Genomic DNA, 72,089 nt, shown 5'->3' with positions numbered 1-72,089 from the left:
ATGCTCACTGTGCCCAGGACATCCTCTGACCACCACATCACCCACCCTTCAGTCCTTCCCTGTTTGTAAACAGCAGGTCCTGAGGGGCATCTCCCCTGGGAGGCTCCCTGACCGGCTGTGTCGGGAAGTGTCTTCCGTGCGCTCCAGGAACCTCCTGGGCTGTTCCCTGTCCACTGTGTTGTGTGTCCAGCAAGCATCCATAGGTTGTGGTCCCCCACGAGAACAAGGGCTGGCAATTGTGAGACTTCTCCCAGCTGCCTGTGAAATGTTTCACCTGCCTCCTCATCCTGGCTGGGTGGTCTGTAAGACTCCCAGCAGGATATCTGCCTTGTTGGCCCTCCCCTGGATTTTTAACCATAAACACTCAACTCTAGTGTCATGGTCGTTCAGCTGTAGGCAGTCAAAACACTCCCTGACATACAGAGCTACTTTGTTGCCTCTCCTTCCTTGCCTGTCCCTTCTGAAGAGCTTGTAGCCATTCACTGCAGCACTCCAGTCATGTGAGACATCCCATGTTTCTGTGATGGTGACTCTGTCACAAGTCTTCCGGCTGCATGATGGCTTCTAGCTCCTCCTGTTTGCTGCCCATGCTTTGGGCATTGGCACAGATGCACTTCAGCTGTGCTATCAGTCTCACCTCCAACCCTGGCATGCTGCCCCAGGCTCATCTCTAGTGACCTTGGGTTTATTCCCTTCCCCCTTCAGATCTACTTTAAAGCTCTCTCAATGAGCCCTGCTAAATCCTGGCCTAGGACTCTTTTTTTCCCCCCTTTGAGACAGGTGAACCCCATCTATTGCCAACAGACCTGGTGCTGTGCCAACTGACCCATGATCAAAAAAAATTCAGCCACTGACACAGACCTGGAGCCAGGCACTGATCTGTGTCACCTTCCAATTACATGCCCCATCGTTCCCCGCAACTGGCACTGCAGAAGCAAACACTGCCTGTGCTCCTGATCCCTCAGCCAGTCGCCCCAAGGCCCTGAGGTCTCTCCTGGTCACCCTCAGACTTCTTGTCGTTTGGATGTCAGCACTGGCCGCTTGGGAGAGCAGCAATGGGCAGCAATCACAGGCCGCACCAGACAAGGGATATTTCTAGTAACATCCCAGACCCAGGCCCCAGGGAGGGAGCAGGCTTCCCTGTGGGTTTAAAATGTTCTTCCAGAGTTTGCAACAAATCCTAAATCAGGCAGAAGCAAGTGGAGGTCGTACAGTGGAGAAGAGCAAAGGAAACCCTTTTTTTAAAAATATATCCCCTGTCTAAGAAATACTAAGTGCTACAATCAAGGAGGCAGGAAGCAGTAGCTCATGAAAGGGCTGTAACGTTTTAAACTCCATTATTGATGTAACAAAGCAAGCATACTGATGGTATAGCATAGAGTGTGATCTCCTCCATGAAATTAATGGTCATTCAGCTCAGTACTGTGCAAGGGTTGCTTTTGAAGGGGAAATTCTAATTCTAACTACTCAGCAGTAGTTATTTGTGACCCAGGAATGATCTGGCACAAAGGGCAAGGCGGCCCAACTACAACAAGGGGTTAAACTGGCTGGAAGCAGGAATGCCAGGGATGAAAGAACTCCTTGCAAGGGAGTAAAGTTTCCCTGATGAGATAAGAAACAGCCTCAGCAATGTCTTGTAGCCATCCTGGAATGGGAGCCCCCAGGGGCCACCTTTGGGCAGCAAAGTGGGACTGGAGGATGCACCCATGGCCAGGCTGAGGTGCCCCAAAAAACCACTCCTGGGATTGGTGCTGGTGCCAGTGTAGATAAGGAATTTGCTTGTGATGCATCCTTGCAGACTCCATGTAGAACCACACACTGCAGGAGGATTCTGCCCAATGCACTGTTCACTCGATTTTTCTTTTGTATTTAAACACAAATGTGTGTTTAATTCACTTCAAGGGGTACCATAAAAATTCCTCAACACTTTCTTGCAGATCCCTAGTGTAAAAAACCCCACATATAACAACCTCTGATAGCATGCATGAAATTGGAAATTTGCTTCCAAAACTGCCTTACCAAAGATACCATTAACAGCAAACTCCAGGTTATGCTCCTAACTGTAAGTTACTTATATTTGTGGCCAGCCAGGCTTGAATGCCTTCAATCACCAACCAAGACCCATTCCCAGGACAACCTTTACCTCATCGCTTGAGTTCTCCTTCCCCAAGCCATTTACAGCATTAACTGACCTACTCAGAGAAAACAAGGCGGCGTAGCAGCTGTATTTGCCAGAGGTAGGGGACCACCAACTCAGGCAGCCTGGTATTTATGCAATGACAGATTAAAGAACATTAGGTATAGCCTGCTAAATAAGGTCTTGCCATGAGCAGGTGCAGACACTGTTCATTTCTTGGTTTTTCAGGGTACAGCCCTCCTTTTAACTAGAATGGTATGATAAATTGAAGTATTCAGAAGATTTCAAGGAGGAATAATGTTCACCATGAGCTCGTTTTATTTTCTTCCTCACTCTGAAATCACTTAGACGTGCTGCTGAAAGACGAAAATGGTTTGCATCTTTATGAATAAGCCAAGCAGGAAAAAAAATAGTCAAATGCAAAGCCTCTAACTTAAAATGTTAAACAAAAAAAACCCCACACACACGAAAAAAGTGCTTTTGTTTCATGGTTACAGCTCTCAATTGCATCCTTGCTATCACATTTAGAAGCAACATGGAATACATCTTATATCTCAGTTTCAGTGTGATAAAGCAATCTCAGACAGAGCAAGGATCTCCGGCCAGCTTCAGCAGGTTGCACAGAGCTGGCTTGCTCCTACTGCAAGGGGTTTTGTCAAACACTTGCCACAAAGCAGAAGGATACACATAAGCACAGAACAAGTATGGCAATTTGGGGAAGTAAGCACAAAAGAAGAGCAGACAGGTGGGGGGGGGAAATATTTTTTGGTAAAAGCTATACATAAAATGGAAAGGGTCAAGCACAACTCTTGAGGGGGGGTGGGAGGAATAAGAAAGCACACTGGATCCACTTTTCTTTGACACGTGATTTTTTTTTCTAAGACTCCTATAGAAAAAGCAGCACTGGTGTACAAGGAGTTGATAGCTATTCTGAAACAGAACCAACAAACAAGTAAACTTACTGCAAAATCTAAATCTTGAAACTATTAACTGCTGTGCTGCCCTTTTAAAAGTGGATTTAAAACAGGAAGGAAAGAAAAAACAGAAGAAGATGGGAAAGAAAAAGAAGGGCGGTGTTGGCCTTAGGACTGCAGTACTGATCCATGAGGAACACAAGGAAGAAACATGCCCATATATTCTCACCTCCCCTCATGTGAAATGATTTATGCTGTTGCATCCTCATGTTTCAATGACCTCTTACAATCATATAATAATAGAATTATTTAGGTTGGAAAAGACCTTTAAGATCATAGAGCCCAACTATTAACCTAACACTGCCAAGTCTACCACTAAACCATGTCCCTAAATGCCACATCCACACATTTTTTAAATACTTCCAGGGATGGTACCCAACCAATTCCCTGGGCAGCCTGTTTCAATGCTTCATAATCCTTTCAGTGAAGAATTTTTTTCCTAATATCCAATGTAGACCTCCCCTGGTGCCACTTGAGGCCATTTCCTCTTGTTCTACCACTTGTTACTCAGGAAAAGAGACAGACACCCACCTTGCTACAACCTCCTTTCAGGTAGTTGTAGAGAGTGATATGGACACCCTTCAGCCTCTTCTTCTTCAGGCTAAAAAAATCTGGTTTCCTCAGACACTCCTCATAGCATTTGTTCTCTAGATCCTTCACTAGCTTCACTGATCTTCCTTGTACACAGAATGACCTGAGAAAAAATATCCTTTAGCATCAGTGTATGCAAAAGGCTTTCCTGCAATACCACTTAAAAAAAGGGCGACATTGCTTTAAAATCCACCAAACAACATATTTACTCACACACTGACTACATACGTTGTACTTAGATGTCACAGCAGATTACTTGCTAATTACACTAGGAAAAACCCAAGTAATTACCACAGACTCTTTCCTCTGGTTCAGAAGAGGTCTGAGCCATGCATTTACATGACAAATAATCATGCCTACAACTAGCAGTGGCTGCTTCAAGCAAAAAAGGACTCCTCTTGCCTTTGGACACATGTGATTAAGTAATGCACCAGTTTTTTGGGGTTTTTTTGAAACATGCTAAAAACTAGGAATGCACCAGAAATGCATACACTGAAAAAAACCAAAGTGCTCTTGCCACTGAGGAGTCAGTCCGCTAAAGCCAATGGTGCAAAGATGAAATACTTTCTTAACAGTTTATCTGATCTTTCAGGCTGATAAAAACTTATTTTCTGCTACTGAATGAAAGAAATCATATTACCAAAGCTGATATTCATCAGAAATATTTTGAACTGAATATGTGAACTGCTTTTAACTGAGTTTAAATTGATAACTCCACTACTGTGGTTAGTTTTATTGAATTGTACATTGGAATAATATAATTTCAATTATGTTATGATGACAGCATTACCCTCTGCTATGAGCTGTATTTATTCAGCCGGAATGTGAGATGTACTACTTCTTCATTTGACAAGTCAGACACACCATAGCTTTTAATGCTATTTTATTGAATGATCAGTGAGGGTTTACACCGCTGCGCATGTACCACACTCTTCCCTGGAAAGGTCAAACACCTTGAAAAGGGGTTTGATAGCATTTCTCTTGCCTTCCAGAAATAAAGCACTGGAGGGAAGTTCAAATGCAATCATAAAACCCCACCTGAAATAGCATACATTAAGTTCCTATGATGACTCATGTCTATTTCCACAGATCTGAGAAGGGGGTTGCATGCATGAGAAGGTTGGTTTGAGGGGAGTGGTTATGCATACAAACATTATTTATACATGCAAGATGACAGCTGAATCTTTATCGCTTCTCCCTGGTGGAAATGCAAGATGGGAGCAGCCTGTCATCTGCTACAAGTATTTGAAATTTTTGTTACCTGGAAACATTCAATTTTAAAGAAGGAGAGGGAAAAAAAAAAAAAAAGTAATACGGATTTGAAGCTCAATTCTGTGTTTTCTCCCAAAAGATTTTAATTTTTAAAGCATCATTTCATAGCTTCACATACATAATGCTTGTCTTTTTCTTTGTCCTTTTTATCTACAATAGAGTTTAAAACCACAAAGAAGTGGCAACCAGAAACAACTCATCACCCTAATACAACACTTGTCAGTGATGAATTTCAGAGCCTTAAAGGTGGTCAGAATTATTAACCCCACTTCAATGGCGTTTAGATTCATTTTTCCTCATTTAGATGAGGAAACCAAAACCAGAATGATCCATGCACACAAGTCAGGAAGAGGATCCTGCTCTTCTATCCAGTCCTAGGAACTAATTTTATATTACAACATTATGGGCATTTACCATAGATGTGCTGTACAGAAGGCTCCTTTTTTCCACCAAGCACCAAAACTGCAAACTTGAAACATCCATTCTTGAACTGTCTATAATCAAGTAGCTTTTTTTTTTTTTTCCTTTGGTGTATCAGAAAGCAGAGCCATTGAGTTTTGTCTAATTGTTTGACAAATGGTCACAGAAATCACCATTGTCTTCAATTACCTTGGTAGCATTAAAAAGGACTATTTTTCCTTTACGTGGGTTAAATGCTACTGAATAGATTTCCCCACAATAACCGATAACCAGCTCTTAAGTCCTACATTAGTCAATGATGTTTTCTTTTCACTGAGTTGGGATGACGCTGATTTTTCATCAGCAGGAAAGGGAAAGTCTCCTTCCTTGGAGATACCCAGATTTCATGACTTTCTGTACCTGGGTCCCTCTGTATATCCTGACCCGTGATAACTGCACTGCCTCTTGCTTTGTCCTACATTCACATACAGCCCCATTCACATAAACCCTCACTTCTGCAAATAGGAGCATAAAGTCAATGTGCATTTGTTCTTTAAATTAATCTGAAGTAGGACTCTAGCAGCCCTGAATGTCACCTACTTCAGTTAGGTGTACTCTACTCACAAAACACCATTCCCAGAGACATCCATGTCTCTATGCTGCTATGGTTAGCCAAGAAATCATTATCATTTGCAGCATTCCATTTAAGAGCATCAGTGTGTGTGACAATTAGATAAACTAAATTCTATTAGGCCAACAAAACTTATCATTTAACTAGCAAGAACACATACCAATAATTTATATGTAATTTTTCTATCAGCAATTAATCTGCTAGACTTCATGCCTTGATCATGATACTTGTGGGTTTCACTTAAAAAAAACCAAACAACACATTACAGATATGCAGGAAAGTGCCAAGCTACATCACTACCTATAATTTCATTCTCCTTGCTGCCAAGCTGAGCCCAGGTCTTTTGCTATGCGTACAAATGCTAATTACAGCTCAACACTAATGCTAATCCTGACATCTGCTAATTAAAAGATCACATCTTCTGCAGAGTCAGCAGTGCTATTCAAATGAAAACATTAATCAGTTTAAAATTAAAAAAAAATCAATCAAAAAAAAGCAGGAATTTTAGTCATTGGTTCAATTAATATCAAAGTGCAAACTGGCTGTACTCAAGAGCAAGTGTCAGTACATTCTCCGAGAATATCTGATACTCAGTAAAAAGGGAATCTTTCAGCACTATGTGATTTCTCTGTTCTCAGCAACCGTCCACTTTCTCTCCTATTCCTTCTTTAGTATTTGTTTCTTTATAATCACAGCACCTTTGAAACTCAATACCGGCCCTAACCAACATCTCACAGTATAACCAAGGCAAGCACATTCATCTACACATGTATATTTAAGAAGCAGACATGTCCCACAACCTTATTGGGACCACTCTTTTCTACAGCCAACACATGCACCTACAGGATCAGGGCCCTCATGGGCAATTACAATTCATTTACATCCTTCACTACGAACCACCTCTTGGCAAAGATAGTCCAGATTGGCTTCCCATTTCAGCCCTCAATGTAGGCAGGGAAGAAAGATAAAATAAAAACGGGACACAAGCCTGGATGCAAAAAGCATCCACCCCAGGAATTAAATATTGAGATGATAAAACCCCACCAAACAGCCTGCACACGCCTGGACCTAATACACTGGGTTTCTCAGTTCACCCATTCCTACCCCCAACCCTGTTGCTCTAGATTTTGTCCCTAGTCCTTGTTTTTCCTTGGAGGGATTTCCTACTGCCCTGCACCTCCATGCATCCGTTCTGGAAGAGCCCTCCTGCATAGCAGCTTTGCTCTCTCCATGAAAGAAGCTGCCACTTCCCAGACCCTGCTTGCCTGTTGCTTCTTCATTTAGTTTCTTCACTGCTTGGAAACCATGGTACAGTTGCTCCACAGATAAAGTAGCTCTGAAGAGACAAGGACCCTCCTAAATCTGGGAGTTTTCTCCACCTCCTGGAAAGGTGGGTGCTACACAAGCAGGCAATTTCTGTTTGTTCTGTAGCTTTGTCTTTCTCCTGGTTATTTTTGGCCACCAGACAGTAACACCTTGGGTTTAGGTTTTCACTGGTTCTTGTTAAATTCTGGATGGGGATTCTGTGAGCTGCTCTATACTGAAGAAAAACATTTGCATTTCTGGGTGAAGGAGGAGACGGAGGTGTTGAAGTAGCTCTGTCTTCACCCAGCCTTCACTCCAGAGGCATTGTGAAGATGGGTCAGGAGCTCCTGGAAGTCCACCCAGATTCTGAAAGCACCAAACCCAACTGCTATTGTGAGAAAATAAATTCTGAACAGGGCCAAGTCCCACCACAACACATCCAGGGAGTCAGCATGTGCCCCGTGCAGCTTTGTTGGTTTTTTGTTTTGTTTTTCACTCTTCCTGGTCTGTACCAGAGATATGATTATGGGGTTATCAGAGAATCACATAGACTACTCCAGTTTCAAGGAAATGAGTAGAAACTGATAATAACTGGAGATTTTGAGTAGATGAACAGAAAATGTGACCCAATGGCATCCCAACAGCAATAGCCTCCTATGGACCCACCTTTTAAAAACCTTATTTACTACATGCCAGAAGAATGCCTAAGGCATGGGAGGTCACCTAGTGGGGCAATACTCCTACAACCTTCCAAAAGAAACAATCCCAGCAAAAAGAAAAAGCCCATGAGCAACAGCAGCTTCCAAGCCAGCACTGGGCCAGCAGCAAAATAAGGCTCTTCATTCATTTAGTATGCTACTGTTTAAAATCTGTTCAAAATAATCTGCATTTATTGTTTTGCTGTAGCATATTTTTAAAGAAGAACTTTGTTATATCAGTTAATATTTTTATTTATAAGGAAACCACAAATTTGGTTTACTGCCTTTTTCACAATGCTAATATGAAAATGCTCTTTTGATGTACAGTGCCAAGGTTTATTTCCTTCACCTTTCCAGCTACATCCCCTGCAATTGCCATCTTACTTGTACTTTAAAATCTCCACTCTTGGGAAGTCTTATACTGTAATATATCTCTGGCTAATAATACACTGTGGCCAGTTATAAATTAGTCATGTTGATAAAAGGTCTAACAAAGTTACCAGTATCGTTCTGTAATGCACAAGCAATATTACCAAGTCTGGTTTAAATAGAATAGGCAATTCAATCAAGCAAAAAATGTGACAGAGCCATCCAACTGCAAAAGAACCTTAAATCATTAATGAAACTAAGAATTTAATGGATGCAAATTAAATTATATATGCATATTTCAATGGGCTAAAAGTTTATGTGCGTACTTTAATCGTATCACAAGACAGATTCCTGAGTAGAAAGAAATGGTGACAATTCAGATTTTTTATTACTTTGGACTGTAAAGCATTCATATAATTTATGATCACTTAAAAAGGTACAAAAATCCATCAATTAAAGCCAGACTTCAGATGGTATAAATAGACCGGAGCACTGTGGAAGGTTCTGTAAGCACTGCCTCAATACATCATTTGAGGTTCAGGTCTTGCTCATCTCTGCTTGTAAAAAAAAAAAAACCAACCAAAAAAACCAAAACAAACAAATCCCAACAAACCCCAAACAAAACAAACCCCACCCTTAAGGTTATGAAAAACTGGGCCTCAGCTTTCACAATCTGAAGAAAAAAAATCTAAAACCTCTCCTCCTCTGGTAATCAAGTTCAGCAACAGATTCAAAAGTTACCAGGCTGTGACACAGGGCACATTGACCTGTACAACCATTAACTATGTCTTCCTTCCAGGAAAAACACTTTTTAAAGGTGGGAAGGGAACATGTGATAAAATATTAAATCCTACTGATTGTGCTCTAAAATTGCTACAATGTGATTGCAGAGGATATGACATTTCGTTGCTACTAAACATCTTGTAAAAATATGTTGAAGTTTTTTCCCCTTTTTAGTAAAGCTGGCGAAAGAAACATCCCCCCAGCCAAATGTCAAGGGTTTTTTGACTTCTGAAATCCAACCCAGTATTTCCTGCTCTAAGCCATTCACTGGGAAGACATGAAAATCCAGGCAGTCAATGGGCCCTTTAGGAAACTGCACAGAGAATTGCTCTATTATATTGATAAAAATACATGCTTATGCTGCCACAGTGAAAGCATCTATTGAAGCTCAGGGCAGTAAATGAGAAACAAGATGTCATTTTCCAGTCTGAGGCAGAATTTACTAATTTACTACCTACTCCTTTCATATTTTTTTCCTCCTTCCACACCCCCCCCCCAGTTTTTTTTTTCTTTTTAATTTTTTTCCCCCCAACAGACTAACAACACTCTCAATGAAGAAATTACAGCATAGGAGAAGTACCAAGGCAGACGTTACCGCCATGTGGCACCACTTCCAGCTAACAGAAACAGTGCCCACAGAGCCAGAACTCACCAACTTCACCAGCTGCACTGCACCAGCTACTTCTGCCAAGGTGCTGAGGCCTCCCCATTTGAGGTAGAAATCTGTTTTAGGCTCTAACACAGCAAAGCCTATGCTCAACTGCAAGGGAGGATTTAAGCCCTATTAGTGAATCTGCATAAACGCTTTGTTGAATTAAGACTCTGCCCGTTTACACCTCTTCCTGTTAGCATTTCTCGCTGGGCAATCACTGAATCACACAGGATCTAATGACCCAATTAAAACATTTCTTAATGCTCACAGCATTTGTGACGCCAGCTTTCAACACAACTAGTGGCAAAGGAAGGTTAATAACTGGTAATTATCATTCTCCTCTTAAGATTTTGTTTTTAAACAAAAGAGTGAAAAATGAAAAATAAATCACTGTAAGAAAAGAGCAAGCATGTATGCCATTCCTGAACAGCATTAAAAACTATTCACAAGAATACATAAACTATAAAGGCCAAATAATAAAAACATTCAAGGTATTCTAGCAGTATGAATTGTAGAGACTGCACATACTTAAAATTTCAGCTTTAAAACAAGAGCCACCTGTAGAAAGAGCTATCTAAATACTACCTTACACATTACAGAATTCAGATGTCTTGCTAAGATGATTATTGAAATGCATCCTCTAACTTTTCATTGCTCTGTAAACATCTGTAGCCTGTTCTTTGCTATGACTGTCCTTCCACATATGTACGCCAACCAGTCCCCATGCCCCATTTTTACTAATGAGGCTTCAAATTTACATTCTTTCTCAAAAAAAAAAATCTTTAAACAAATAGTAATAATAAAAATCAACACTACAGAAGTCAGAGAAGCTCTATGAACAGTTTGTATTAACAGCTGCTGTAAAATCAGAGGGAACAGAAGCCTGCATCAAAATAATATTTAAGATCCCCACAAGAGAGTAGCAGATTTGCAGAAATACAGAATGGTAACTCAGAGAGAAGCTGGTGCTTGGACTTCTCTATTCAAGTGCGTCCTTCAGTACGAAAGGCTGGTCGTAATGCAACGCCTCAATGCTATTCAGGCTCAATCCGCTCTTTCTCACAGAGGCAGATGCTAAAGCTGTATTGATCAGAGCCCCTAGTGTACCACAAGATCTAACCAGAAACCTAGTTTTGTCCAATAAGAGGAGGATTTGTTCAGATTTCAAATTTTCAAATATTAGGAAAATTACTGAAAAGAAGGTTCAACTAAGATCATTAAATATTACGTTTAAATACCTTGGACACTGGCTTTGTCCACAAGTGCTGCCCTGGACACGAACAGAGTCTGAACTTGCACTTGGGAGCTTTACAAAGTTACAGCCTTCTCACTGCTCAAAGATTTTTTTTAATGCAAATCAATTTTATTCAAAATGAACACACATGTCTTCATGACCTCAAGATATTTTCAGTAACAGGTCTGTGCAAAAGCACTTTGCTTGGCCACTGTAGTTAGGGGGCAATACTAACCTGAAAGTAAGTAAAGATGTTTGATGCACTGATAAAATCCCAGCAATTTGAGAAAATCAACATGACTATACTGTAAACAAACACAAATAAATCATAAAAAAAGGCCCTATATCTGACAGATCATTGTAATGAGACATGCACAGTTTTGTAAGACTATGGAAGGCATGAATAATATAATACATTAGAATATAGTATATTCATAAACAATTACTTGAAGCAAAATTACCAAGTCCAAGGGCTACCAAGTAACCCTGAAGAGAACATTCTCAATCCCCTAAATCAGAACTGGCCATGTCCAGCAAAGGCAGAAAAAATTTTCAAGTAATATTATCCCTTTTTTTCTTTTTTTGGAGGCAATGAGTCATACGAAGTCCTTTATTGGATCTAACCCCATGTGGCTTCCCTCCGATTTTTTAATTTGATCTGACAATTACAACTGTAAAGCACAAATTGAATTGTTAAGTCACACTGAGTAAACACTCAGTTTAAATCTGCTTTGTTTTCATTGTTCATTTAAAACTTATTCAGAACAACAGAAAGTTTAAATGCTCCTTCATCATTAGCTTACATTCGGTATTTAAATACTTCTATCAGCTCTCCTTTTATTTAAAGTAACATATACCATTATACATCAAGACTAAAGAATAAATCTTCCCTCGGTCCTCTAATGACGGCAATATCATCCAAACAATGGCATCACAGACATAAGACCAGCTATCCAAAAAAACCCCAACCAACAAAGACACAGCCACCAGTGTGTTACTACTATAGTACTGTCCTAAAAATCCCCATCTCCATCCAATTCAAGAGGAAGGGCTGTTGAAGGATTCAGTCACCTGCTTAAAAAAATTAAAACCAACAGTGCAGAGAAGAAACGGGCACCAAATAATTAGGAATGGGGTGAGTGAATTTAGTGCTACGTATCTGCAATATTGATGGATTCAGGCATGTGCTATGCATATATAGCTCTGCTTTTAAGATGCAAGATACAGTTTGCTCTTGCGTCTTTCTCCAAAGTTCTGTGCAAGTTGTAAAATGGATTTGTATGATGCTGAGGTTCGGTTCTGTCCAGTTTCATTGGAGTATGTTACAAACAATGGGAAGAAAGAGAACAGAATAAAGCTTGCTTAGCAAGTTACCATACATATATAGATGTATATATATGTACACACTCCTACACACATATACATGTGTACTGTATACATGCAATGTTCAGTGTTCCCTAGAGCAAGAGACTGCCAGCACATTGGGGACTGACCTTCAGATTGGAAACAGGATGGTTGTGAGAGCCACCTACACTGCAGAGAAAACCTCATACACATTTTAAGCAGCTCTGCACTCCCCACACCGTCCCACAGCTTGTGCTACTACTACACAGCTACACAAAAATCAGCTGTAAACCATCCAGGAAACCAATCCCAGGCGAAAACAGCCCAGCAAGAGCTACAAACCCAACGTAGATTGTAAAATTAGAGCTTCATTTCCCAGCCTGGTTCCCCATACAGCCACAGAAACAGATGGCAAAACGAAGGGGTTTGATTTGGGGTGGAGGGGAAGCAGCCAAAACTTGCACTGGAACATCTGTCCAAACTGCAGCTCTCAGAGACTCCAGAAAGGAGGGCAGGAAAAAAAAAACCAATTTTTTTTTTTTTTTTGAGTCTTAAGAGACTAGCAGGATCTATCCACACCGTATTCATAGGACACAGCTATATTAGCTACACCCTTAATTGGCCAGGGACCAGGAGCTTTGGGCTGCAGTCTGGGAAGCTCCTCTCCCACCAATGTGCTCAGCGTCCCAAAGCACATACCCAAGGGATGCCTTCCCACTCAAGTAGCGGGAGGCACATCTCCCAGCAAATACCTTTTCTGCCTCTTCACAGGCTTGTGTTTCAGTTCTTGAAAGAAAATAGGACAGTAGAGGTGTAACTGCTCAGGTTTGCAGATTACTACATGTTCTTGGGGGAAAAAAGCCATGAGGGTACAAAAGCACATAATGGGAGTCCCACTCTCAACATACAGGACTGCACAAAACCTAACAGGAGGGATCACTCAAATTCCACCATGCTTGCACTTATTTTTGTGATATTTAAGGTACATGCCTTACACCCGTTCAACTCTTGCCAATCCTCCTCTGAGTAAGTACAAGATCCTCCTGGGCACAAGTTCTGTGAAGACCAGGGGCCATTTTAATTCCTTCCCATGCACTTCCTGCTGGATTAGCTTTGCTGAGCTTATCACACACATTCACATTTAGATTCACATTTAAATTGGAAATGCACTGCAAGCCAAGGAAAGTGACCTCCTGGGGTGGGATTCACCTCCTCCATCTTAAGGTATCTGCAATGTAAATGTCTCTGGGTTTGTCACCTTAGGCTTCCTTGACAGTCAGTGGACAGAGATAAGCTTTTTAGGGTGCAATTCATCTGACCTATTTTAAATGTCTGCACAAGAAGGAAAGGAACCCTGCCTCTCAAGTGCCTGCCTCTTTCCATTAAGTACAAAGCCAGTTTAAATTATTAGTTTGCACACCCACATACCTCCATTCACACAGATAAACTAAACCTACCTCATCCTTCTTTTGAAAAAAAACAAAAACCAGAACCCACAGAAAAAAAAAACAACAAACCACAAAATCAAACCAAAGTACTACAAAAACCACACACACTAATCCCAAAGCAGAAGTGAAGCGCAGAATAAAAGAATAAAATTATAAAAATATCAATTAGCTAAACAAACAAGCCAGAACAATGCCCGCTTCCTCTGCACCACACTTCAGCCCTGCAATAAAAGCTTGCTAATGAGCCTGTTAACCATCCCAGGCTTACCCGCTAGCAGCCTAAAGCATTGACTGGCCATCTGATGACCAAACATGCCCTGGTGGATGCTCTCCAGCTGCAGCAGCATCCCACTCTGCACGGCTACACCCAACTCAGTGACCCAATAGGTACCAGGAGAGCAGGCAGGCTGCTCACTGGGACGGTGTTCTAGACACCTGACCAGCTCAAATAATTCTGTCCAGTTATTTCAGGGGGAAAAGTAAAATGTAAACTCCCAGGAACGCAATACTCACCAAAAAGCAGCCAGCAGAAGCACAAGCAATCTGGAGCCAAGGTTTGATGAAAGGAAAAGCTAAGCATTCGTCAGAATAAAAATATACACAAGTACGACCCAAGCATCAACCACTATTTCTGCATAAAGTAATAAATAAATAAATAAAATAATAAATACATTAAAAAAAAAAAAAAAAGAGAGTTCTTTATCTTTGTTCCTTTCATATCCAACGTATAACAGGTGCCATTTCTGGAGCGGCAACAACTTTTATGGTATCTCCAGAGTTCACAGACTTTGGCACACCATGATTTTGGTGAAGTCACTGTACACATGCAACTCCGCACTGGAGTGTTTAAACATCATTTTCAATCAGTGGCATACATAGAACTGTCTAAAGAGAAAAGACATGAAACGATAAAGGTCAGCACGGGGAATGAAGGAAGTTCAGCAGATGGATCATGTGGCACGAGGGAATTACACTGTGCCACACTCACAACTGAACTCAACTTCTGCTGCGGGTACCTGCAGGTGATGGCCCTGTGAATCATAGGTAAATAGTAAGTAATAACCTGGAAGTTATTACTTAAAAGTAAAACACAGTGACAAGATGTTGCACTTTTTAAACAAACTTCAGTTTCCCGCACATTTTAGCAATATTATGAGTCACCACTGAATTACTTTCCAAATGCATCTCCAAACTGAACGAAGCAGATCTTTGCAAGCCTCTTCAAGCAGATACACTCTTTACTTTTCCTGGAAAACTCTTATCCCAGCTAACATGTAGGAAAATTCAAGTCCAAAACATTCAGCTCTCAATTAGCAGCTATTTTTAATTAGCTACAAATACCACATCCAAAGACCCAGACTGTATCAGCAGCAACTGGCCTGAATCAACACACAGTTTTTGAGCAAAACAAAGCAAGTCCACACAAGAAAACCTCTGCTGGCCTTTGTCCAAGCATGCAAACTAAAGGGACATTTCCATACCACTTCAAAGATTGCAGAGCATTAGCCAAAGCCAAATTAATAAGGAAAAGATGGCTTTTTTGCAGTTTAAAAGCGAAAATTGACTCTTCACTATATGCTTCTCTGACAAAAGCTGTATAGAGACAAGGACAGGAAAATTGTATCAATATGAAAACACAGGAAATACCTCTTCCATTGGCCCGATATCCTAAAATGTAAATAAGATGAGAACTGATATGCAAGGCAGTGAGAAAATGAGAAAAGGCAAGGGCAGGGGCGGGGGGGGGGGGGGGGGGAAGCCCTCTCCCTTCATAAGCTCATTGCAGCCAGAAAATGGAGGCAACCACAAGATTATCTGCTCATCCTGCTCCATCGGCACATGCCGATATATTTTTTGCCATAACGTAACACCAGCACCTACAGCTGAATACCGCAGCACAAACACTGCAAGGCAACATGAAGATACGACGACACGATTAATTTGTGTCTCCCAGCAGGCCTTCCCAGATGATGAAGTGTCTTGCCAGCTGCTGAAATCTCAGTAGCGAGACCGCAGACCTGCATTAAACAAAGCAGCACTCCTGCTATTATTTTATCTCACCCTTTTGATGAAAGATGTCCTCTTGCTTAATTTAAATAATTGCTCCATGTTACAATAGCATCAGTAGATGCACATTGATCATCTTTACATACCCTGGATGTCTGACATAATGAATCTGGAAATGGAAGTGAAGAAACTGTAAGAAAATAGAGTAGGCATCCGGCTAGGAAAGGGCTGAGGTAGCCAGGCATCAGCCCCTGATTTCCTGGAAGGGAAGATACTTGTCAGGGCACAAAAAGGGATCCTCATTTCTCCCCTCAATCAGCAGAAAATTAGCAAGGAGGCTGGAAACTTAATATAATTACACAGCCACCTTTGAACCCTATTACTGCACACACACAAGTCTAACTGCATGGTTGTGATTAGTCTCTTACTCCCTAACTCAAATTAGGCGTGTTAGGCAAAATTAGATAAAAATTCAACAGGAGCAGAAAATAAGCAACATTGTCAAGTGGGATTATTAGGATGTGCTGCCGCAAGACACCTTGTGCTGCCTCCTGGGGCAACACAGGTTCTGTGTAATGCCACTCCAGGTGGGTTACCTCGGGTCCTAGGATGATGTTGTAAGGGGGAACGACCCCTTCCTTACGGCACATGTGTAGCATTAGTTTTGGCCACAGAGATTGCTGGCACATGTGGGACCTTCAGCAGGAACTGCAGCCCCAAAGCCCACACAACACAAAGTCCTCAAGCGCCGCACAGGTGACCTCCAGACAGGGAAATGGGACCACGGACTACCTCTTGGTACAGGAGCAGCACTGCTCCCATGCACCTTTGCCACGGGCCACCACATCTCTCAGGAAGGGAAGCTTCAGTGGTGTACTAAAAGCGTGCATACCCAGCACACGCGGCAAGTAACTTTTTTTAATTAAAAACCTTGGCTTAGCTTTAGGAGCAACAGAATACTAGTAAAAAATGTAATGTTAGCTCCCTTCTTAAACAGCTACCCTAGAAAATTATCTGTGATGGATTTTTTTTTCTCATTGTAGAGTCCCATTAAGAGTTCCAAATTAGGTGAAATGCTATAGCTCTGCAGCATTTACATTAAAAAAAAAAAAAATAAAGATAGAATAATAAAAATTATACCGAGTTACCATTCCCAGTTCAGAAACAAATTACCAGACTCGGGTCAGAAACCACTATGTATGGAGTTACTTAGACCAAGTTACTTCTGTAGAAGAGTAGATGTCAAGCAGACTTCAGTCCAGTGAATTTTCCATCTTCATTTTCCTGACAAACTTCTAGTTTAAGCAGATCATAATGGGACCTTGCTTTTTCTAGCAGGCTGTGCTTTCTTATGCAAGTTTCACCTGCATAAAGGACCATTTTTAAATGTTTGGGGATTATTTTTTTTTAAGGCTGGATTATAACCTACCTTCCATGCAGGCACCCAGATGACACATGGCCCATCTGAGCACTTCACTGAGCTCATGCCAGAGCTAAGAATGCCTGTCATCTTTGCGCAACCAACAAAGCAGTTATAAACATGGCTCTCCTTGCCCCCTGTCCCTTCCCCACTGCCCACCACCATCCCAGAGGGATGATCTCATGGCAGGTAGCTTCACCCAGCACCAAACCAGCCCCCTGGGGAACACCATCCAGGACGCTCAAGACAAGAGGATCATGTTTGTTCTGGGCTTGCTCCCTCTGCTACTAAGATGACTCATATCCATCCAGCTACAGATCTATGGAAGAGGCCCTTAAAATATTCCTCAGTATACCACATACGCAAACCACCTCACAAGCAGAAATTATCCCTCAAGCTCAAGCAAGCATCATGCCAAAATACACAGGGCTCCCAAACACGTGAATTCCTGTACTTTACACCCAGCATCACGAATCCACGCTTGGCATCTGGTGGGATTAGTTGTGCGCCAGGAAAGAAAAATGTCTCTGTAATTGAAAGTTATCAGAAAGTCCTGAGAGCCATACAGCTTTCGAGAAAAACTACATTAACCAATGAGCAGGTAAGGTGAGCAGCTGGAGCGCCAAATGCTGGGGGGCCCCTAACCTGGCACCTCAGTGTATCATTCAAGCACAGAGCTCACATCTTCCCCCGGCTCCAGTAAGGGAAGGTTTTGGTTTTACCTCTAAAAGGAGAAACCACTTAATCACTATCCAACCTGATGTGAAAACCGCTGCTGTACAATGCAGGGGAGCAGCGGGGCAGATGGGGATTGATCAAAATGCAGTTACAACAGAGGCACTCCGGGGCTCCTTTCATTCAAAAGCAAACTTTTTATATAAAGAAGGCCCTTTTGCAGGGGAAGACTAACCCACTTGGAAAATTCACATCTCTCACCCTCAGAGATCACCACAGTATATTCTTACAAATTCACTACTAAAAGAAAATTCTAAAAAATACATTTTTCAGGTATTCATATTCCTTCTCAGCTTCATCTTGGGAAAAGCAAGGCAGGTAATAGTGTCTCAACAGCTGAAAATCCTGTGCAGTCCACATGCTCAATGAAATCTTATCCCTGTGAGCTTATGGAAAGCTACAATGAAGCTGACTCTTTTGCTGATATATACCATTGTGTCTCTGATAACGCTTCAAAACTGGAAGCCCCATTTAGGGTATTTTTTCCCAGGTGGAGGGTCCCACAGTAGCTGTGCCTAATAAGAAAGCACCATGCTTCCAAATAAAAAAAAAAAAAAACAAACAAGGAAGATGTGAATATTTACCTACATTTCACATTTTCTCACTGCTGGACACAATGCAAGAGGTGAGCACCCTCTGGTGAAGCCCGCCTTCCTTATGCAATAACTAGCCTCCTTCCCTTATTCCCACTGATTTGATGGGACTACTATAAACCAAAGAAATGCCTAAGGACATCAGCACTGGCCCCAAGAGTCAACTACCATAGTTCTCTGGTTTTTTGTTTACAAATTTTTGTCTGTGGGTTGGATTTTTTATTTCCACAAAATTTAAGCATCTTAAAAGCTCTAGCTAAAGGATAAGATTATTGATACAGACCTAGATATGTGCATCACTTGATATGCCAGATAACATGTCAACAGAGAGGTCCTGAAGCATGCAAAGCTTGGCCCAAAAATAACGCTTTGCAGAACTGGGGCCTGATTCTCACTCCTGTGTTATCTTCTCCCCCTGATCATGTTGCACGTCCCTACACCAAAAAAAAAAAAAGCCCAAACCCCACAACACCTTGCACAGCTATCTCATTGTCACATCTATTATTCAAGAAAGGTCTCATTGAATAAATGTCTGTTCAGAGGCTCTAAACAAATTTCATTTCTGAACACCACTGTCTGCAGCCCAGCGGGCCATTTCACCAAGATAAGATCACACATTTAATCAAACGCTTCAAAAAAGAAATACACACCGAGTTTGCTTAATAACGTCAAATAATAAAAGTGCAGCACCGGCAGCATACTAATTTTTAGTGCTCTTTCTTCTTTGAGGGTTGTCTCAATAGTCAAGGTCAACCGTACATGGGATTTCTTCTAATTAGGGTTTCTGGTAAAGGCTAAACCTGCTTACTCACACCGCTTAGCCATGGTTTTCCCTAAAATGAAGACATCTCTCTTTCGTTTTAAATTAAATCATTGCAGTTTCCCACCCAAGTGTGACAGACAAAACTGCGTAACTCTGCTAATTCAATAGAGAACGTAAATGAAAGACAACAAAAAACACATCATTGTGGTCAGCAAGGAACCACCCACACAAATGTCTACGGCATAAAAGGAAAAGTGATTCACAGGAAAGGAAAAAAAAAGAAACAAACAAACAACCATGTGATTATCTGCTTGGTGTTTGACTACAGCTCCTACTGCTGCCCAGCAGAGACCTATTTGACTTGAGAAATCAGGAGTGAACTTGGCACCCCTAGGTCAACATACGCTTTTCCATTTATTTTATCACAGTAATAAGAGCATGAACCAGCTCACAGAAACAGCATTACATTATTACTACTGCAAAATATATCTATATTACTACAGACCAGACTTTCATGAGACCCTTCACTAACTTGCCTACTACTTTGGACTTGGCAGTGTTAGGTTTACAGTTGGACGCAATGATCTTAAAGATCTTTTCCAACCTAAAAATTAGTAGAATCATAGAATCATTTATGTAGTTAAGTCCCCAGCTTTACCACAATAACTACTTCTGGAAAGGCTTTGCTCCCAGATTACATGAACTTGGGAGGAACTCTGGACCCTCGCTGTGCTCAAGCTCACAGCTTGAAACGTGTCAAACAAAAGCTGGCATCTTCACCCTCACAGCCTGTCCCATGGGTTATGCTGGCCTGCCCTTCACTCCCACGGGATGAGGGAGCGATCAAGCGTAAAGGCATTGGAGAAGACTCCCACCCACCCCCATCTGCTGCTCCCAAAGCTGGAGGAGACAAACAGCCAGGCAGCTCTTAGATATATTCCCCACCGTATCCCATTCTCCCTGCCACAAACATCCCTGCAGACACAGTGAAGGTCCAGATTCTGCCCTTGTGTGGGAAAATCACAACTTCTTAGCTTAGGCTGGCATAAACAACTGCTTGAGTCTACTGGCCAACATCCTTCTACAAGTGCTTAAGTTTCACCCAACACCTCCACCCCTCTGCAAACACAGAGCTGCTCAGATGGGAGCACCCTCATGCGTTCAGTGATGTGTCCTGTATTTCTCATCCAAACAAAGATACTTGCACAGGTATAAAATCCCTTGTTGCATTTCAGCCTTCCTTCGGAAAACCAGTGATGTTGTGTATACAGAAAAATGCTCCCCACTCCCCCAAACAAAATGCATCACACAGTCTTTAGAAAGACTCATTGCAAATTGGTGACCTACTTAAGGAGATCTATAAAGTGCGTTACAATCGTAATTGTGGATCGCTTGTCAAAAGGTCACAAGTTATCACTCTATGCACCGTTACGTTTCAAATACCTATGAGGATGAATTTTACACAAGGAGACACATAGCGTTTTGGAGTTGCACCAAATAAAGTAGAGATTGTAATATTACTGTCCCTTTAAAAAAAAATAAAAAAAAAAAGGAAAAGGGGGGAGGGGGCAAAAGACATGCAGCCATTCCACACACCTGTGCCCATTAATGACAGTCCAAAATGACATCATCTTGAAGAAGTCTGTGCTGCAGGAGCTGCAAGTGCAGTAGTCACATCATAATTTCCCTCAGAAGGAAGAGGGATATATACACCACATTACCAAATTATTAAAAGCCTTGGTTTAGGCAAATATCTTAACTCCAAAGAAATAAAATTTTAGATCACACACACAGTTCCAGTGAGGTCGAGCTGAGATGCAATGTCCAACAGAGCAATCTGCTGTATGCTGTAAACCAGAATGACTGTTCTCTGGATAAGCCAACTACTACAGGATTATAGACCAGTTCTGTGTACCTCCAGATAGCCTTAACATAAAAAGTCATTCAGGACAGAATCCCAAAGCCTTTTGCTACTACAGGACAAAAAAAGGGGGGTGGGGGAAGACCCAAGCCAAAAGATACAAAAGAATACACAGAAAAAAAAGTGGCAAATAAGGAAAACTACATGGCAGATATTTCTGGATACAAAACCTGCAATGTACATCTGGCTGAAAAAAAAAAAAAAAAAAACCAACCATAAAAAAAAACCAAAATCTGTCCCCTTTGAAACAAGTGACAGGAATTTGCACCATTTCAAAATGACGATGTGCATGCACGAAGGCAGTGTGAAAGAAAAGGAGTTAGCATGATCACTGAAATTCTCAACTCTCTCCAACAGTGAAATCTACTCAGACAACTATGATGGGTGCTTCCCCCCCCAACCCCCCACCCCCAGCAGCAGTCTTTGGAACTGGGGTGGTGGGGGGAAAAAAAAGCAAAAAAAAAAAAAAAAGAAAGAGAAAAAGGGGCAGGATGGAGGAAAAAAAAAGGGGGGCGGGGGGAAAAAACCCCAGAGAGCTATTGAAAATCTCCTTACAGGGTCAGCTGTCACTGGAATGCATTTGAGTATTCAGGGTACCCACCGATGCAGAACATCAAAAACTGGGCTCAGGTCCCTCCCCTATTCTCACAGGCTTAAGCCAAGGCTCGGTTTGCAACAGGGTGCTGAATAGTAAGGCAGGGCAGTGCCCCTGCAGGGCTGGCAAACAGCAAGAGCCACCGATCAAACAAGAACAGGGGTGTCGCTGGCTTCTGCTTAATGCTTCCCTTTTCCCCTGCTGTCCTCCAACACGGCGCACCGGGTACATTAAAAAAAGTCAACAGCTTGGCAGCTCCTGGTGCGGGGCTCTTGCAAGCTAAATTCCCCATCTAACCTAAATCAGCCCAAAGTTTGCTAGCGTAATTACCTCTAACATACTCCTACTCCTCTCTTGAAGGAAAATGTTGACATCCCCAAGAAAGCTGCACACATCACTTCTGCAACACAGTGACACTTTCCTGTGCTCTGAGGGCAGTGAAAAAGAATCGCATTAAGGAAGGCTTGGGATCAGCAACTTCAGAATGGGAACAAGCTCCTGCAACAAATAAGCAAGGACTATCACCAGCTCCGATGAAACATGTGGTTGCTCAGCGTATCTGAAACGTGGTTGGTTTATTTCAGTGTCAGACTAACTGAGCAACTCAGTTAAAATTTTAAAACTGCAGGCCCATACACAAGTATTTTGCTGTTATTGTCCATCACTGCACCTACATCTCAAATGCAAGAAAGAATCAGAAAATCAATAGGGATAGAAGTTTTTCCAGCAATAGAATTTAAAAACACCTCTATGCATCGGCACCATGATTTCACAAACAAAACCTATGGACACACACAGACATACAGATGCAGGTACATATGTTTTGGGTATAGCTGCAATTCTTACATACCTCTTTTTCACTTCCCCAAGTTTGACCAAAAAAAAAAATTTCAGAACCATGTCTGTTGCCCAAACTGTGATATTCATAAGTCTATCTATGGTGTCTGCATATAATAAGTGGATGCACTAAGACTGCATTAGTCAGAATGTTTCTATCCCTCTAACTTTAAACAGTGTCTATTCATTCAGCACCTTCAGCTCTGTAACTCAATTCTTGGTTCCCACAGAGTGGGAATGGGACTTACTGTAAAAACTCATATGCATTGTACGCGATGCCTGTTACAAGCAAACTACTTGTCGTTTGTATAAAACCACTTAAGAGTCTTATCCAAAGGCACCAGGTTTACACCAGACTTCTTTTCAGAACAGCACTGTTCAGCACTGGCACCTTTGTGCAGAACTTTATAGTAGGGCAATTTCATGATTAAATTTTAAGCACCACTTCTACAAAAGTACAGAGAGTTCTCCTGCACTTCATTTTAACTTTGCATTGCTGTATGAACACATTCATGTTGATCCTTTGTATTTATGACATTTCACTGTAAGTTTTAGAAATGCATAGCTCCATTGCAAAGTTCAAAACATTATAAATCAATACAACTGCAATCAAGTCAGTAAACCTATTACAATTAACAGTACCAAAGCTATGTTCTAACCTACTCAAAACATTGTACAAAATATTTCAAAGCTGCTCCCTGTCGGGTATCAACTGCAATGAATTGGAGTTGTGCTACAGATTGAGGAAGCATTAGGTTTGTAACCACCAAAATAATTCTTATTTAATTACTCACGTGTTGACTAAGGTGCTTAAAAAAAAATTAATAAAAAAAACCTGGTAGCATGAGGTCATACATCAAGGGATGCTCTGTGGAAGTTTATTACTATTAGGCATTTAAATTAAATATATATAACTTCATATTGCCTAATTAGGACAGCTTCCAAATACTTCTTTGCTTCCTTCAGAATGGTATCTATTACATGGTGCTTGAAACCAAAAGCTGTCAAGTCCCAAACGGTAGTCTCTTCATTTTAACTTTTGACTGTTTTCATAAGCCGATTTTAGAAGTGTGCACACATTTCAAGTCTTTACCTGCGTGCACAGCTTTGTTCAGCCTGAAATGCCACCTCTGGCAAAGACACTACAACACAATTATTAGAAAAATGATGCTGAAGCAGGGCAACGTTTTTGAGAAGACACTGCATCTGAGATTTTTGGGAAGCCAACAGTAGTACTCTACTGATTACAGCAGAAACCTCACCACAGATGCAGCAGTATCTCCCTTGGATGGGAGTAGGCCTGAAAAAGTAGAGATTAAAAGTTTAAAAAGGGAGGAAAAAAACAAAAAAGAAAAAAAAATAAAAAATTATTTAGTCCTCACTTCTCTGCTGGAGGAAAACAGAGGTTTCAGACAGGCTAGGAAGATGTCCCACATTGAGCACTGCTTAGTAAGTAATAACAGTGGTCGAGAACACAATTAAAATAAAGTTTTTATTGCCTGAAAAGACTAGCTACCCAATATAGCTACAGATACAGCCACCCAATACTAGCTACCCAATATAGCTACAGAAGCTTGGTGTGATAACTGATAACCGCGTATGTCTTACAGGCAAAATCAGAAGGCTCTCTGCAAAGACTGCTGAAGAAAGTTATAGTGTCAAGGTGTCCTTAGAGAAGTTGTCTTAAAAATGATGCTTAGCTTGCACCCAGGAGACACATGTGTTTCAGACTGTGCTATAGAGATTATCTAGTGAGGAACATAAAGCAAGCATTACACCGAAAACTTGCAAGCTAAAAACACACCATGGGATAAGGTCTTAGATAGAATCACATTGCATTTGAGTAGGAGGTGGTTTCCTTGCCATTAAAGTAGCCAAAAATTAAAGTAGATGCTTAAAAGCAAGCTCCTCCTCCTCCTTCACTGCCTGCTCTGGGAGCTTCCACTGCCTACAGCACCAGGATGAGATCAGGGAGTGCTCGAGCATCTCAACGCCTACAAAATGAGGACATATTCATACACGTCCCAAGCAGGGATTAAAGAGCCTGACACTAAGTGCTGGTGAGAATCGTGACAAAGATTTGCCATGGCAGACATGACCCCAGGAGACGACACAGTCAAGAGGCCAGCATGCCGGACTACCACATCTGGGACAGTTATGTTCCTACAAATACCCCAGGGCAGAGCAAACTGTTACAAATGACACATTTTCTAGCTCTTCATCTTACAGGCACCTGACACATTGCCTATAGACACAGCAGAAACTGAAGTGTGTAGGTACACTCAAAATCTGGCATCACGGTGCACTTCTAGCGTTCACCTGCCAGCAGGAGGGCATCTATTGAATGAGAAAGGGACTAGCAGGGAAGAATTGGGAGTCCACATGAACTACGGAAACATCTCTTCAAAACTTCAATGCTCACCAAGTGCATCCCACCCCAATAAGCAGCCCATCATCAAAAGTGGCAGCAAAACATTTCTCTATTTTGCAGGGCTGTCATGGTGTCTCAGTATTGTCCCAAGCAATACACCAATATTGTGATGCCTAGCCCTCAGATCATCACTGCTCCAAAAGAGTATTTCTTCAGTTGTTCTTCCAAACCTCTTTTGTGCAAGAATAGCCTAAGGAGTAAGAAGTTTTATCAAAATCACTCCAATCACAGCACTGGGCTGTTTCCACCACAACCATCAAGAAACATAGTTTAAAAAGAATTTAAAAAAAAGAAACAAAACTTATTTAAAGCATAAAAGGCCTCATGCCCATCCTCCACGTTTTAGCTTTTCCCTGATGCATTCTTGCTCCCTGAACTCCATCTCTTTCATCAATCTCCAACCCATCCTTTATACTGTGTTGCGCATGAAATTGTTTCCTAGTCAGTCTACACCAGTTCCAACACTATTAGTATTAAAATCTGTAATAATAAATCACCTGTTCCCAGGACTACTCCATTTACAAAGACTTCATTCTCTTGCGTGCATCTCATTTATTCATGTTGATGATGCATGCACTCATGCTCTGAATGTGAAAACTCTGATGACAGCATCAGGCCCTTCAACTGACCTGTTGACCAAAGATCATGCATATTCCTCTCCAGTCCTGGCCAATAATTTGGTCCACCTGCCTCTAAATCTTTATTTATTAATTTTTATAACAGCCCGGCGATGCTGGGCAGCATGCAGACACACAGCTCACCAGCCAGCCGGCTCAATGCATGTGCCTGCATCTTTACCTACAAACCTGCTTGCATTTCCCTCCCAGCCAGCAAAAGACACCAGCTTCATTTTCACACTGGTGGGCAGGGCGATTTGTTCTCTGATGTGGGAGGAAAAAGTTTTTTTCTGCAATTAACACCAGGATAGGGAATCGAGCACCTCTGCCACATCACGCTTGGCAGGGAGGGACGTGGTCCCCATGGCATGCTGACCTGTGGGACAGGCAGCCGAGCACTGGCTGCGGCAAACAAAGGAGGTGGATCAACCCAGCAAGTGCTCAGGGATGAATTTCTAGGCTGACACAGAAGCTGCTCCACCATCTCCGGAGGGCACAGAGAAATCAAAAACCGAGCTCCTACTTTTGTCAGACAAAACATCCGAGCAAGGACTTGCTAGCCTTAAGTTTAATAAATACCATTAAAATCTCATTGCCCCACAATGGAGGACTCTGTGTTTTCACTGTTATTAATCTGCACTGCCACTTAGCTTGCTCTGGAATTAAATGCAAAATTAAACATACCCTCTCCTAACAGCCCCCAGAAGAAAAGAGAAAATTCATGTTTTATTGAACAATAAAAATCATACTGAACTCATAGGCCAACACTAGCTTTGTAAAAACTTCAGTCCTTTTGGAAACTGACACACCAGAGATCTGTATTCACTTTACTTTTTGTTAGCAGGTAAGAAGACAACAGTCACTTTATAGTAAACAAAGTCTAAAAAAGGAAAAAGTATTCTTAAGGAGCTGGAACAGGAGCAGGCTCAACCACAACAAGGGGGACTGACCCCCGCCACCTGACAGCAGTTGTTTTAGCTTTGCCTTTACAGTGGAGCCCTAACCCGAACTTTGTCACCTAACATCAGCACAGGTGCACAGATTTTCTCCCTTTCTAGTCCGGTATTCTCAAGTGACAACTGCAGACTTTTTGATAGCAGCCTGGTTTAACCTGCAACTCCTGGTTTACCCCCATAAAAAACTCCATAAAAGGATCTTTCCTAATGAATACACAGTAGAAGCCTGCTCATATCACGAGCCCCTGGAAATGATGATAAATGAGCTCTACAATACACACACTACTACTCAATACCAAGCAGCCAGCATTGGCTGCACTCTTTAAGAGACAGCATTCCACAAAGAAAATGGAACTTATTTTTAACCCCAGGGAAGATTTTTTTGGGGGTCGGCTTTGAAAATCTTAGTTCAACGCTCTGGAATAATCAGTGCTATAATACAGAAAGAAACTGTAACTAGCAGACTACCTATGTGCCTTCTATCAAGACACAGATGGCATTTTCACACACACCCCTTTTTTTTTTTTTTTTTTTTTAATCTCAGCCTCCTCCTAGGCAGCTAGCTGCCTGGAACCAGGACTGGGAGAGTGGAAATGCTAGTATCTCCTAATGAGTGATCTAAACAGGAAAGTAAATACAATAGACATGAGTTGTTTTGGCTAAAGCCCGGAATGCCACAGTGACAAGCAGACAACAAGCCATTGCTTTTGGCAATATACAAATGGTTTTAACCACCGCAGAGAAGAATCACATGCCTATCAGGAAAGGGAAAGAATGAGAGGCTCCTCTCCTACCTTGCCATACCCCCCGCAAAACTAAACGTCTGCCTGTCTGTAGGGAAAAGGGTGAAAAAAATCCAACTAAACGCATTGTGGGGGCTATGTTGTTGATCAAACTGAGCCCGTGAAGGTAATCCCCCAGATACACAGGGCACGTTTCTGGGGCACTGTACCTACATCTCCATTAGCAATAAAGGGCACCAGCGCGAGGTAGGCTCCATAGGCTGGGAAACAGGAACGGGCTGCTCTCTGGCTCATGGCAGGGAGCGATCATCTGCCTTGCAATCGTATTTCCAAGTTAAACAGTCACAAGATGATTGCAAGAGGAATGCAGATAAGTAATTTAAGTAAGCAAATAAACCAAGAATTAAAAAAAAAACAAGGCACAAAACCAAAAGCAATTTTCTTCTTCCAGCCATACATACCAGCCCTTTTGCTCAAAAATCCCTCTGGCAAATGCCAGCCCTATACGGTTAGAGCTGGCAAATGCAATCTCACAGGCAGGAGGTGGAAGCTCAGAACATCTCTAGCAATGCATCTACCTGGACTGTATCTTTTCCTCTGTGGCTGCAAGGGAAAGAGAATCTCGTGCCTACCTGTAACCTGGGGCCGCTGGGCTGGATGCAGACCTCTACCCTACCACCCCATATCCACGTACATGCGACCCTGGAGGCAACCCCCCAGTTCAGCAGCATCCCCACCTATAACCCCTGCCCATCCTCTGCCTCCTGCTATCCAGAAAAGCCATTGCTTCTTGAGGCACCCTTCAGTAATTAGAAAGAAACGTAGATCCACGAAGGGGTGGGCATGAGGACGGGGGGGACACATGAAACTCCGGAATTACTCAGTGTAATACCAGCAAACCCACCGGTCCAATGTGGTGCCTTTCACAGAAAAACAGAAGGGAGAGCAAGAACAAAATCTACCAGGTCTCCTCCATCTACCCACTGCCTTCGCCACCCAACTGTCCACGGCCAAACCCAGCTGGAGCCTACAAGGCATTCCCCAACTACCAGCACACCCCTTGTCCCCACTGTCGTTCCCACTGTCGTCCCCCCCAGCATGCAGACCCCCAGAGATGCTCCCCCGTTACCTGGAGGATCCAGCCTCCCTGAAGGCAACTATCCTTATTATGAAATAATTCAATCCAAGCGTGCGCCCAGGGCGGCTGGCACCCTTCAGCCCAATGCGATCGGGCAAGGGTGCAACTGATGGCAAGGCAAGGGCTGGTGAGCATCCATCCGATGGGTGGTTAATTACCTTTAGTCACCTCCAGCTCCTGCGATGCAAGTCCCCATCAGTTCCTCAACAACCTGCAGCAGGGAGCTGCTGCCACAATCCAGCCATTAAAACCAGGGGTGGGGGCAGGAAGCAGACCCGGCCACAGTACTAAAGCCCCTCAGCCAGGAGGAAAAGGAGGGGATGAGAAGCAGGGAATGTCCCTCAAGGAAGGAAAAATAATAATAATAAAAAAAAATAGGAAGAAGAAAAAGTCTCTCCTTTTCTGCCGTGTTCTTCTGCCTACACCACAGGCTCCCTCCCGGAGGACGGAGGATGCGTGGGGAAGGGGGAAGCGATCGCTCCCTCCTCTCCCCCGTCGTCGCCGACCCCTCTGGACCAAAGCCCCGCTCCGATTTACCTCCTCCAGGTGGGCAACTTCAGAGCAAGGTGATGTCTCCGGAACCGGCACCACCGACCAAGCGATTTGTATGCGGCAGAGTCATTGCCTGTGCTGCTGCTGCTGCCGCTGCCGCTGCTGCTGGGGAAGAACAGCCGCTGCCGAAGAGACCACCAAAAAAAAAAAACCACCACCAGAAACCAAAAAAAACCAAAAACCCACGGAGAGAAATCTTCCACCATCCCCCTTTTCTCCTTTTCTCTTCCCCCTCCAGCACCAGCCGCCCTTCGCATCCGCTCCCCTGCCCGCGGCCCCTCGCTCCGCCGGGGCTGGGGGACACAAAGGCGCCCGCGCAGATGGAGGCGGGTGCTGCTCAGCCCCCCGGGCTCCGCCGGCACCCCCGATCCTGCCTCCTCTTCGCCTCCCGCTGCGGAGATCGCCAGCCCCAGCGCGGCTCCGGCGGGCGGGGGGCGGCTCCGCGGGCGCGGAGCGGCGGTGGCTCGGCGGGCGCGCCCCGCGCAGTGCCTAGCGGGCGCGGGGGGGGCCCATGGCCGCGGGCGGGCGGCCCGGCCGGCTCGGCTCGGCACAGCGCAGCACGGACGTGCCGCACACGGGAGGGGGCTCCGGGACAGCGGGACGCGCGGCACCCGCGTTCCCCGCAGAGCCGGGCTGGGAGCCCGGGGAGGAGGCGGCGGCGGAGGAGGCAGCGGGCAGCGCGGCGCTGCTGCCCTGCCCGGCGGCTGCCGCACGGAGCCGGGCCGGCGGCGAGCCGAGGGGCGGGGGAGCGGCAAGAGCCCGGATCTGGGTTGCGCGGACGCGGGCTCCACCTAGCAGCCGGCCGGCACGGCACGGCACGGCCCCGCCGCGGGCTCCCGCCCTGCCGACCCTCGGTCCCGCAGTGCCCCGCGGCCGCCCTCCCCCCCCCGGGCCCTCCGCTGCCCCAGCACCCACCCGCCCACCACCTCCCGCACACCACCTCCCGCACACCTCCCGAGAGGATCCCCCACCCCCCCATTGGCCACTCTGCCCATTGCTCCCCTCCCAGGCAACCAATGGCAGCATGCCTACCAGGCACGGAACCGTTCCACACTGGATTCCTTATTTCCCCATTCGCCACTTGAGCTTTGTCCCCGGCCAAGCAGCCAACCGCAGCCTGCCTTGCCGGCACGGAACCATCGCCGGCTGGTTTCCTCACCTCCCCGTTCGCTGCCCGGCCTATTGCTCCCCTCCCAGGAAGCCAATCGCAGCCTGTCTTTCTGGCGCGGAACCGTGCTCCACAGGATTCCCCACCTCCCGATTGGCCACTTGGCCTCCTCGGCCCAGCCAAACGGCCAATCGCAGCCTGCCTACCAGCCACAGACCCTGTCCCTGCGGCCCAGCCCCGGGATGGGGCTCAGGGCAGCCGGGGCTGGGCACACACACTCTGTCCCTGCCCTGGGGCCACCTGGAGGTGGAAAATGTGAATCCCCTGATCCCTGGGCAGCCGAGGCCACCCAGCACAGGGCGTGAGAAGCGTGCTGTTGTTTTAAACTGCCGTTTTACGTGTTTACAGGGGACCTCCAGAGGTCATGGTGCTTGGCTGGAAGGTGACAAACACTTTTTTCCAAGGCTGCGCTGCCCGTTGGCTCTTAATTTTGGAGAGCACAACCCAAACAAATCAAACAGAAGGGGAAAAAAGCCAACAATTAATTCCCAATTGCCCCAGTTCTAACGGATGCAACATGCCACACTTTACCCCGGTGACCAGACTGTTCGGGGCGATGCGGCTGCAGCCACGGCGTCCGGCACACACAGCCCGACCCTGCGGCCAAGACAGCCAGGAGGGCCCAAATGAGGCCACCCAGCCCACCCCCATGGAAGGCCCACACCTGTTATTATCCTGCCCAGCTGTTTCTTTGACAAGCTCTTAAAGATCTCTGATGACAGAGAACTGGCAAGGCCATCCTTTTCAGTGGGTTAATTAATTAATTAATTAATCTTGTTTTTTAACTGAGACCATGAGTCAGGAAGATGCTCACATGTATTCCGAGCTGCATCACTAGTTAGATGGGCACAAAAATCTGTACTTTAGATTAAAACCTGTTATTCTGGATGCATTGGTGTGCTGTGGAAAATTAAGACCAATATACATAAATGCTGTTTTCCCAAGAATAAGAACAGGGCCCATCTCTGTGACACTGGGGCAGGGGGGAGGAAGAAGAATGTCAGCTGTGGTGAAACGGTGAAATTCAGGGGTGGGGGCAGGAATCTAAAAGTTATAACAGATCTGTCTCAACCATTTCCATTTCCAGCAGACCTCTCTAAAGTCGTGTTAAAAAACACCTGGCCTTTCCCACAAGGCTGCAAAATATCCCCAAAAGTTCAGGTGGATGATGCACAGCATTCTACAAATGTCTACTTCAAGAAAAAGATAGGTTTTAAAGCAATTAAAAAAACATTGTGTTTTGGGCCTCACATTTGGCTGACCAAAATCACTCCCTGCAGTGGGAAAAGCCCTCAGAGAATCTACCAGTCCATCATTGAGAAAATCCTTTTCTGAAACAGCCAGAGGCAGCATGGAGGGGGAAAAAAAACAACAAAGAAACCACCAAACCCCCCAAATCTTTATTACTACCTCTGCTGGGATCCTCAGAGTTATGAGATTCTCCAATATACAATTACCTCTCTGACGATATTCATCACACATGCTCTGGGAAAGAAACAAAGCCCTACAAGTTAAAATTAGATTTCCTATATAACTTTAAGCTCTGTTTTAATGCAGAGGTGAGAATGAGAGTGCACCCTCAGCAGTTTTGCCAATGATACCAAGCTGAGTGGTGCGGTCAACATGCTGGAGGGAAGCGATGCCATCCAGAGAGACCTTGACAGGCTTGAGAGGTGGGCCTGTGCAAACCTCCTGAAGTTCAACAAGGCCAAGTGTAAGGTCCTGCACCTGGGTCAGGGCAACCCCCAGTATCAATACAAGCTGGGCGGAGAATGGATTGAGAGCAGCCCTTTGGAGAAGGACTTGGGGATGCTGGTTGATGAGAAGCTCCATATGACCTGGTAGTGTGCGCTTGCAGCCCAGAAAGCCAACCCTGTCCTGGGCTGATCAAAAGAAGCATGGCCAGAAGGTTGATGGAGGTGATCCTCCTCCTCTACTCCACTCTCGTGAGACCCCCACCTGGAGTACTGCCTTCAGCTCTGAAGCCCAAAACATGAGAAGGACATGGATCTGTTGGAGCGAGTCCAGAGGAGGACCACAAAAATGAACAGAGGGCTGGAGCAGCTCTCCTGTGAAGACAGGCTGAGAGTTGAGGTTGTTCAGCCCAGAGAAGAGAAGGCTCTGGGGAGACCGTATTGCAGCTTTCCAGTACCTCAAAGGGGCCTACAGGAAAGCTGCAGAGGGACTTTTTACAAGGGCATGTAGCGACAGGACAAGGGGTAAGGGCCTTAAACTGAAAGAGGGTAGAGTTATATCGGATATTAGGAACTTCTTTCCTGTGAGAGTGGTGAGACACTGGAACAGGTTGCCCAGAGCAGCTGTGGATGCCCCATCACTGGCAGTGTTCAAGGCCAGGCTGGATGGGGCTTTGAGCAACCTGGTCTAGTGGAAGGTGACCCTGCCCATGGCAGGGGGGCTGGAGCTAGATGATCTTTAAGGTCTCTTCCAACCCAAACCATTCTATGATTCCATCATTCTATGAAATCAATGTTTAGTCAGTGAGTGGAAAAAAGATGGAAGTACCACTACGCTAAAAGTGTGGTGGTTTTTGTGTTGTGAGGTTTTTTCGGTTTGGTTTTTTTTTTTTAAGTCTCATAACATTACATGTAATGAAGATGGAAAAAACACACTGAATTGTGAGGGGATGCAAAGAAGAGCTTCGGAAGGCCACCAGCCTGTTGTTCTATCATTGCTCATTAAAATAATCTCTCCGGCTTAATGCTGTGAGCCAGCCCAGAAAAACTTAGAGACAGAAAAGTTACATTAGGTGGTGCAGTTGCAGTCTCCAGAGGCAACAACAAGATTATTTCCCAAAGGATATTTTCCCAATGCTTTGTCCAGCGAAACTTGAAAGGTGTCCAGGGATGAGGTTTCCACCAATTCCCTTGAGTGATTACTCCCCAGTCTCATATATCTTGTCGTTTGGAAGATTTTCCTGCTGTTCAGCCTACATTTTTCCATCTCTTAATTTCATACCATTAGTTGTGGTTATGGCCCCAATTAATCAAAGTACTTTGATGCACGCTTAAATTTAGGTAAGTGCTTAAGGTCCATTGAAATCACGTGCGCTGGTGTTTTGCAGTGCTGATGGATATGCGCATGTGTTTAAGCACTGTGCTGAACTGGGACGATGCCTCATCTGAAATAATTATCCTTCTCTTACATATTTTTAAACCATTATCCTTCCCTTGCTTAATTATTGATTAGATAAGCTATATATTTAAGCTACCTTATATCTCCTTGTGTATCAGTCTTTCCAGAAATCTGATAATTTTTCTTCTTTGGATCTGAATTCCCTTCAAATTCTTGCATGTTTTGTAAGGATGGATAATGAAATATTGCAATTTAATGCCATATCCCGGGTGTGATTACATGAAAAGCAGTTATTGTCTGCAGTTGAAGGATATAACTTACCTGCACGAGCAACCCCAAAGTGCATTGATTTGTTGTACTGCTCTATCATTTCGTAAGACTCTTTATAATCTACTCCCATTCTTTTCCATATCCATCACCCCAGCATTCAGATACTTTTGCTTGCAGAGGCGGCTGGCCCTTAGGCCTTTGAATTCAGTGTGGTGTTCTGCACCAGAAAACCTGTAACGGAACCGAATTGCAGCTTTACAGGTTTCCAGAATGCTTTCTCCCATAAAAAAAAAATAATACAATAATCACTGTTTCAAGTTGTATTATTTGAACACGTTCATCCAGTATTTTGGGTTTCCGGTCCATTTTCTTCTTCGGGAGGATTTGTCACACATACCACCCTGGCACCACGATGCCTGCGTCATTTGGTGCTCATTATTCCATTATCCCCCAGGTAGATGTGAAGCTTTAATGATCATTTCATTATTTTATGATGGATTAAAATTAGTTTTAGTGAATTGTAATTGCCTGTGATTCTGATTCCTTTCTTTTTTTTTTTCTTTTTTTTTTTCTTTCCCTTCTTTTTCTGAAGATCTGTGTCCTATTTGCTTTCTGGTTTTCTCTCAGATTTCCATGAACTTCCATAAACAACTGTCACTGAGCCATTACATTCTGTAATGAATTACCTTATTCTCAGAGATGTATGTCATCTGGGCCAGTTTGCTGATATACATTTATGCTTTTCACGCTTGCTTTTTTTTTTTTTTTAACCAGATCTCCATCACAAAATGTATTTCACAGTATTTTCTTTACTTCATGAAGAAGTATTATGTGACTTTTTTGTTTTTCACCTTTTTTTCCCCGATTTGCAGTATTGTCCTGACAAAAATACGTCAAAAGTAAAAAGCAAATGCTATCGAGTGATACAAATAAACTTCACAGTCTTCCTGCTATAGATCCAGCAGAACTCATAAACTCACATTTCCATCACAAAATCCCCACAATCAGAGCTCACCAATTTCTTTAACAACCAACGATAGATAGTAATGATAAATTAGAACCTGACAGACTCCACATTCTTCCTCCTTCTCACCTCCTCTGCAGCCCTGGTTTAGGAAAGCTGTCCGAGATCCCTCCCTAGTGGGGCAGCACCTTCTGGTTTTGCATACTGCCTTTTCCCATGCTCGTTTTTAGGCATAAGTGTCAGCAAGATCGTTTGTGCTGGGCTCAAGCAAAACTGCAAAATTACAAAATAAGTAGTCCACAATCAGTGCTGAGGCACACATGTAGCCTGACTTTTGGATATCCACCTCTACATGTGTCTGAAAGCTAGCAGTTTCCCGTGGTAAAACCCCTGGATGAATAAATTCTCCGTCAACATAATGGGGCATGTTGCACAGAGGCAGATGTGTTTTGGTCCCATTGCTTGCTCTGGCTACAAACGTGCTAGAGAATTTAGTCTAGCACTGCTAGTTTGAAGATGCTTGTAGAGGTAGATATCCAAGTCGGGCTGGGCACAGGCAGTGATTGCTTGGTGTGAGAGATGAGCAGGAGACACTTCTCCAGACCTGAAATATGTCCTCATGGCCCCAGGCAGGACCATCTAAACCTGGGGTTGATAGTGCGACGCTTCTCTCACCCCAGCATCACCACAAACTGTACGGTTCATGCTGGCAGCTGTGCTGGGTGGGCTGAGCATGCCAAAGCATTTTGCTTCCACCTCATTAGGGGCAGAAGATTCCCAACCCATCCTGCTCCTGCTTCACCCTGCATGTGCCTCATGGCCCAGCACTCAGCTTCAATTTGGGGAGTTCAGCATCTGGGGCTAGCTGGGTTAGTTAGGCCAGATGTTAGGCTGCTGTCTTGTATGAAATGATGAAGATCATTTGGCAAGTGGAAGAAAAAAATTAGTGCACAATGGCTTTTAACGTCCAAAAGAGTTGTGGTGATAACACTTTTCAGTTTCTGAGGAGAGACGTCTTGCCATACCTACATAATTTGATTAAAGTATTTTAGTCTTTGCTGATTCAGTCAGAGTTAAACTGTTTCTAAAAGACACCTTGCATTTTTCTCATGGATTTTTGTTTTCATAAGGATCAAATACAGGTCAGAGGTAAGACTCATTCAGTACTTTAATGGTGCATTTCTTACATTAATTGCCAATTTTCTTTCTGTAACAAGTGAAATTCAGGGCATTTATAATGATTGGTTTGTGGACAGTCGGTACTTTTTTTCTTTTTTTTTCTTTTGTAGTCTTTTCCCTCTGATATGTACATTTACCTTCATTTGAATACCATTTTTCTAGGTTGAGAATAGCCTCAAAAAACTGGGAAAATACCGCCTCCCATATTACATAGGAAATGCAATAAATAAATATTTATTATTATTTTGAAAACAGAACATCAAAAAATACTTTTTTGCTTCAGGGGTAGATTAAGCCATGGCACACTGGCCGCTTAAAGTGTGTTTCCAGTAGCTTGGCACCATCACAGCAGCACAAAAGAGAGAAAGTGCCATGGGGCTTCTGGTCCCTAACTTGCAGTTGATGTACTTCCTTGCAGCCTGTATAGCGCAGCCCAGTGCCTTGTGCAGCAGAAGATGGCTTCCCAGTCTCTCAAGAGCAGAAATACTTCTGCTATGCTTTTTTGATAGGCAGTGGTAATGTTTCGATGCTTCCTGAGGTGTAGGCAGTAGGAATATGGGGAGATTTCCTGGTGCAGATGCTCAGGATAGGGCGTTGCCCTGAAAAGCGTGGTATTTGGTCCAAGCAAGCTGCTGTTCTTGACATGCATGCCCAGATCCACCCCACTCATAATGCCATTGCAACTGGGAAGGCCATGCAAACCTGCTGTGGAAGACTGATGGTGACTGGTGGCTTAGAAACGGATTGCAAAATCGCCCTGCATAAGAATTATCTGAACTGCTGACCTGAATCTGTCTGTAGTTGAGGTAATAAGGCAATTAGACACAAAAATCATTAATAATTTAGCTTAATTGAAACCTAACAATACAGCCTTTCTGTACAATTTCAAGTGATTTCAACTGTTTGGAAAGCATGACCCATCTCTGTTGTTCCAGTACTTAAGTAACGTGGGAGAAAATAAAAATTGTCACTAGAATGTCCCTTTAAAGAGCGTGGGTTGGTTTTCTTCTCATTAATTTCAACTCGTGAATTCTTGGAGCTGGCTCTGGTTATATTTTCAAAGAGAGGCTGAAGCCCGTCTTTGTGTGTGGGTAAGTTAGGCTGGAAGATGTAACTGGCTGTTGTAAAAGTGGGGGCTTTGGTCTAGAAGCTGCATTAAAGCAGATGGGTGTGCAGAGTACGCTTCAGCCAGGCAAAATGGAATGAGCAATTAAATGCCCCTCCACATAGTTATTTCTGAAACAACAGGAAGCAGAAATAGCAGAGTAAAATAAACTGCCGCCAAAGAGGTTTCCCTGGGACTAGCAGCAAATTTGGAGGCAAGGGGTTTTATTGGTTGCAGCTGCTGGTAAAAGTCAGAAAAGTTCAGGGAGACCAGGAGAAATCCCATAAACAGCAAAAGCAGCAGCTGAGGTTGAGAAGGAGAAGAGGCAGGATGACTTCTAGGACCAAAGAAGTGGACAGTAATTTCTGTGCTGCCTGTTGATTTACTCTTGCGACACTCAGGGAAATAAGATGTCCTTCATAAATGAACACATCACCATGTAGATACTTGTTGCCCCCTCCTTAGGAAACCAATCTATTTGCCTTAATCTATAGGGCACTTGAAGCTATATTCTCCATGCTGCAACTTAGCGTGACTCCATCAGGCAGGACAATGGAGCCTTTACGTGCTACCAGAAACCAAATTCTCCCATGAAGAAGAGGAAATCCACCCCTGGCATCCATCGCAGCGTTAGCATGCAGGATGAATTACACTGATGTCCAGAAAAATAAGGTTCCAGTTCACATTGCTTGCTGGGCTTGAGAGAAATTTAAGCTGCTGGCAGAAATATTGTCTTGCCCCTCAGGGACTGCTGGGCACGGGGCTTTTGCAGGAATCAGCCTTCTAACCTATAATGTCCATATCATATGTAACTACTTATCTTACCCCTCCTGGCAGGCAGGATGGAGAGAAGAAACCAAGGGAAAGTGCCACTCTTCTCGCAACACTGTGAGAGGATTTAAAGTCATTTGTGAAACAAAAGTAGGGAACGATAACAGCTAAGAAGTCAGTGTTTTAAAGGTGCTCTCCAAGGACTCTGACTGCAGTGGTATGAATTTAGTATTCATGGTATTAGTGGTGAAATTCTAAACTGAATAGGAAATTAACTTTCTCACTTGAGGTTATAGTGCAGTGGTAAAGTGATCCTAATTATTTTGAAAACTAAATGCTATGGTTAGGGATGAATCAGGTTCCATAAAGAAAGAAATCAATAATGTAAGGACAAATTTTGAAGATTTCAAATAATAAAAGGAGGTAGAGTGGTTTGTACCAAATACAACAGAAGTTCCTTTCAGTGAAACATGCATAAGGTGAAGTCTTGAGTGGATCTTCATGCATACAATTTAATGAGGAAAACACGTAAATCAAATAAGACTGGGTCAAAACATCGCCAAAGGGATTATACCAAAAATCAGGGCTTTAAGAAATGAGTTGTTGTGCAGGGACATGCAGTTGATCTTTTCAGTATCCTCCATGATCTTTCTGCCTCCTGGGCTCCATTTTCAAAATCAGTAGAATCATTTTTTATTAAGTTCCATTTTCTTTTAACTCATATCAGCAGCCATTGAAATAATGTTTCTACTCCCTTCTGTACAACTGATGGGCACATCCTTGTTTCACACATCCATTTTATAAATCTTTTAATGCTTCTTCTGATAGGGTCACAAGAAAATGATCTGAGACAAACGGGAGATCTAATCTTCAGATAGTTAGCGTAGTGTCTGGCAGCTGAAGAGAAAGCAAACAAAACAGAAGATGTGCCAGCAGAGGCACAGAACAAATCAGAAGAGATGACTGAAATGCAGAAAGGGCCAACAGACCCACACCTGAGGGATGTGTGAAATGCTGCGTGCACCACTATCGAGGTTCTGATACGGTAACAGTGCCAATAGGATAACTCGTGTGCTGGGTAGTTTTGGATGTTCATAAGTACGGTTACAGGTGAACCCAAATAGTTTTGTGTTCTTTAGGGCTGGAGAAGAAAGAGGCTGAGAAAGCTTGGCTGAAACAAATTCTGAAAGAAGAGCAAGCAAGGCGTACCTAACCTCTTGCATGAAGGACAACAGGCTAGACTGTGAAATGTTATCAACCAACACACAAGCAAAGGGGGTCAGGGACCTTTCAGAACACCTATTCAGCTGAATGGAAATCTGACAGCAATCGATACCTGGAGCAGATTTCAAAAGAGATTTTCAGGTGCATAATCTCACCACAGGCCAGGGGGAACTGTGTTCCTAAATCCCTTACACAATAATCCCTACCTCTGCATGGCTATTAAGGAAAGTAACAGACATGTAGTAAGGACTGTAGGTAGCCTGATACTAGCATGTATAAAATGTGTAGTGGTAGCATCTCTTTGAGCTTGAACTCATCACTCGGTACCTTTGGCTAAGCAGGAGTTTATTATTCATAACTCTAAAATCCACCCATCTCATTTCATCTTCTGAGCCGTACAATCAATAATTCGAGTATGCATTTTAAGAAGATTTCCAAATTAAGCCAGACACCCTAACGTATAGGACATACCACACAGATTAGTATACACAACAGCTTCTCGGTGAGCCAAGATGAGAGCAGCATAGTGATTTGGAGAATATAAATATCATTATACTGAAGAGGTGCTTAGAGCAGTAGGCAGAGAATAAGGTCCAAGCATTGCAATTGCTTTTCAGATGTGACACACAATATATTGTGGAGATTTGTATCCAATACCAGCCCCCTGTAAATTGACTGACAAATTGATGTGTCCTGTATCACCAGGCTCTTTCACTGGTCACAGTCAAACCCCCGAATACCATTAACAAAGATAGAAGTGAAGTCTGATTTTCCAAACAAACTGCTATGGAAATTTTGTCTTTTATTCTTCCTTTCTTTTTTTTTTTTTTTTTTTTTTTTCTTTCTGCTTTTCAGTACTACACATCGTGGAGAATCACAGTCCATAAATACACTCGGAGGAACAAACAGAAGCAGCAAATTCCTGTTTCAGCACTCAACTGCTGAACTACAGATGAGTTAGAGATGGTGTTAGTTCTGTCTTCAAAGCAAAATCTAGGCAGTTGCCAGCAGGTTCCTACCTCTTAAGACCACAGTTGTTTCTGAGAACTGAGGACAACCACGAAGGTGAGCTTTTTTTCTAAAATAATGTGCCATCGGGCTCAATCCACAGCTAACTTAAGCTGATGTGTTTGCAGTGGTTGGAGCTCAGAACACCGAAGTGCACAGAGCATCCAGATATTTCTGTTATTCAGTAGACCCTTTTCCTCCGATATATCTTACTCAGCTTCAAGCTACACTTGCTCAAGTGAGCTATGCAGCAAGGGAACTCCAATATAGCTGTTTTTTCTAGTGTTGCTTACCTGGTGCCACGTGTTTGTTTGTGACAATTTGTGGGAACTGGGTACCCTGAATGTGGCAGTGGAGAACAGCATCAAATTTGATGCAAACAGCAAAATATCTGCTTTGTGATGATCCACCCAGGATGCCCATCACAAATTTAAAACTAGGTTATAATTTACTTGCTTTCTCTGCTTTTTGAAACTCTGCCATAGAATAGCCTTTTTAAATAGAGCCCATAAAACCTCTTGTAGTTTATGTCTATGTAGTTAAGTGGAAGAAGGTAAGCATTTGTGTGCTAAGAAGGGAGGAATCAGCTCTACTCATGCAATTTGTGATCAGTCTAAGGGCATTGTAACGCCACTGGCTCCTGCAACACTCTGTTCTAAGTCAGAGCAGGATTGCACTGTGATGGATGTTTTTCTGGGTTCTGTTTTAGTTTTTTGTTTGTTTATTTTTGATTTTGTTTTTATTTTGAGTGGCTTTTGTTCTTTGAGGTTTTTTTTGGTTTGGTTCTTTTGGTTGTAGCTGCTTTTTTTTTTTTTTTTTTTTTTTTAATTCCACTGCTTGCCTTGTCATCTCTGTTAAATACTATCTGTTGACACTCATGTTCTTCTGTATTAAAGGTCTTGGACTAAGGATTCCTGCTAGCACTGCTGACCTTTTTGATGGGCTAGCTGAGGTGTTGTTTTTCCCTTTTAATCAGGAAAGTGGCTGTTCTCTAGCTTGGAGGTTTCAAAGCTCTAGTGTTGCCTGCTCCTTGGTATCCTTCCAAGGACTGACATACACGTGGATATGTTGTAGGTTGGCTCTGTGACCAAACACCTGCAGACTTCTGGCTTTTCTTTTGCTGACCTTGAACATCCCTCTCTTACAAATCCCTGGGTCTCATTTACACCTTTTAAGAAAAGCATATTTATTTTTACACCTGGATTGAAAAGAAGGGTTCTCCTCTAAAGAAATAAAGCTACTGTTTAATTCAAGGATGACAGTAAGATACTACCCTCCCAGTGGGGACCCTCATTTGTCTCTTTGGCAGCCCAGGCTTGTGTATCCCAGCCCCTGGGTTACACAGAGGTTGAAGCTGAATTGTCTGCTCTGGCTGTAGAGTTGGTCCTACACACAGAAGATGGAGGGAATGGCTGGGCAAGGCAGGAATGTGCATTTCATCTCTTCAGGCCATAACCATACTCAGCTACCCTTCATGCACGGCTTTCCTGTACGAAGAATACTGGGCAAGGAGAGGCCACCTGCTTCATCAAGTTAAAACTCTTTCTGTTGCAGACCGCTACATCTCAATGTTCATCAAAACCAGCCAGGTTTTTATTTGTAGTATATAAATGCTAAACAACAGTATACATGTCTATAGATGTTTTAGTAATAACCACAGGGCACTGTTACTGCTGTTGCTATTGTTGTTTTGGTTCACCTTTCAAGTTTTCAGGGGGTCCAATTCAGATACAGCTATCAATAAGTTTTGAATGCTATTGTCATGTTTTATACTTGTTTCTGGGCAGGTGCATGGTTTGTATTTCTAAAGTACACAGTACTGTATTGGCTTTCCCAAGTAATTTTTAAGTAATTGCAATTATGCTTTCTTTGTCATTGCTGATCATGTGAGTTTCTCTTCTCCTGCATTCTGTTTGGCATTCTCATGAAGTGGAAAAGCAGTGTTCACAGTCATACAGTCTCCTTCCTTTCTTCCTAAAGCCACTGTGCTGGATCTGCTAGCATATCTCTTATGACTTTAACAGAAGAAAAAAAAAATCTCAAAGGGATTTTTATACATTAATGTTTCTCACTTTGACTAAGATTGCAACCCACCCCCTATTACTATCCTATTGCATTGAAGCTACTTGCATTCTGTGGCTCTTGCAGAATGCATGGTGCACTATTTATTAGCCTTTTAGGCTGCACCTTTGAAAAATCCCCAGGCATATTGGTATGATCATAAACAGAACTACTCGTAGTCTCCAAAACCCGAGTTGCAATTCCTATGCTCCCCACTTCCTTCCCCCTATCTTCATTTTATCGCCACTTTTACAAAGAGCCCATTTGTTTGCAGCCATAATTAAGCTCTCAGTTTCTTTCCAGTCCTTCTCTGACAGTGATTATCATGTCTGTTTTTTTCAGTTGCTGAAGCTGTCAATTCACAATGCTTCCCAAGAGCCATGTTCAGGTTTGCAGAAGCAGGAAGCGAGCACAGAAGGAAGTCCCAGAAGTCGGTCATCATTTTAAAGATAAGGTCTGATCAGGGCAACGAGGCTGCTCAGTTTCAAAAGATTTAAAAGCAGCATATGGTTCATGTTCTGGATGAAAACAGCTTGCACACGCACACGCACACACACCCCCTGCTCCAGCTGAGCCCCTGAGCACATATCTAGGAAGGAGCAAGAACAGCATGAGCACTCATGGTACTTTCTCCCAAGTACTCTCCTGCCCATTTTAATTTCAGGGAGTTTCTCAATTACATGTGGAGGATTTTTCCACATTTATTAATGTCCTCTGGATTTGTGCTGCACAATCTGGTGCCATGGAGAAAATGCCCTACACCTTTCCTCATCTTTGTGAGCCCCCTCTGAATTTTTCATCATATTTTGTTTGCAGGTGAAGGGGCCAGAGCAGCACGTGGTGTTCCATATGGGGATGAACTAGGGTTTTGTGTCAGGGTTTAACAGTATTTTCTGTTTGTTCTCTATCTGTTCCCTAAAACCTCTTAAAATTTTATTCAGTATTTTCAAGAACGAAGCTGATATTTTCATGGTCCCACTTCTGACAGTTACAGCCAGCTCAGAGCTCATTTTGGATTACTTTTTCCAAGGTGCCTCACTTGAAATTTGCTTCCCCTGGGTTTCAGCTGCCTTTTTAGTACCCAGCCTCTCCACCTTCAAAAATAGTTCGGTAAATCTTTGCTCAACCCTTGTTTTCACTAGCCTGATCAACTTTTTTGTAATTATTGGGCCTTTTCATTTTAACAATTGGTCCTGCTTCAGGCTGTTTATAAACATGTTGAACAACATAGCTCCTAGTGCATAGCTTTTAGGAACTCCATCAGTGAGCTCCAGCTGCATCGAGAACAGCCAGTAACTCCTACTACTTGCTTTCTGTCTTCAACTGATAAAACAGCCAGGCATGTCCCCTTAGTAGAGCAAGTTTTTCTAACTAAATTGATCCACCATTCCCATTTGTCCCCAATCTACTTTTAAAGAATCAAAGCAGGTGTCTCCCCCTCTACACTTCCCCTGCTAGGACTACCTGTAGGGCAACAACCAGCAAAAACATTAGAACTGACTGTGCATGTTGAATTCTGTATTCAAAATAAACGCAGTGCAATTGCATTGTCACATAAATGATTACTCTGCTACTGAGAAATATTTCCCTATTCTCTAAGAACAATTAACTACACAACGTTTACAATACTGGAAGGCAGTCACTTACTGACAATGCAGAACAATTTGCAGACGAGGTTGATTATGCTGGTGCTGGTGTGGTTTAACTGAAAAATAAAACAGAGACACACATTGATTGAAGCTATCTAAATAAAACATGAATGGATTCTAATGAAAACAGGAGGCAAAACAGCACTTTGAGGCCTCAGCAACAAAGTTTTTCTCAGTGTGGGGTGTGGATCAGCCAGGACAAGTAATGTTCTGCGAGTCGTTTGCTAATTTACCACCTTTAGGTGCATCGTTTCAAGCCTACAGATTTATGAAAATACCTTTGGTATTATTCACCCCCCTCACCTCTATTTCCATTACCATTTCAAATGGTAATTTTACAGATTTTTAAAATTACTGATAGTATAATCAATGAGGGAGCTTACCGAGGATGATGAGGTTATGTCAGAAGAGCCGCTGACCCTCTGCAACGTGAATGATGCTCCTCACCGTGCAGTACCAAAGAGGTCTTTCTGCTCTCTCTGCCACCCTCCTTAACAAGAGGGTGCTCATCATCTGGTGAAAACAGATCCCTGCTTCCTTCAGCCTTCGCCGGTGGTTTCACTGACTTCTGTGGAGTTACTCTGATTATTACCTGGCTATTGGTGCCTGGCGATTGATGGAAAATTAATCTGAGACATGCCTGTGGTTTTCCTCTTAAGTATGCATGGAATATTTTTCTTCATTTGATTTTTACCATGCAGTGTTATTTTATTTGACATCTATGCATCTCATTTCTTGTGTATTAGTCCCCTTTCTCTGACGCTGGCACGCACGGTTCCTCCCAACTATCCACAGATTTCATTATGTTTCTGTTTACTTCTGCTTTAGGATCATTAATGAGGATGTTGACTAAGTCGAGACCTGCCACTAATCTTTATGTTATGCTACCTGATAGTGCCTCTCAGTTTTATGTGCTGTTACTGAGCATTACCCTTTGCCATGGACTTTTTGCCAGCTTTCAATCCACTTGAGAGCAAAGCTGGTGAATAATTTATTAATGAATTTGCATCTAATTTTCCTTCATGAAGTACCTACAAACAGTCTGATTGTTACTGATTTGTTTCTTACTTGAAAATTTTCAAGAACACTTAATGCAAACATGTTTTAGTATGTGCATTGCTGGCAAATTTCATTAATACATTCTAGACTACTACTTTCTGAGATATTATTGGTTACTTAAATGGTACAGTACAGTTTCACCTCCCTCACATGCTAAGTGAATATTTTAAGGACGCTAATAAAGAAACCTTAAAATGGCAAAAGCGTAGCATTGATGAGACTGTTACTCAGCTTAGCCAGAAAAATTATCTTGCTGAAAAATTCCAGGATAACAGAAAAAAAGAGTTTGTCAGTGCTTGAAAGCTGATTTCCTTCCAGTGAGTGATCACAAACACCTGGCTTCTTTGTTACGCATAGTTCTACCTCCTAGTTTGTGAATCAATTAATATTTTTAAAATAGTGGTCCATGAAAAAAATCATCTTATGATTCCACCAGTTTCATAGTTCTGTTTTTTCACAAATATATATATATATTTTTTTTTCCTCTATGGAGATTTATTCTTTATGAGATGTGCCAGAGATGCTACGTTTCTTTCACCTTTATGTGTTCAGTGATAACTCCGTTGACATTGGTTCTTTCATTTTTTATAAGGATTTATTTTGCTGTGAAGCACTTCTACCTCTTACTTTTGTTTTCCTTCTGAAAATCAATACCATATTCACCTTTCACTAATATATTGATGGGTCCCTGGTTGTTTTTGAGTTTTCAGTAGTAATTGCTGTGTTATAGTAGAAAATCAGGCTGATTCTTTTTCTTGAAATACTTCTCATTGAAGAATTGATTTTTTATTACTTTTTTTTAAAAGAAAATATCTATTCTGTCATTAATGGTTTTGTCCTTGTCAGAAACCTGATTATAGTTGATCAAACAAAATGTCTTTTTCAAGGGTTCTTGTCAAAAATTACAACATTTGCTATTTTTTCCCCTCTTACATTACTTGGGTAGGGAGTTGGGAGGGAAGTCAGTTTAATACCTTGAGATCATCCAGAACCAGTGATTTGTATACACCCATGTTTCTCTAATATTAATACATGCATTTCTAAGTTCCCAGGACTCTTCCTTGAAACCTTTTTTTCTCCTTCATGTTTCTTTTAGTAAACTCATGCTTTACCAGCAGAAAGGCAAGACTTTTTAGCAGGTTTTCTGCTTCTTTTTTGCCTGGCCCCCCTCTCCATGCAAGCCAGGGGTTTCCCCATATATATATGTGTGTATATGTTTACACACACACGCACAGATACACAGACATACTTATAGATACATCTAAATACATACACATATATAAATGCATATATACACACATTTGGAACTCGCTGTTCTCCTCCTTGCTCCTTGCGCTTATTGGAGCTGAGAGGACACTTAGATTCATTCTGTCACAGCTTCATGTTCTATAGGCCTTTCCTGTATGCAACAGCTGGGATGCTTTCATACCTCTTTTTGGGGTGCAGCTTTACTGGTGCATAGGTGCAGGATTGGTTTATTTTTGTAGCCAAAGCAGGTAAGTTGTATGAATCTACACAGACCATCATGGGGGTTGAGTGTGGCCGTAAAGCAGTCATGCATTTAGCAATAGAAGCCCCCATTTCCAAAGAGAATCTCTGTTTCTACAGCAATACAGATACAAAAATCAGAAGTGGAACTGGAAGCCAGCTCCTCAGTGAACTGAAAAATCTAAAGCCACTGAGATATAAACTGGCACAATGCACAAGGGGAGGGGGGGAAAATCTTGGTTTGAACTGCATTGCTTTCAGTCCATCTGGACTTATCCTGCACTTTCAGCTTGATATAATATTTTTATTTTATTGCCCTAGTGTCATGCTTCTACATAGTGGCCCTTCCATGCCCCAGAAAGAGCTGACTTTCACAGGTAGGTGGAACAATTCTTGTATGCCAGCCGGTAGCTGAAACCCAGCCTTCTGCTAAGAAGAGAATGTTTCATTTCAAGAGCCTAAGAAGCAGCATTATCAGTGTAAAAGGTTGCTATACAGTGACACATGCTTCACCACCAGATCATTAAAAGAAGATGAAAATAATGCAAAGAAAAAAAAAAAGCACAAAAAATCCCAACACAAAAAAACCCACCAAACAACCAAACCCAGACTTGAAGCACAACGTTACACTACTTCAGTGTATGTTCTATTTTCAGAAGACGCTAAAGGAGCTGAAACACAATGGGCAATGATTTTTACATTGTTCACAACAGAAAGTATTTGTACAGTAATGCAAATACACAGCAGCAGCCTGCAGGGCTGTTGTTGGAGGGAAATGTTTACAGGGATGCTGGGTGTGATTCACTGAGGCTCTGCAGCAGACAGTGCTGGGATGCAGCTGGGGATCTGGACCACAGACAAAGTGCAAATAACCGTTGTCCTGCCCTGCTGACAGGCTGATGGTGGGGTGCTTAACTGGGTGCATGGAGGACCAGAGCCACCCTTGTCATTCCCTGCCCACACTTTTCCTCACATTGTCGTTTCCTTACTCTGGAAGGCAAGTGGTTTCAGTGTGGCTACCTACAGGGTTAAATACTAGCCAGTGTGAGGGGCAGTGAGATACTGCCTTTAGCACACCTGCATCTGAGTCTCCAGAGCCCACCCAGGCTCTTCGTGGTCACAGAGAATGCCAGGTTTTTGGCACTTGATCATGCACTTGAAGAAATAGGAAGGCAAATGTTTTGAGAAACATGAAATGTAGGAATACAAAAGCTAGGAGAACTCAGTTTTTCATGACTAGGGAAAAATTTCTGTGACATTCCTATTTTCCGTTGACAAAATTTGCTTCAACCTAGAGTCTATAACAGGGGAGGCATTACAATATATATAGCAAGGTAGTTGCATTAAGAATAGTGGATGGGCTACCTAGACCTTGAATCAGACTGCAGGTAGCCTTTAAATAACACTCCTTCAATTTTTTTAATCTCTAGGAGTTCCTGACGCTTAGAAAAACCAGCTAAAGCAGCTGTACTGCCAGAGAAAAGACAAAAAATAAACACCTACTGCTGTAGGGAGTTCTCCTTTAGGAAACACCAGTCACCCACCACAGGAGCCTTAGGACCCCAGCGGAGGGGGTACGTGCCTATGGTGGGTGAGCTGTTTTTAAACTCACTGCCAAGCCCAATTGACAAAAAGTTGTCAGAGCACTAACGTTGCTATTGCTCCTGTATTTTTAACTATATATTATATTTTAAACTACATATATGTTTAAAGTCATATATTTTAACTCTTCCTGCCCACCCCATGGCTGTTTGGGATAGTCACTCTTGCCCCATCTCCCACTCTTACTGACAGAGGTGGCTTTTCTCCTCGAGCTTTTTACAAGCTAAAGCAAAGCTGCTTTCCCTGGCATGGGCAACATCTAGGAGCAGGGATGCTCCCTCACATTTCCTTTAAGGCCCTCATAGGGCTTATAAATATTCTGTGACTGCTCTTAGAAAAATATGAATTTAGAAACCACCTTCTCTGGGGCCTGATCCTTGCCGTGTGCAAACTGTCAGAGCTAAGTTGAAATCAATGGTGCAGCACGGCATTTTGCTTCAGCTCCCTGATAGAAGCCATTAAATCCCAAGCTGTGAATGGTCATGTCAATTTTTTTGAACCACATGCTCAGCTAGAAAAGAAGCAAAGTCTAAGGATTTAGCTGTCTTAGATGTGCATGTGAAATAATGCTGGGAAATGAAAATCCTGCAGGTTAGACTTGGGTGAACTTGTGCGTTTTGATTCTGGGAAGAATTTATGTTATAAAGAGGGCATATAATAACTAAATATAACTAGTTTAGGTGTACAAGCATGCAGGACCCGTCGCCTTTCGGTTCAGCTGGGCCCACCACATATCATCGGTGGTCATGAAAATCCTTCCCAGCTGCTGTAAAGCCCTCTGTACATGCAGCCCTTATAGTGTAGCTGTGGGTAACAGAAAGCATCCTAGCAAAGGGCATCTTTTTATTTTCCTGATTTGGCTTAGGACCACAAAATCACCAGAAGGCATGGAGAACAGGAACAGGGATCGATGTCCCCTGTCTCTTCCAATTTGAGGACTAGAAGGCATCAAATGAAACCAGACAAGGCTAGGTTCCAAACAAAGAACCGAAGTGCTCCTTCATGACACACAACTTTAGGCTGGGGGACTGATGGGAACAGAGCAGTGTAGCTGCTGACAACTTCCGTGCATGTGAAAAAGTGATGGGGCACATTCAAAGAAAAGAAATGCTTGAACAGTTATTAAATGCCAGGTCACCCACCCCAGGTCTGTCAATGCACCATGCAGCACCACGTTGCACTTGCCCTGCAAATATTTTGTTGGAGAGGATACTGCAGGGATGGGCAGATCCACTACAGGATTTTCTTACACTCCTGTTCTGTACTATAGTTCTTCTGCAATACAATTCTTATACTGGCAAATGTTTTGCATGGTGGATGGATGAAAACACTGAATTCTCTGAGAACTGAACTGCAAAGGATATCTTCACCATCTTCTAGTTCTCTAGCTTGCACTCAGGTTTTTCCTCTGCATCCAGTTTTCTCTTTTCACTGAATGTACACAGCAGACTCATGAGTAGCTGTGGGTTGATGGAAGCTGCAATTTTCTGTGAATAAATTATTTAGATGGCGGGGGGGGGGGGGGAACCTTCAGACTGTTCTAATTTGAGGGCTTTCTAAAAATAAATAGAAAGAAAAATATGTCAAGAGTTAGCCTAACAGAGAAGGTTAATTCATCAAATTAAAGACACCTGAAGGAATGAGACATTATAAATGCATCCATAAGCATAACTCTATTAGCAAACTTGAGGCAATATATTTCTGTGGGAGGCTAATGTAAAGAAGTGTTTCCCTTGTGAAAAACCTGTGATAATACCTGCTTGTTTTACCATTTTGCAATCAATCACGTTTTTAGAACTTATCATTCCTTATCTAAATCGTTTATTCAGGTTGGGCTCTATAGTAGTCCTTATTCATGTTCCATTCCCATGGCAGTCAAAAAATTGGAGCATTGTCTGACTATACCCTAAGCCAGGAATTCAGGTTTCAACTTGATTTGTTGTTAGAAAGACTTCCTTTTATTTTTCCTTCTTTTTCCCATTTGGAGAGGTCTTCTTATTGCCACAGGCCTGCAACAGAAATGATTCATTCTGGATGGGAAAAATCATCTCTGTTATGATGGTGAGGAGAAGAGCAGGCTTGGGTTATCTTGCAAATTATATTTTTATTTATATATATTTCTATTCTATTCTATTCTATTCTATTCTATTCTATTCTATTCTATTCTATTCTATTCTATTCTATTCTATTCTATTCTATTCTATTCTATTCTATTCTATTCTGTTCTGTTCTGTTCTGTTCTATTCTATTCTATTCTATTCTATTCCATTCCATTCCATTCCATTCCATTCCATTCCATTCCATCCCATCCCATCCCATGCCATCCCATCCCATTCTGTATAAATTTATTATATACTTATATAATATCTAGCAGGAATTAGATGACCCTGATCTTGCTGATGGTTACCAGAGCTTATGACTCTCCCCAAAGATCACAGAGCAGAACCTTACCAGATGTGTAAAGCCATTGCTTAGGTGGTAACAGAGACTTTGACAACTTCTGGTTGAGCCTCGGCGGTTTGAAGGCTGTCTGGCTTGTTTTATGCAACACGACTTTTGCTCACAGGCATTATGTCTTTTGTACAAATACCTGTTCATCCTCAAGTAAACCTGCAAACTTTCCAATGCCCCTGCATTTGCCCAAAAGTGACACAGCACCTAGAAGGAGCCACAGTTCCTCAGACATGGAAATTAATTCTCTATGCCATGCATTCCTGGGCTTTCTGATGAGGAATTTTATGGCTGGTGCTATGAAAGTGGGGTTGTGTTATGACATGTCAATACCTGCCCTCTAAGAATTGGAGGGAGCCCAAGTTATTTGACCTAGCCCACCAATGGTAATGACTTTTGGTTATCGTAGATAAAATACAGACCGCATACAACACTGTAGCCCTGATAGTACAAAGCTATTTCATTACATTGTGATGAACTAGCCTGGGAAATGATGCAGGAGTGTCACAAAACAGGTACGGCAGCAAAATGCTGTGCCCAAGTTGGGGTCAAGTGTTATTTAATTTGTTCTCTTCAAAATAAAGCAAACACTTGCTGAGTAATGGCGATCAGACTGACAAGTAGTGGACTGTAAAAATCGTGGATAGAAAATCAGTGGGAGATGATCGTCATGACCTCAGACTTGTAAGAATTATAAGGGGGGGACCTGTGTCACACCAGCTTTTAGCTTAACTCTTTCCTTTTCGGAAGGTAGGCTGCACTGTCTTAAGTGGGAATTGAGAAAATCCATGACTGAGTGTTTTGCAAAAGTCTGGGAAGCAATACACTTTAGCAGAATTTCACAGTACCAGCTCTATAGCTAAAATGATGCATTTCGTCATGCCAGGCTCCGCTTTTCAGGCAGCCTTGAGAAGGTGGTTGTACTCAGCAGATTAAAATCCCAAGGAGACACAGGACCAGGGTGATTCATGTTTTGCAACATATTTCAAGCCTGTGCTCTTCCTTGCTCTTTGGGCTGTTCTTTGCTATGAGCATTGAAGGATTTTGGAGGTCCTTTCACTGGGATACAGAGCCCCATTTGTCGCACACCTTGTCTTAGCCCTTTCTTTCAAAGACTAGGATAATCTCTGAACACTGCTGTTTAACACCTACACCATTTACTGTGCAGAGAATATGGGTGTTTTACCTTGTTTCCCAGTTCTTAGAATACCCCTCTGCTCAACTTGACCAGCAAACCAATTTTATCTTGAGTAAAAGTTTGTCTGTTCCTGTTCCTGCCTTTACCAATACTTAGCTTAACACCACTGGTTAGCGATGGCCACGGTGAGCCTGTATTATGGTCCATGTATTTTTCAAGAGACTGACAAGGAACATCTGTCCAGGCAGGAAAAAAGCTGTGGAAAAAGTGATGGGGATTAAGTTTTCTGCATTTTACATTATAATGACATTTCCAATCACTTGAGAACTGCATGATTGCCTTTCATAGCTCCTGGGAATCTTGACTCAGTGAGTGAGAAATGTACTCTGAAATAATGGCACTCGTTCTAGATTTTTTCCTTAAAAATGCACTGGACCCTGATGAATCAGCTTCTTTGTGCGATCCCAATCATTGTGCAGGTCTGCCCTCTGACACCGCCTGCGTGCAAATACTCCATGCACTATTCTTAGCAAACCAAAGCCTTTGGGAGAAAAGGCTGCAGGTAGTTGCCATTTTCAGTAGCTCTACTGGCCTGTGAGATCACAGCCACTTTGGTTGCTTTTTATTTGGTTTATTTTTTTTCTTGATCACGTTTTTTGTCTTCCTGATACCACGTCCTTCTTACTCAAACAGCAGCAACTTTAGTCCTCCCAACCTTGGGAAAACCAGTTCCTGAAAATGTGGAGAAGAGAGAAAACATGACAACCTTCATTCAAACACAGTCTTTTTGTCTTGTACTTTAAAAACATTAATTTACATTAACATACATGATTCCACAGGCAGGTTTGAGTCTTATAAACCTTATGGTTGACCATGGCTCCGATTGAAGTTTGGAATATGCAGTTGAAGCACGAAGGTGACACTGGATTTGTAACAGTACCTGGAAAAAAGGGGCTCCTCCTTTCTCTCCTTGCTGTTGGTGGAACTGCCAAGGATAGGCTGCTTTGAAAACTTGATTGTCTGGAGGCTGAAATAAGGAGATCAGGTTTTTGGAAAATCTAACCCCAGTTATTGCATCGTGTTTGTACAAGAGGGGAGCTAAAAGCTAGCATTAAATTAGTATTTAAATGAGCTACAAAATCACAGAAACACAAGGTATAGTCTTTGAAAGTTAACAATGAAAAACATCTGATTCCTACTTTTATTTCCTGGGTTTTATCCAGAAGGTATATTAAGTTTTATATAAGGTTGTTATCCCATTACATGTTACTGCTACTGCACATCTCCCACGTCCCCAGGCAGTGCTGCTGCCTCTGCATTGCTTAAACCCACCAGACTACTGAGAACATGTGCCTGGAACTCAGAATAACCTACTTTAATTATTTTTACAAACAATTGTACTTCAGAAGCACAGGCATTTGTTATGAATTGTTATGTTTTCCTTTATCCATACATAATGATTTTATTACAGTTGGGTACATGTAATGTAGTACACCCTGGTTTTCAGTTTTAACGGGATTCTTTTTAATGCCCATACTTAACCCTCAAGCTGAAAGGTTTGATATTCCTGAAAGTTGTATTTTTATTCTTCCATTTTACACCTTTATCTCTCTCTCTGTTGTGAAAGATTTAGATGTTCCAGGAGGTTATGAAGTTAAAAAGCAACTAATCTTTGCATGTAATAAGATAATTTACTATAAAAGCTTGTCAAAAACATAGGATTAGAGTAAATGTATTTTTGAACTTTGAAAGCTACTTTAATGGGAAAAAGTTTTTTTTAATTTTAGCTAAACATGAAACTATTTTAAAAAACAAAGTCAGTTTTAAAGATATGAAATTCTACTAGGTTTTTTTTCTACAAAGAAGAAATTGTTGATGTTCATTTTCTAAGGGCAAGACTAGAGCAGTTTAAGATAAAGCCAGAAATGCTTATATCAAAATTTTAATGGGAAGTAGAATTACCATTAATCGGCTGAACCAAATATTTTTAAAAAACAATGGCAATTAGTTAGCAAATTGTGCTTATATCTTATTAAAATTACTATTTTTTTCTTTCAACTAAATATTTTTACATCCATTGGAATTTAGGAAATTTATAAATGCTGGATTCAACATACCCTGAATGGAATAATAAATTGTACCATTGTTTCAGACCATATGGGTCTGACTATATGTCCATACTGATGGTGATGGGAATTTACTCCTACACCCTCTACCATACTTGGATATTCCTGCTGAAGTCGTCAGGTTTTGGTTAGCAAAGTATCTTGGAGAACGTAGTCCTTGCTCATGAACATGGTGCTCACGTCAAGCAGCATCAGGGAAATAACTGTTGTGCCTTGCTGGACACTAGGCTGCCTTGAATTCTTCTGCAGGTACTTCGGTAGAGCATCTCACCTATCTCAAAAAAGCAATCTCAAGCGGGCAGTTCTGAGTCTAACTCCTAATTAATGGTGATTTTTATATCACTCCCTGGAGGTGGCCCTCTTCCCACCCCAGGAGACCAGTTTCTGTATAACACAGGTGTGAGCACTCCCCTGTGCTTACTCAGGAGAGTAAACACCGTGGTGTCACAAGCCCTGAATGCTGTGGTGTGATACTCCTCACTAGTGAATGCTCTCCTTGAATGCAGCGAAACCTTGAGCAACAAAACCTCATGCTTTCTGATGAAAGCAACATGCCTGCTGATGGAGTAAGGCACACTTGAAGAGCAGGAAGGGTGTCAGGGTCTGCCCCTCGAAGTCAGGGGTAGCTTCAACTGTAACCCACTGTCAGAGCAAGTCTGCTTTGAATGTCCCTGTCATCTTCCTTCAGATCTGTCTACATCGTTCGGTTAATTTGATTAAAAAAATCCCTAACATTTAAAGAATCTGGGATAAATATTATGTTCCTGTTATCTCTTTGGTGATTCTGTCATGCATCCTTCTGTAGTTTGGTTTCAATATGAATATTAAATAATTTGTTTTTATTTAATTTTTATTAGTCCCTAGATACAAGGAGCATAATATATGAAGAAAATTATCATAAAACTATGTCAAAAGATTCGTAAGATCTTGTTGATGCTGTGTTTCTTCTTTTTTCATGACCAAGCATATAGCATTTCCACCAGGAAACCTAGCAGCTGTTGTTCATATTTTCCACAAGAGGTTTTTACAGAGCCAAAACTTTTAAGAGTTTAGGAGGTGGCAGGCCTATTCAGCTTAACTGTGTCATTAAATGCAAATGCCTACATTAGTACAGCATTAAAGTCTAGAATTCAAACACACATAATTTGTGAAAACTGAAAGCTATGGTTCCTGTACTGGTGTTAAATCAATCCTACTGCTCAGCTTATAACCATTAAAGTGTATATTTAGTTGCACGAACTGAACCACTGGAACAACATCTGCACACCGTGGCCAATAACTTCAGCACAGAGCATCGGCATCTGGGTGACCTGCCCCTTTGTCTTTGACAATGAGCTTTGACCAAGGACAGGAGACATGGGCAAGAAGGACGCACAGATGCATGGGGCTAGGGGTCACATCTGACTCTTGGTTTCCACCTGCCTGAAAACACAAAGAAATGTTCCCAATATGTTTTTCCACACCTTTGCTGAAAGGTTATGTCCTCCCTGCTGTTTAAAAATGAAGCAGTTCAGACAAACAAACAAGTTTGCTCTAACAAAATGCCTGAGAGATGCATTTCAAGACAGGAGCTTTATTTCCTTGATCTTGAGCTGGCAACCTCAGTCTGTCCAAGCATTTCAATATGTGACCTCTACTAGGGCCTGAGGGCACCAGCTGTTGTGCTTGAATCTGAATGACAGACTGACTTCTGCTGGTAATTTAAATCACATCAGAGAACAGATAAAGAGTTAAGGATCTGACATCATCTGGGGGTAATGCTATTTTGAGCAGCTCGATTTTTTTCCACCCTTTCATGTCTATTTATTACTACCACTTTCTTTGTCCTCCAATCCTGAAGCTTTCTCCAGAATTTAAAGATGGTGAGTTCTGAATATAAACAAGAAGAAATATGTTTTATTTCCTTCCCAGAAATTAGCTCTTTTGGTGGGAGGATTAGCAAAGCTTCAGCCAGCTTCCACTGCCAACCAGAAGACTGTTGTTGTTCTGTTGTGGTTTTTTGTTGTTTTTTTTTTTTTCCTAAAATGTTGTACAAAAGTCTGTTAGGCTTTTGGCTTGTACTGAGGATTTATTAGTGGGGCTACTTAAGCTCTTCTTTATATCCATATGATTCTACTGTTGTAAGGAAGGCAAGATTTGTCCTGTAAAAACATTTCTAGTGGCAATGGGTGACAGTGAAAACCCCACTTTTAACTGTCACCTTTTCCCATGGTAGACTTGGCCTCGGTGTCTGTCTTTGTTCTGGACATCCCAGCAGGGTCACACACCCACACACACCCCTTCACACATGGCTGACACCCCCCACCCCCCACCCCCCCCTTACAACCCCCAAACCTGCAAAGACTTGAGTGCCACATCAAGGAAAGTATTCACAAGGCATTAAGTACTTGCAGGACTAGAGCTGTACAGGATGAAGAGACAAAAAAAAAAAAAAAAATAATCAGACAAACCCATAGTGTAATATTGCCCAAGAGATGGTGATGTCAGCCTGTTTAGCTTCTTGCACAATTTCGTAAGTGGACATTTTTGTTCTTTCAAAACTAAGTGAATTGTTTTCTGGATTGCATATTCCCCACTGTTTTTTATAAAGCTGGCATTTCATTTTTGGGCTGATTTCTGACTATTCAGGCTTTGCTTTAAGCTGCATCAATCCAAGCACTGTGCTTGTCTGACAAATTCCTATTTAATTTCAGCTTCACTGGAATGGAGCTTTCTTGAAAATTTTTTTACATTATGAAACATTAAACAAATGTAAAAGTAAGAAATGATATACATATACCACATGTTAGCAAAACAAAATATCAATTTATTATGCACTCAGATAGGTGTAAATTTTGTTTTGCAAAGTATTTCTTATTTTTAGGTGAGTTCCCTCCCACTCCAGTGTCAAAATGCCATAAATTCCTGTAGAAAAGATATGTATTGACTCTGTGGTTCTCAAATGACTGGCCTATAGTAAATAAAAACACTGAATATGTTTATAAATGTCTATGAATAAGACTTCTAGTCGATAATGTAAAGTTAAATTTAATATATTTAACTTGTAATTTTCTACCTATATTTAGAAATCTTCTGTTTGGTTACCCAAGCAAATTTAACTATATTACACTACCGCTATCAAAGCTATGGCCAATGTTCATATTTCCAGTGTCAAATGAAGTTCAGTATAGGCTGCAGTTTTCTCCTCTTGAATGTTCTCTTAAATCTGAAAGCAAATTTGTTTTGCTCTTGGCCTGTTAAGAGATTGCTTTTCACTATTCCGATACCCTCTGGAAGAGCACATACATTCGCATGAGTGTAAATATTATTTTGCATTTCCATGTGCCTTTTCCAAAACCAGTGTTTGCAGTTTTGCCCCATGACTGGGGTGATATTCTCTGTCATTTGGCTGCTCAGCTGTGATGACTGCTCCGAACAGCCCTTCCAGTCCTTGGTGTCCAAGGGGGAGCTGGAAGAATTTTGACACCCACAGTGCTGCTGGAGGCTGCTGAGAGCAGTACCCTGAAACACAGCCACAAGCCCATCACAAGGTGCAGGAGTGTTCATTAATATCATACAAGCTGATTACAAGGAGGAGAAAAGAGCACTTATAATGTCCTATGCAATTTGAATTGAATTATGCGGAATGTTTTGTTACTTGTTACCCCTCTCTGCCTCAAGCCATAGAGGAGGATGCTCTGGGAAGTCAAAGTGATAAATTTTATAGAGGGATCCACTCCTTCCCACCTCCAGCTCAAGCTCCGGAGAGATTCAAAGAGCCAGAAAAACAAGTAAATCAAAATTCTTAAGAGAAACTACATGTCTGCTGAGTGATCTGCCTACACAACTTGTTGACACGTGGTACCCCAGCAAGAAGAGGGTGAGAATGTTACACAGAATGTCAAACCAGAAAATGTAACCCAAACCAAACCCAGAGCCCAGGATTTGAAAAAGACTTGAAACCTTTTTGTTTGAGGGCATGAATCCATGCCTAATGAATGAGGAAAATTTTCCTAGGTACAAATTATCCTCTAACACTTCCGTTGTGTGTTTTCTTCTATCATCCTCGTATTGTTGGAGATAGGAATATAGGACAGGTAAACATTAGTCTGATCCAGTCTAGTAATTTACAACATTATTATTTCAGCTAAAATATTTCCCTTTGTTAGTTTTCTGAAAAATCTCTATGTCCATTCATGCCTTGGTATATCCAAGAAGGTACTTTTCACGTTCATGTTTCTGTATATTCTTGCCTCATGGAGGCCATACAGCAACAATGTGCTCAGGGTTACATAAAAATGTTGGTCTCATATGAAGAGGTGGGATGTACATTTCAGGAGGTAACTTTTTGAAGACAGAAGGTGGATGTTAAATGGGGAATAAAAAAAAACCGACTTGGGCAAAGTGGCACACTGAGGGCTTCACAACAAACCGGACAGTAAAACCCCTTAAGCTCCTCCAGAAGGTATTTATAGACAATTTAGGCAAGAACACATTTCTGTTTTGTATTCAAGTTCAACAGCAGTATTCCATAAATAGGCTATACACACAAAAGAAAAGCATAGCTGAAGCCTAAAGATAGAAAGCTGTTCTTTCAGTTGAAGATTTATCATTAGCTCAGTTACAGGAAAGCTTATTTGGGTGACTTGCGGTGGCAGACAGGTGACAAAGGCAAACCATTTGATGTTCAGTGCCTCCAGAGCACTCATGTAGGTAACCCAATTTAATTCTAATTTATGCCATGTTTATTGGAGTTTAAAAAATAGATGCTGTAGAAGATGAATTGATGCTAGTATTTTTGCTAGGAAATTTTGTAAAAACAAGAGATTTGCATTTAGACAAAAAGCAGCAATCATACAAGCTCAACAGGCCATATCCTCCTTTCAGTTCTAGCAGTATAATGTGACATATGAGATTGAATTAACTTCATCTTTGCTCAGAGAAGAACAAGTGTTGGCCCACGTGCCCATAGCACCTCTATGGAGTACTGCGGATAGTCTCAAGAAAGCAGGTTACGCTAAAAATTATACACTGCAGTGGGTTGACCTTGGCTGGCCACCAGGTGCCCACCAAGCCACTCTATCACTACTGCCCCTCAGCTGGATAGGGGGAGAAAATACGATGGAAATCTCGTGGTTCAAGGTAAGGACAGGGAGACCACTCAGTAATTACCATCATGAACAAAACAGACTTGACTTGGGGAAATTGATTTCCTCGAGCCCACTGATGGCTCAGCTTTGGCCAGCATCCAGTCTGTCTTGGAGGCAGCTGGAACTGGCTCTGTCTGACATGGAGGCAGCTCCTGAGGTCTTCTCACAGAAGCCACCCCTTTAGCCCCCCCTGCTACCAAAACCTTGCCACTTAAACCCAATACATAAATGAAAATGCAGCTGGTCCCAGTCAACAGAATATCCAACTTGCATCGCAAATCACCTGGATTTCTTCTCTTACCTGATTTTTAAAATGGCTAACATGTTTAGTGGGGAGGGTAGGGGGACTGCAGGCTTCAGCTTGGGCATTTTCCAGGAGATGTCCTGGAAAAAGGCTGTGTAAGAGTCAGACAGGGCCTCGATGGCAGCAAACAGAAGTGTCTCATGGGTCTGCTGCTGGAGGTTGCTGGTGTGTGAAAGACTTGGGCTTAAGTCATTAATCTTCCACTAGCAGTCCCATGTGACTTAAGCAAGTCGCTGTATCTTACCTGTCCAGCTGGAATACGGGACGCATAGCACTTCTCTGCTTGATGCTGGTGCACTGAGAATCAGTGTATCAATGGTCAGGCGAGCCAATACTAAGGAAAAGGGGACCGAAATAGAGAAAACTGCCAATACTGAAGGTAAGAAAGAATTTCCCAGTACCATATTTCCTTTGTAATGCAAGAGTTAGAGCAAGATCTTAGCTGACATCTATTCTGGAAGATAAAGCATAGCAAGGAGAATGATTTGTGTTGCAGAGACAATGTGATTTTTCTCCAGACTCTATACATAAAAAATCTTTATATACATATATATCAGAACATTAGAAAAGAAATACAAAAGAATGGAGAATACTGTAAAGCAAACACATTGACCAAATGGTAATAAATAGTAAATAAAGCATAGTATAAGCAAATATATTAAAAAAGATTGCTAAATAACCAGCTGAAAATTAGCTTTTTAAAATAAGATGTTGGGAAAAAGTCTATAAAAAGTCCCCCACCTGAGATTCCTGAGTGTGCGCACTGGAATCAGTGCACTTTCATACACAAATTAGTATACAATATTCATATAAAAAAAACGTGTCTGTGTTTATTTCTTGGTAATCATTAAAATCTGAGATGTGTGGAAAAGTGGGAGTCAAAGAGCCTACACTTTACTCCCTGATGTTACTGATAGCAACTACAATTAGCTTCATTTCTTCTCATCATACACTACTGTGTGTAAAACTGTACTGTAAAACTGCAATGGTGGATCTCGCAGCAAGAAAGGCTGCGACACCAGGTTAAATAACCATGAACTTTGTGGGGAAAGGCACTTTGTTCATACCACAACACGTGTTCTTCAAACAGACCCCTCCTAATTTAAGTCTTCCTTCTTTTCATGGGAAGTTGAAGATGACAGCTTGCCTCTGAAGTCATTGGGAGTATTGCTATAGATTTTGGTAAGACTATGATTATGGTTGCGATGTACTTGTGTTATTATTCTTTGCTGCTCATTCAGATAATGCTGAGTGCAAACCTTAGTATCGTAGGCTTCAGAGATGGAAAGTGAAATAACAATTGACTCTGTAACCCCGTCACATAGATGGCCGCTAGCCCTTGGAAAGGACACAGTACCTGCAGGGAAAACCAGATTCAAATATCAGCAGCTGCCCCCTCGCTGCCCTTAAGTAGGTGGGCTGGAAGAAGGCTGAGCAGCAAACATCCCGGCTCTAATCCACAACTGCTTCTGATCCCAAAGCTCCCCCTTTCACTCCAGTCTTGATCTAATTAAACTGTCATCACAGTGTTAAAGTAATGCTTCCCAGGCTTTTTATGAAACTCGGATGGAGTGGAAAGGGGGAAAACAAAGGGTTCATTGAGTCCATGACACAAGGCATCACACACATGTGTGCTGGTATCTAATCCCCCTGTAAAGGTGAAATAGATTTAGAAAGAGATAAGGGGGGAGGGGGGCGGGAACTGTTTTCCATGATGAGTTAGTTGCCTGACCTGTTTTCATAGGGGGTCACTCTCAAGCTTGAAATCGTGGCTTTGCACCTTTTTGTGCTTAACAAGGAGGAGCTGTACCAGCTCAGAGAGAGAGGAGACATGAGCTTTGTTCCCAGCAGTTCCACAGGGGCTGTTTCCCTCGTGGGCACCAGGACCAAGGGTTTTCCCTGGGAGAGATGATCATACAGAGGAGCCATGGCAGTGCTTGCTTGCCAGGCTTTCCTCTACCTCTGTCACTAGAAAGGATATACATGCATGCACATGTGTATGAACCAGCTTGCTCCCCCCATTCCAAAAGGAATACATAAGGAAACTGAGTTTTAAATTTTTTCCCCTTGGCTACTTTGCTTTCCCCCCGCTACCTGTAATTTCATTTTTTTATTATTTTTTTTTTCTGGCTTGATGCAAGGAATTTGTGTACAAACACCTCGGTGCCAGCCAAAGCCTAAACTACATGATCTGCTGTTTTCCTATCCCAGCAGCTTCTTCTATATTTTTCTGTTTTAGGCTTTGAAGATACAAGCTGTTTCCAGCGCTTAGCGTGTAGGCTCCAGGAGCCAGTTCTCATCACTAAGTAACTCCACGTCTTTTATTTCCATTTGAGACTTTCAGTTCACTTCAGCATATAAGTTTGACTATGTGTTAGTACAGCAGGAAGCACACAGCAGCTGCATGGCAGAGAACAAGGCTTGCAATTGTATTTTCACAAAGCTGTTTTCACAATCCCAAGGGTTTTGTAATTTTACAGATAGCAAATATCTGCCATTACACTCCCAGGAACAGCGCTTATTTCTGCTAAAGGCCCAAGCATCTCCTGAAGTGAGCAGGGAGCTTGGAGATGCTTAATTAGCTTTCCAGTTTGTGTTTTGCATGTAGCAAAACCTATTGCAAAACTTGCTGGCTTTCAACTGTTGCGTCTGTGGCACCAGGGACTAGGCACAGTTCAAACCTCAGGGCAGCAAAGCGTGTGCAGCACACAAAAAAATAGGCAGGTGCTGTGTCGGTAAATACAGGGTTCCACTGTGCATGTTAACATCAGGTGCCCTGAAAAATCCCTTGTATGTAAGCCACAAAGAAAGAAAAGTTTCTGAAGGATCATCACACATCTTCAGACCCTGGGTTGAGCTAATGCCCAGTGCTCTGATTGCTACTGTGATTTTTTAATTTTTTTTACATCTCAGACTGTTATTAATAACTGTGTATTTTCTAGGCAGTAGCTCCACGGAGCTTTTAAACATGTAAAAAAATAGCTGAGGAACTCAAGGGTGCTCACACAAGTGGCTCACCCAAAACTGTACTTGTGGCAGCTCAGACATGAAATGGCTGCAAATAAAAGCACCAGGAGAGAAGCAAAACCAAAAAAGCATTTCCACTCCCATTCACAGGAACAAAAGTATTTTCCATCAGATACTTTTGAAAAAGCTGAAGCGATCCCTTACCGACTGAATAGAATACATCGTTAAGGAACTGTAAATGCACATGTATGTACGCTTTCAGTCGTGGTGCAATGGTGGCAGTTCAGCCATCACAACAAGCTACCCGTTGTTAGCTGCCACTCCTGTAAATCATCAGAGCCACCTGATGTGCCTATGTGTAGCCTTCTAATTCATACTGCTGCGGTGTCTTGTTACTTAAAAGAAAGCCACTAAAGGGAATACGACTGCCAGAAGAATAAGACATGCTTAATTCTATTCCAATTACCATGGTGCACAAAAAAATTGTTGCATTAAAAAAAGCAAGAAGAAAAAAACTAATAACATGAAGCACACACTGGAAGATTTCCAACAAAACCTTTCTTTGTCGGAAGATAAGGCTTAGCTAAATCAGAATACACTTTGGAAACATGTCAATCCTGAGCATTTTTTTCAGAGGTTGGTTAACTGTCCAGTAATTGTTGGAATTGTAATAGCGTGGGTTTTTTCCATACTCTGCTCCTATTGATTTCAAAAGCTGATTCAGCCTGTGCAACTCATTTATAAGCATGCCTCTGGTGTGAAATGCTCCTGAATTATTGTTGATGAACACAAATAGAAATGTAGCCTAGCTTCCCTATATGCTCTTCCATTAACTATTCTGGTCCAGTGCTTTGCACCTTGTGTAAGTATTTAGGCTGAAATAAATTAGCAACAAAAGTCCACATTTAGTTCACTGATTAATTAGCTTGTTTACTGAAGTTTGCAGAGGATGAAGAAGCTCCTGTTCAAATCACTCAGGAGTTAGAGAGGAGCAAGTCAGAGCAGAGCCTGTCCCCTGAGAACTAATCCAAAGATACTTGAACCTAATGGGAGGCTTTAAACTTCTGTTCCGTATTTGTTGTGAGTGGTTTTTTTAATTGTACCTTTTCTTTTTTCTGTCACGCAGAGAAAAAGACACTCTTTGAAAGCCTTTAAAAAAAAAAAAATTCCCTCCTTGCTGTTTCAAATAAATGAAAGTCTGAAGTTTTGGGGTGATTTTTCATTTCTGTGAAAAATATTTCTTTAAATTAAAGTCATGAAAATGATGCAAGGGAGCAAAACTTATTTGGCTCATTCAAAGTCTTTGCATGAAATATGCAATAGTTTCTCAGTTCACTGTGGTGTACACTTTTTAGGGAGAAGTATGATCTTTGTTTGGCTAGTTGTCTTAAGTTCCAAAAAAAGGAAAAAAAAAAATCATGTTGAAGTCAGACATTTACCTAAATACAATAGCACTAATGATTCTGGCATTACTGTAACAGGGGAGGATTTGTGTTGGTGTGGCCAGACTGCTTTACAGGAAAACCTGATGCTATCTTTAGTTTTGCTATTGAGCAAATGCATGAAGTAATGTTCTCAATATGTATCTAATGACTTGTATAACATTTTGCAAATTAATTAGACAACAGCCCCTAGACGGGCTTACACAGTCATAACTAAGGTTGTGAAAGGTACGTGTGCACTAGCAGCAGTCAGAAGATAACGTCACGTCTTCTGACATTGAGATTTTTGCTTTTTCTGTTCCCCTTTGTGCTTATGCTGTCTATTGTAGCATGAGCAGTGCAGGCTACCAGCGCCAATCCCACCTCGAGTGAGCAAGCCCAGCCTCCAAGCAGCAAAAGCTTTCAGCTGCCAGCCACACCAGGACCTCGGTACAGCAAACCCTTGGCCAAAATGCAGAACTAATTACAACAGAGTGGAAACTGTCCTTTGGATCAGAATTAAGCTTGCTGTAGCTGCTCATGAATTCATGCATACTGCTTACTGGGGAAAAGTGGACACCGTCCTTGTGAATCAACTGCAAATTTGTCAGAGGGTATTTATTATCAAGCGTTATTTAAATTAGTTACTACATTAATTACTATATATTAGTAATTACTACGTGTTAATTACTATAGAATTACTTTGAACAAGGTATTAAAATTGTTATTCTATATTATAATTATTAACATATAGTATTTAAATGAGTAGGTGTTAAGAAAAGATTTTTGAGCACTGGATCGCAGCAGGTGATGCTCTGCCTGCATCCGCAGCATCCGCGCGGGACCCGGTAGGGCAAAGGCTGTTTCTCTCCTCGGCGCTGCGTGTGGGTGGCTCAGAGGCACAGGAACCCACCCTGACCCACACGCAGGATTGCGGGGAAACATTTCGGGGTTGCGGGGACTCGGGAAGCCTTTCCGAGCGCTTTCGCGAACGCCCGGCGGCCGGGCAGCGGACAGGCGGCGCGCCCTCGGCTCCCTCTGCTGGGCAACGCGTTGGCGCATCTGCGAGCCATCCCCGAGGCCAAGCTTCGGCCCCGCGCGAAGGAGAGGGGTCATTAAAAGCACACTTGAAACCCACCATCCTTTAAATCCAAAAGGAAGCTCGCTGAAACATTTCTGGTGACGGGAGAGAACGTCGCCTGCTGCCAGGAGGGCAGGCGGGCATAGGAAACTGCTCTCCAGCCTTCAGGAAGGGGAGCGCGCCCAGCCACCGCCTTCCAGGACTGCTGCTGGTCAGATCCCATCGCTACGGCTCTGGGGTAACCCCGTCCCGTTTTCTGCTATCCTCGTTAGCAGGAGGATGCGAAACGCAGCCCACTCGTACACACAGGGGATGTAATGGAGTGTATGCAACAAAAGTGCCTGGGAAACTGGGAAGGGGAAGTGGAAAAGAATCCCTCTCTTCCCTGCCAAATTCCTTCCCTCTGCTGTGGCTGACAACAGGACTTGGAAAGTTGCTTTTGAAAAGTACAGCTGTGATCTGCCTGGTAACATTAGGGACAAGGGTGAGATGGTAAAGGCAACCTACCTTAAAAGTGAATGCAAGTGTAAGGTGGCAGGGGGCCACTTGAATTCTTCCCGGGGGCATCATGGTTTAAACAGTGCTGCTTAGAATAAAAATAACGCTTTAAATTGTCTTGTAACCTAGCAAGTGTATAATTAATCTTTGCCTGATGGGCAGGAAGCTGCTACCAGTCCGGGGCTACACAAGAGAAAACTGAGGCAGGGATTTTAAGAAGTGAGTTTAGAAGTGAGTTTAAGAATGCTGTGAGTTTAGCCACCCTCATCTGCTGTGAACTTTCCAAAACCCCAGTGATGGCTCATTGTGTCTTTATTTATGAGGGCTGCGATGTTTTCCTAAGAGCTAAGACTACATAGCAGTGGGTGCCCTTTGTCCAGCAGTTTAGGATGTGGCATTATTACAAAGACTCGCTGCCCTTTAAAATCAAACATCTAAGAGTTAGCATTAAAGCAACACCAACAGGATTAAGTCGAAGTCAAAGCCTTGCAGCCTCACTGTAACCCATCTCCCTGCTCAAGCATTACAACCCATCTGTTCCATCCATCACACATTAATGGGAGATGTACTGGTGCCTGGGAAAAACAGGACGCATTAAGGGAAATGTGACACCTCTGATTCAGAATTTCCTCTCTGAGCTTCAAGATGTGTCTTCAGTGCTCTGGTGACCTTGAAGTTAGACAGGGACTATCACAAATTACTTTCCTCACCTTCCTTCCCAAGCAAACAACAGATATTTTAGTGATCCATTTTGGGTCTGTAAGCTATGGTATGTACAAAACAGAGTAATTTTTGAATTGCAAGCTTATCCTTAGTTACAGTTTCTGTGGGGCAGCAGACCAGGAGATGCACAGTAATCTGTGTAGCATTCAAGCCTCAGTTTCAGAGGAAGGAATGCAGCAGCACCATGGACTCACTGGAGGCCACTGGGACTTCCATAAGACCCAGGTCTGGTCCTGCAACTGCACCCCTTCACCACCACTCTGCTCTCTTCATAGAGTCAGTCAGCCCTGGATCCTATTTTAATAGTTATAGGTAGAAGATATACAAAGGGTCTTATTTTCTCTACTACAATAACAATGAAGTTGTGTTATAACCAAATGATGCAATCAAAACCGCTGTCTAAACCTGAATGGACACGCTGAAGAAGAGAATCTGTGCAGGGGCAGGAGGGTGGGTAGAAATGGGAACAGCAAAGAAAATACTGTGAGTCTTAGCAGCAAAGTTACAGCATCACTTAGGTGAGAGAAGCCAAGGTGCCCAATGGGTGCAGTTCCCCTGAAGCCTCCCACCAGGGCATGGTTCCCCATCCCATGGTGAGGCACAGCCACTGCCCCTCCCAGTGGCACCATCAAACTGGCTCCTCATCACCTCAGGGCTGTGTCACGTCTGCCCAGCAGGTTTTGCAGCCTTGCTGCAGGCTTTTTTCAGGATCAGATCCGCTTCACAAGCAGGACTTGGTGCTAGTTTCTTCCAGAAAGAGGGTAGGAAACTGGTGCCCTCTCTCCAACATGCCTTGGAAATGCTGCTCCTCAAGGCCTCAAGGGCACAGGGAGGCTCCTCTAAAGACCTCCTCCTGAGACTGATCGTGATGTATAACTCTGCTCCTTCATTGCCCTTCCCCATTTAACTGAACTCCTCTAATCTCGCCACACAAGGAAAAAAAAAAAAAAAAAGTAATCCCTTTAATCATTGTGATGGTTGTGGCACAGTGTGATTATAAGGCAGGATATGGATGTCACAGATACTGTAGGAGACCTGCATATATCTTGTGAACAAGATGACACCAATAAAATTTATAAGCATGAAAATGCTGTCTTTGAAAGCCTCACTCTCCCCTTCCAATAATTCAGTGAAACTCCAGGCTGTATGCACAGCAGTGATTATGGAGAACAGGATTTGAACCAGAGGAGTGGATGAAGACAGAAGCTGTACAGACAGTTAAAGTGCCTGGACAATCTCATTGAAAGATCTGGTTTGTGATTTACCTGATTTACAAGAAACTGGAGACAGCCCACAGTAGTGATTTAGAAGATTTTTAGGAGTTTGATAAAGCTACAGTACTCTAAGCTGTTGGATACAGCAGCAGTTTTTGTCCCAGACAGAGGATTACAAGCAGGTTTTAATGAGCTGTTTAAGCATCTCAGAATTTTCTTTTTTTGCTTCATGCACATAATATGGTAAGAAAAAAAAGACAAATAAGAAATAATCTTAACAAGGAAGAAAGAGTATGAAAGGGAAAATAAATTAAAGACAAATAAATTATATAGGAATAATAATGGCCAGAACAAAGCAATTCCTGTACGACGTAAACTACCACCTGATGCATTTAATCTCTTTGTACTTGCAGACTTATCTGTGAGTAGAGCCTGACTTCTTCAGAGTAAATAACACTTAGAGCTCCTTTAATGAATGACTGATCACTTTCTAAGCTTCATAGCTTGGCCCTTTTGTTGTCGATGCATGGACAGTATTTGCTCTTTTAGCCGTTTCCCGAGAGAGCCCAAAAACCCAGTGTGACACATTTTCCTGTGGACTGCATGCTGTAAGTGTTTGCTGTACTGTCCGTGGGTTCTGAAGTTGCCCAAGCCTGGTCTAATGCTTCTGCACCGGAGAGCAGACTGGCTTTGGTACCCAGGAAAATACAAGCTGCAACTGGAGCTTTTTGTACAGACAGATTATTTCTAATGTCTCCCTCGTGTGTCGTGGCCCTGATGACTGACGAAGTGTCGGCTCATCCCTAGATCACCTTCATTTAGCCATTTCCAGCGAGACTAGTTGCCTCCTTCTTCATGCTGCAGAAAATGAAAAGCTTGAAAAACTCTGTCCTGTGCCAGATTTGCTTTAGAGGTGTCAAAAAGGTCCTGAAATGTTGGGGGGTACATGAACACAAATGAACAGCGTGATCGCGTAGCCTTTTTTTCCAAGGAAAATATAATAATAAAAAAATTTATCATATTATCATTATCATTAACCACTTACAAAGGAGTACTTAAAAGAAAGTGGCTTAAACACTTAGAGACATTATACGAAAATGTTCTCCTATGTCTAGCACGATAATCAAATAAAACTTCCCATAACTTCAGGGGAAGCTAGCTGGCAAGGCAGGCTGAATGAGTCCCTTGGTACAGCACAAGATGCAATTACAGAGCACAGTAAAACTGGTAGAGATGCAAAACAAATATTTTTATCATCCCAGTATTAACTCGAGTTAAAAAAGCTGTGATGTATTTCTATTCTCTAGATACAATCATTTCAGAAACCACTGTGAAACACTGTCAAAAAGACATTTTTTCCACCAGACCCCCTAAAATGTGTTGTAACTGGTATTTGGTGACTTTCTACAGAACCATGTGGATTCTTTTTCAGTGATTCATCTCTGTTACCTAAGACGACACTGCTTAAGTATCCAGTATCATAACAGTCTTGAGCTGTCTTTTTTGCCTAATTGGCCACTGATCTTGTAATCATTCTTGCTGTCAAATGTGCTCTGCTCCATTGATTTCAACACAGCTTTGCTAGGGTACAAAAATACGGGTTAATAGCCTCAGCTGCAGGATTAGAGTTTATAAGACTCTCATATGTAGGCTGTTGAAAAACATCAATTACTTTTCATAGGAATTTTTTTCATCTTAAAAAATGCCAGTGAAAACAGCCTTCTTTGTTACCAATGAAAAATGAAACTGAAAATAAAAAAGGCTGACCAAAGCAATACAAATGTGCATTTTCCCGTATTTTGTTTTTGTGTAAGATTTGTTTACCCTCCAAAATAGGGAAACAACAACGATACCCTTCCCCTGAAAGCCCATTTCACACAGAAAGTCTTGTCTGGAGTGAAAAGATACCATTTAGCTCTTCTGATAAGGCCACAGGACTGCTGTAGGGCACAAATGGTCTGGACCACAGCTACATGCAGCAGTGGAACAGGTAATCCCTTTAGCTCTGCAGCTACTAAACCACACTGCAGCGCTACAAGTATGGAAAGCCCTTGAGGAAAGCAATAGCTCCTAAAATACCTCTCTCATGTCATCTAAGTCTTTTTCTGGAGGCCTCTTATTAAGACCTGCCCAGACCCTCTCTTGTTTGGGTTGCAGGTTTGGGAGAGATCATAGCCAATGCTTGCTGCAATTTGATCAGCAGACTATCAGGCTCAAAGTAATTTTTTCAGTGACAGCCTCAAACCTTTGAGATCAAAGGTGCTGACTGAAGTTGATTTTCACATCAAGATTACAACATTATTTGATTTCATAATAGTGTAGTCCCCAGAGAAGACATGAGTTGATTATGCAGTAATTCCAAGAGTGCCTCGAATCTCCCAGGGAGAGATGAATTCCATGAAACCAATTTTAAAAAAGGACAACTGACCCTGGGAGCATTTTTGAGGTTTGCTTTTGTTTTGTTGTTTGTTGGTTTTTTTAAGGAAAACTTGCTGTTAGCAAGTCCTATTAAGATGTTTTGCAAATAATCAAGTCTGACAGCCTGTGGCTTGAACAAGCTCTGTGTTGGGGGTGGGGACAGTCTAGAAGCCAGCTGAGGGCTAGATCATAGATCACAGCCCTAGCACTCTCATTTGAAAGGTACACTACAAACACAGGCAACAAGCAGCTCGTGAGACTCCAGTGAGCACCATAGAGCACTTTGCTGCAGGTCTACAGACAAGTTCATGTCACTGCACATGGTGTGGGATATAAGTGCAAGTTCACAAATGGAGAACACTAAAAGTCGGACTCCGAGTTGTTTGGGAACTAGATCACAACCCAGAAAGCCACATACTTTCCCAGATAGCAAAGGATACAGGCTAGCAATGAAGACTTTCTCACCAAGAACTGCCATGCTGTATGGCAAAAATTACTGATACATGCTTCACATTGTAAGATTTTCCTCCCCAGAGGAATGGAAATAACGTTTCCCCAGCCTGTTGTGCAAGGCTGTGGGCATGACTTTCTCTACAGAAAAAGGTAGATAAGACAGAAAGAACATCAAGCCCACAAACACGCTTTGTTTATGGGTCTAGAGATCTCCTCTTGGGCAGGCAGTCAGGGAGTAATACCTCCCATTAGCAGAGGCATTTTCTGTTTATAAATATGTAAGTTATATCTTATTTCTAAATAGTATTTAGAAATTGTTAAAAAGCAAGTATTTAATTCATTTCTGCATTATTTCTGAAGTCGCTTTTATCATATATTGTTTTTAGAACATGGAGACAGATACACACCTGGACTGGGGGAGGAAAATAAACATCTTTTTGAAGTAAAAAATCCACAGTAAAATATCTAAGGAAGAAGAAAAGTGTGCCAAGTGCATTGGTTGGTGTTGTTCAAGGGTCAAGTGCTATGTAACTATTTATAGTTACCAAAGTTAAAAAAAAACAAAACAAAACAAAACCAAAAACAAATGCTAATTTTTTCTGAGGTGCTGGGTCTAAAATTAAGCCATAAGCAGAGACTGTGCATGGCAGAATCCCAGATCATTTGGGCTGTAACCATGTGCAAAGGAATGACCAAATTTGCTGTTCCAGCTCATGAACTGGAAAGAGATCCTTTTTCTCCAAGGATGGTCTGAAGCTGCAGAAATACCTCTTTCCCCAAGCAACATATCATATGAGAGACCTAACATCTGAATATTACAAAAGAAGCTAACTGAATTCTCCCAGCCCATCCACACATCCAGGGTCTCCAGTGTACTGGAAAATACAAATGTTTGTGCATCACATGAATTGCACATTATACACTTTAATTTCCTTTTGGGAAACAAACATTATACTTCAAAAGAAAGGAAGTGCTGCCTTAGAAAGAGAAGAAGTATAAATAGCATCAGGTCCCTTTGCACTTGAATGTGCTGCTTCCAAAGTCAAAACCTATCAACTCTGTTTTCCAAAAAGCAAGATCACTCTGCGATCCCTGTCAGTGATCTACTAAAAAGAAAGGGCGTTTGAGAAGCCCAGTGACTGAGGTGTTAGCACTCTCAGTTGTATGCGGCCAATAACCAGAACAAGGACATAGTCTCTGCTGGTATGCAGCTGGACTCTGATATTTTCGCCATACCATCCAATTCTGCAGACATAAACTCAGGAAAAAAACTCCTCAGTGCCACAAGAACAGATCTGAACTTTTTATTTTGGTAGCAGTTGCCAAAATACGGTGCCAGCATGATGATCCTGTACATGAGACCCAAGGCAAGAGAAGATAGCAGGCAGACAGTTTCTCTAGGAAACAAGACAGTAATCAAGCAGCACAAGAAATAGAAACTCATTTCCTACAATATATTACTCAGAAGTTTGTCATTTGCACATCTCTTTGGAGACTTAACAATTCCCTGATGAGAGAAGTAATTGTGAGCAAAGAAAGCTCTAATATTAAAGAAGAAACTGCTAGGAAAGACAGATGAAACTGGAGAAATGCCTCCAGTTAGCAACGGCTGGTGGAATACTGGGGAAAGCCAAGACAGCGGCAATCACTAGAATGAGGTGGGGGACTGTGACAAGGTGCACCAACCATGAAAAACAGCATGCACGATCACCCAAAATGATCAGGACAAAGCTGTCAGGTAGTAAAGGCAGCAGAACCATCGGGTAGTTGGTGGAAGAATCAACAACCCAAGACTTTAATTAACAGGTAAGGCATCAAGGTTGACACTGAGCCAGGACACTGTTTGAGGAGCCAACTGCCCATTGTGACACTTAGTAGGACAGAGGCATCTCCCCAAAACCCTCGTGGGAAAGGATGGGCTTACACCCTCCCTAAAGGCATATGATATCCAACAGGCTGGAAAAGACTAGCAACTGTAGTCATGTACGTGAACTGTGCAAGCCCATGGACATGGGAAATCGCCACTGAAGACACTCCCCCCACAATGTTGTTACAGAAAAGATGTGGTGGCCAACAAACAGCTTGGCTAAAGCAGCACTGGCTGCAAAAAAAAAGTTTGGAGAAAGCACAAAGTAATGAGGCTGGGAGCAGAGAGCTAAAGCGTTGCTGCATTTATAGTAGTCCTGGGCTGCTCTTTTCATAGCCGAAAGGGATTTGTTTTTGAAAATAGTGTAGCCCTCTCCTATTATTGCCCGGCATGTGGTATGTGAAACAAACACTGAATAGAGTATTTAAAAACAAACATTTTGAACAAGTGCACTTTGTTATGCCAAAACCGACACACTGTCACTGTGTTGATTTTAACCCAGTGATCAGGGAG

The sequence above is a fragment of the Falco cherrug genome, chromosome 1 (assembly GCF_023634085.1).
Source record: "Falco cherrug isolate bFalChe1 chromosome 1, bFalChe1.pri, whole genome shotgun sequence".
NCBI classification, from domain to species: Eukaryota; Metazoa; Chordata; class Aves; order Falconiformes; family Falconidae; genus Falco; species Falco cherrug.
The sequence above is the reverse complement of the archived record's forward strand: the minus strand, read 5'-3'. Positions refer to the sequence as shown.